Source organism: Eschscholzia californica, unplaced genomic scaffold (genome assembly GCF_041429995.1).
Source record: "Eschscholzia californica isolate CP2 unplaced genomic scaffold, dmEscCali1.0.p SCAF_4, whole genome shotgun sequence".
NCBI classification, from domain to species: domain Eukaryota; kingdom Viridiplantae; phylum Streptophyta; class Magnoliopsida; order Ranunculales; family Papaveraceae; genus Eschscholzia; species Eschscholzia californica.
In genome coordinates, this window is record NW_028238461.1 from 30,823,837 (window position 1) to 30,892,319 (window position 68,483).

At 36.8% G+C, this 68,483-nt stretch overlaps 2 protein-coding genes and 1 long non-coding RNA gene across 3 annotated transcripts; all 3 read right to left on the minus strand.

The window, feature by feature from the left end:
* Window positions 1-19,927: 19,927 nt before the first annotated feature.
* Window positions 19,928-20,907, minus strand: LOC147544117 (uncharacterized). Its single transcript, XM_086635629.1, has 3 exons — window positions 20,760-20,907; window positions 20,342-20,659; window positions 19,928-20,142 (listed from the first exon to the last, which is right to left on the minus strand). Exons 1-3 carry the CDS (start codon window positions 20,905-20,907, stop codon window positions 19,928-19,930), a joined length of 681 nt encoding a protein of 226 aa, XP_086491755.1.
* Window positions 20,908-32,533: 11,626 nt separating this feature from the next.
* LOC147544118 (uncharacterized) lies at window positions 32,534-36,886 on the minus strand. The gene is made up of 5 exons (XR_015224347.1): window positions 34,404-36,886; window positions 34,142-34,248; window positions 33,733-34,039; window positions 33,497-33,595; window positions 32,534-32,981 (listed from the first exon to the last, which is right to left on the minus strand). It is a non-coding gene; the product is annotated as an uncharacterized LOC147544118 (long non-coding RNA).
* A 16,887-nt stretch (window positions 36,887-53,773) lies between these two features.
* LOC147544119 (uncharacterized) lies at window positions 53,774-54,298 on the minus strand. The gene has a single exon (XM_086635630.1). It carries the CDS (start codon window positions 54,296-54,298, stop codon window positions 53,774-53,776), a length of 525 nt encoding a protein of 174 aa, XP_086491756.1.
* Window positions 54,299-68,483: the final 14,185 nt, after the last annotated feature.

A 68,483-nucleotide genomic window follows, 5' to 3' on the forward strand; every position in this document is an offset into this window, starting at 1 on the left:
TGGAAAAGGGTTTCAAAAGGTGTAGAACCTTGCAGTGTTGGAGTGGGTAATCTATTTATGATATAAACTGCTGTATTGAAAGCATCAAACCATAGAAATTTAGGTAATGAACAATGAAAAGAAATTGTGTTACCTAATTCAGTATATGCCTATGTTTCCTCTCAGCCTTGCCATTTTGCTGAGGGGTATAAGGACAGGAACATCTGAATAGAATCCCATTTGTATCTAAAAAAGTCCTGAAAACCCCTTGCTTGAGTTCTGGAGCTCCATCAGATTGAAAGTAAACAATCTTCTCTTTTAGTAAGTTTTCACATGTAGCTTTAAAATGAGTGAAGCACTTCAGACTATCAGATCTTACTTTCATAGGATAGATCCAACTGAATTTACTGAAATCATCCAGAAAAAGGATGTAATACCTAGCACCATTAGGTGTAGGTGTAGGAGCAGGGCCCCAAATATCACAATGGACTAGATATAAGGCAGTATTAGTAGTGGTTGAAGAGTTAGCAAATGGTAAACATTTACTTTTGCCTAACTCACATGATTTGCAAAACTTTTGAGCATTAATATTTGATACTGCTATCTTATTTTCAGAATGTAACTGTTTTATAACACCATGATGAGAATGCCCTAGTCTAGCATGCCAAGTATCATAGGAAGATACTGTTTGAGATACATTAGCTTCAATGTTTCTATGTTGTAGAGAATTAGTATGTACTTCTATTGGATAAAGACTATTCTTGACAGGACCTTCAGCTAAGACCTTCTTTGACCATATATCCTTTATATTGTATCCCCAAGGTAAAAACTCAACAGAACAAGAATTGTCCTTGGTAAACTTTGAAATAGAAAGAAGGTTTCTCTTTAAGTGGGGAACACACAGTACCTTATTTAGATTGAAATCATGATTAGATGTAGACAATGTTGAAGAACCTGTACTAGTGATTGATAGAAACTTTCCACTTCCTACCATTACAGCCTCTGTACCTTGATAAAGGGTAATAGATCTTAAGTTGTCTGGAGAGTGAGTCATATGACTGCTGGCTCCTGTATCTGCTAACCAAGACTTGTCCTTGGTTCCCTCATTGATAGAGTTAGAGGCCATATAACATGTATTACTATCTAAAGAGGGAGAAAGTTCATTTGATAAGCAATCTAGAAATATATCAGCATCATCATCAATGTCATTGTGACCCATAATAGCAGTGTGACACTCATGAAACTCATCTTCATTAGAATCCTCATAGACATAGTCATATAGAACAGCATTGTTACACTCTAAAAGAGTTTCATCTTCATAAAGATATGATTTTGACTCTATGGGTGGTGTTTTTTAATCTGTCACTTGTTCTTCTACTTGAGGTTTGGAGTCCGTAAAATAACCTGAGTGAGGTTTGTTTGGTTTATATCTGAAATAGCACACTCCAGCTGAATGACCCCATCTCTTACATATTCCACAGGGTACAGTAGAAAAATCCAACTCATCTGCCTTTTGATTCTTGTGTTTAATCTCCATATTGGTAGAATTTTGAGAATTTGATGTTGACCCATCTTTTCTATATGACTGATTTCTATAATAGGATGGAGAAGGCTTGTTATACTGATTTGAATTTGTTCTCTTAACATAATATACTTCTTCATCTTGTTGTTTAGATAATAACCATTGTTCATGCATAACAAGTCTTGACTTAAGTTGTGCTAGGGTAAGATGTTCATTATTTGCTCTTAAAGCAATAGTGAACTGATCATAATCAGAATTCAGACCTTGAATAGCAATCCTAACTATTTCAGTATCACTAATCCTATCATGGACAGAGATAAGAGAATCTGCTAGCATCTTTAATTCTCTTAAGTACTCAGTTATAGAAGCAGTACCCTTTTTGATAGATTGTATTTTCTTCCTAAGTTGGTCTTTCCTTGATTCAAGACCCTCATTATAGGTAAGGTTTATACAGTCCCAAATTTCTTTAGCAGAATTTAGACCATAGGTGTCATAATAGACTGATTTAGAGAGAGTACTTTTAAGATAGGACTTTACGAAACTCTCTTTACTTCTCCAAATTTGGAAGTCAGGGTTAACTTGTTCAACCCCATGAATGATCTTGAGTTGTGGTGGAATATCAATAGACCCATTGACAAACCCTAAAAGATCATAAGTGCTCAATGGTGTTTCCACTTGGTCTTTCCACATCAAGAAATTGGTGTCATCAAGTTTCTCAGTTATAAAACTAGTAACAGCAGAGATTGGTGGAAGGTTACCTTGATTAGAAGCTGCCATGAGAGTTGCAGACAGAAAATGCTGGTGGATTGCTCGAAAAAACAGTAAGTAACTTCTTAAAAACCTAAAAACTCTTATATTGTTTCAATTTTTGTTCAATTTGTTGAATGAAGATAATCAATCTTCTGAATTTTAACTCTCTTTCTTCTGAATTTTAACTCTCTTTTGAATTTTAATGAATTTTGCGAGATGATGATGCTTGACTGTTGTTGGAGTTCATAGAAAAAGCCCTAATATCTTGGATCTAAGCTGAATCTGATACCATGTAAGCTTTACTTGAACTCAGAAGTTTATTTCCAATCTTAAAACTTCATCATTTTACAATCTCTTATTTATAGAAAAGAAACAACAAACAATAACAGAAAATATGATATCAAGAAAGTTAGTTACTAATCCTAACTAACTTTTCTTTCACAGATAATTCTGTTGGGAGTGCCTTTAGCAGATTCAATGGGGTTGGAGTTGACTGTTGAATTGAGCAGAAGACCAAGACTTATTGACTCTTGACCGAGACTTTTGTTGACTGTATAAGTACAAATGTAAACCCTAATCTCCTTACTTTCTCTTTTGTAAGCCCTAGTTCTCACACTTTCCAGTAGATTTACCAAACCTTTTAATGAAAAAAAATTTAAGAGTTATTTTCTTTTTGGCCTCTTAGTTTCTGACCAGCTTCCTTTTTGGCCCCCTAATTTTTTTAAATTAAAAAATGACGCCTTTTTTTTTATAAAACCATCAGTTAACTCTAACAAATGATTATTTCGTTTCCTTAATTACCCTTCCCTCTAGAATTAATTGTTTCTTCTTCTATATTCTCCTTTCTTCCTTATTTCTTCTTCTTCTCTCTAAATTTCTTCTTCTACTTTTTTCTCTAAAATTCTTTTTTTTTTCTTTTTCTTACTCTAAATTTATTCTGGTGACCAGCCTAAAGAAACATAAACTCTAACTTCCTCTTTCTCTCTTTAGAAATAGGATACATCAGGAACATGTCCTTCATGATTTAGGGACTTCGTATGCGGCTTCAAGGGGAAGAAAAAAATTCCAAATTATTCCCTCAACCGACCACGTGAGAGTGAAGTAGAAGGAAAATCTTCTGGTGAAATCCTTGAGCTTCTAATCTGATGCAGAAAGGACCGAAAGTCATGAGAGACGGTGATTTCCCAGAGGCCGCTGAATGTTTGATCCACAATAGAATCCTCTGATAAAATTCTAAGTTGTTTAAGATCGGAATTGATCCAACAAAAGAATCCTTGACGGAATCATTATCAATGAAATTGGGAAACGAGTCAAATCGTTGAGAACCTTATAGAACCTATTTGACCTACAAATCTGAGTAACCTCAATAGTATTTCATCTAATTCTTATTTTTCTTGAAAAAGTTCAAAGATTTCTTTTCCTTTTTGGGATCTAATCAGGTAATGAAGATCTATCATTGGTTAGGTTTTTTTAATGATTGTGGTGATTAGGTATTTGGAAGCAAACCTAAAAGGGAAGGTGCAAGTTATCAAGTTCTTGAGGAAAACTACCCTAAACCATCTCTTGAATATGCCTCTGTGTAATCTCTCTTTCCCTCTCTCTCTACCATGGGCGGACCCACCAAGGGGCCTGTGGGTTCACGTGCCCCCACGACCCTAAGGTGAGTTTCAAGACCTACGGCAGAGGTATGTCGCTCTCTGGATCTGTCAGAAGAAAACTATATTAAGTTAAATAAGTGAGAATTGTAACATTAATAGAAGTTAGCCAATTAGCTGGTTTTGCACTCTAAAGGTCATAGGTTGGTGTTTTTTTTTTCCATTTCTTGAATTACTTTCGTGTTGACCCCCCATATTTGTATTTTTTAATTTTTTGCTCCAATTCATGCCTTGACATGATTTCTTTTTGGCCATTTTTTTTACTAATTCAGTTTTGACCTCCATATTATTAAACTTCATCTAAGCTATTGTTAATGTAATATTTTTGTCCGAAAATTATCTATGACTTCTATTACTTATCTAATAACCAACAAACATTAAATGGTTAGTTTCATGCATTTCTATGATGATTCAATAAAAAAATTTACGGAAATCTCATTTATTTTTACGCGGAAGTCTAAAATTAACTTATTTTGAATTTAAATTTTAAATATATGTTAGAATAATGATAGAGAGATAAGATGTCCACTAAAAGATGTCTTGAGTTATAGTTTACAAATGCATATATGTGACAAGTGAAATTTTACTTTCTACTAATTTTAGGTTAGGCAAGGTTGACTTAAGATCGAGGTTCCGTCCATGGTAGGTTTCTTTTCGTCAATGGGTTTATATTCATTTTAAACTCGACTCTTTTTACCCACTTTGATTTCAGGGAAAGTTTAATATCAATTACTCTTTTTTGTCACACTCACATCTCTTTAATCAACTAACCATATTTGATAAAATTTTCATTGTGTACTTTGTTTAGTTTTTTATTTTTATTTCACATTCTTTCGGCGAATTAGTATTTTTTATATTCATAATGAAATAAATTGAAAGAATATATTAAAATTTGAGAATTTTCTAATCTACTTTTGTGCCAAAAAATGAAAATTCGATGTGTTCAATATATATATATATATATGAATTTTTTCCAGTTCATTTAAATCTTTATCTACTACTACTAAATGTGCTTCCACAAGCAAAAATTCCTGCGTCTGCCACTGGACTTGACCCAGTAGACAACTGACTTAATTCAACTCAAAACAAAACGAAGAGGACAAACCAATCTTCTTGAGTTGACAACACTTGTTATTCTTTCTTTTGTGTTATTTTTGAAATCATGTGTAAATGCCATAAGAAAGGAGGAAAGACCCAAATTTGGATAACATCACAACCAAAATCGTGTAAAAATAGCGAGCTAACCAACCTGCTGCAATGATACTTCTCCAGTCCATCCAAGATTTTGGTAGTTATTTGCAAAAAAAAAAGATTTTGGTAGTTGTAATTGTCCAAGGTCATTTTTCTAGAGTTGCAATGTCCCGATCTCTATCAACAACGAGATCTATCATCCTCTCATTTCGCTCAGACTTCCCTTAGGACTAAATGTACTCTATCTGCTGCATTCAGACAAAAAGTTACTACCTTTTTGCAAGAAAATAGACCTTTTTGCAAGAAAATAGAATTTTGAGTATACACCTGATAATCTTAAATCGAAGATAATCCCCAAATACAAGGCCTATAAGAGTTGTTTCTTCTGCTATAAGAGCTATTGACAATTCAGCAGACCTTAAAAATAGAGTTTTCAATATACACTTTATAACCTTAAATTAATCCCCAAATACGATGCCTATAATAGTTGTTTCGGTTGCTATTGGATCTGCATTTATCCCAACATCCTTAAGGGCAAACATACTTCGTTTTACTTACAGATTACCTGTCAAAATTAATGAAAAATAAAAAAAACACTTATTATAAGATTAACATGGTTCAATTAGTTATAAATCTGCTCAAACTTAAGGCTTGCCTCAATTTATGGGCATCTTCTATTGCAACAACAGTCAACAGGTGAAAGAATTGTTTTGTTCATACCTCTTCAAAATGCTTCCTTCAACTTTTTTGACAATATTACTTACGAGGCCTTCTTCCAAACAAATGCTTATAACTTTGTTAGAAATAAGTGTGCAAGTTCTGCAGCTTCAGATCGATCCCTTGCTAGCTGAAACATGTTAGAAAAGCAAATCTAACCAAGCCCTTTTGACACATAGATGCCTCTTCTTGGTGTCGTTCATCCATCCAATACAACACGAAGCTATTGCTTCACTCCCTTTCTTAGTGTTGGTCGTTCTTCTATTTGAAGAACAACCCACTGATCGACACAGAGTAAGCATAAGTCATTTCCTCTAGACTAGATCAAGTTATTCAAATCATGGACCCTAACTTATCAAAAACTATTTGGAGAGCAACACTTCTTCCAAGAGTAGGATTTCTTTTGTGAGCAATGACACTTAGTAACCAACAGTTGATAATCTGAAGAACAGAGGCTTCGTAATTCCAAATAGATGTGTGTTATACAAATGCGAAAAAGAAAGCATAGATCACCTATTCCTTCACTGTAAGGTGGCCTCAAACTTATGAAATTACTCACTTCCTCTCTCAAAATTCAATGATGTTGGCCCAATAACATAAATGTTAGAGCAATGGGGAAGTCTTTGGAAGCAAAGGAAGACAAAAGATATATGGCTTCTGATCCCGGTTGCTATCATTTGGAACATGTGGAAGGATAAAAACACTAAGGTATTTCAGGAAACGAACCTATCTAGCACGGTTGATATGGAAGATGTTGAGGGATTTTTTTTTTCTTTTGGTTTAGGAATATAGATTCTTGTAAAAGTTTTACATTTTCTAGACATAGTAGTGAACTGGGAGGCATGGATCGTGAGAGGATCCCATACCTTAAGACCTCCCCCTTGTACATATTTTCTTTTCTTAATATATTCATTCAAAAGTTTCAAAAAAAGAACATACAAGAATTAGGCATCCACAACAGTGTTGCAATGGTAAGACAATACACGTGCTCTTCCTAGTCATATTTCAGCGAACCCCCAAACACAAACCACGTTTTTTTCCTAGTTTACCTTCTAACATCTAAACTTATAATAGCTCCTAACATGCATAAGGTTGATAGAAATGTGAACTAAGAGGAAGAAAATACAAAAAAACAATGTCATAAAAGGGATGAAATACCTCTGACCACTATAAAAGAAACCTTCATATGCCACTGAGTTTTAAATCTACCTTTGCAATATGGAATGTAAATAACAAAGCTTCCAGTAAATTCTGAAGAGAGTATAAAAATACTGTCGTGATAGAAAAAGATGGTCTGCCAAACTCTGCCCTTAACCTTTTCTCAAACTGCGTCGGATGTCTTTTACCTTGCAAAGCCACTCCAGTAAGTCCTTAAATTCTTCAAAAGGTTTCTCAAAACATCACATTGAACAAAACCTGTGGTACCACGAAAAAACTTGTAGTAGTGGGAGAATAAATGTTATTGGAGGAAAAGGATATTGATTTATAGTAGTGAGAGACGTCTGACGTCTCCCACTTCAAGAGTAAATAAAAACACCTACATAGATATACTTTTGAAGTCTGACATCTGATCTTCAGAAGGGTTCTGACCAATAACAAAGGTTGACAGAAACAACACTTCATAAATCGTTGTGGGTGACGTCAGACTTCGAAAGTGGATACACACACCTGCATTTAGAGCATTATTTTGTTAATAAAAATAAAATAAAACAAGAAAGATTTTAAGAAAAAACTTATCAAACACAAAATGAGTAGTGAAAATTCATCCCAAGCCTACTGACCACGATGAACGTTTGTTACATCTTTTGCTAGATTCACCAAAGTTTTTGTCTCGATATCAGGAAAAGAAATGAAGAAATAAGTTCAGAAAAGATAAAAGAGAAATGAAAACATTGCGTCAAAATATTCTCGAGGGGCAATAGGGACTCGAAGAGTGATCTACCTAGATCTAGTAAGTAAATGCTAATTCAGAACATAGCTGCAACGCCTAAAATGACTTACACCTAAGAATGTATAGATCTACCTAGATGTAGTACGTAAATGCTAATTCGGAGCATATCCGCAACGCTTAAAATGACGTACACCTCAGAGTGTATAAATCTACCTAGATGTAGTAAGTAAAGGACGTTGTCAATTCCTTTCTCATTCAAAAGTGAATTTGTGTGTCGTTTACGTACGAGATGTTACCTAAAGTTATCAAGTTAAAAAAAAAAGTTAATCTGGGTCCCTTAATCCTTGCTGATTCCTGCAAAAAAAAAGTTATCAAGTTAATGACCAACATAAACAAAGGATGACAAAAATAACACTTCACAAGTCAAGATGCTTTATGTAGTGAGAGATGTCAGACTTAATATTTCTCAAAACTTAATTATATCTCAAACCTCTAGAAGTCTAATGAACCTAAAGGCTAAAGCTTTAATTAGTTAACCATAGGACAAAGACTGTAAAAAACAACACATCAGGCCGTGGAGAATTTTGGGGCCCAGTGCCAAAATTTAATTAAGCCCCTTATATAATCAAATATAAAAAATGTATTTTAAAGCAAAACAACGAACAACTTGAGAATAATTTGACCATAAATAATTTATAAATTAAATCACACTGTATTTTAGTCAAAATAACATGACCATAAAAGCATAATAAAAACTTTTTTCTCTATAATCATGAATTTATCAATAGTTAAAATTTTATGTCCAAAAGTATTACAATGATTCATTTCTAATAACTAATTTATGTTATAAAAGACTATTGAATCTAAAGATTAAAAAACAGTTTTTTTTAACAAGACAACGGGATTAATGGGACCCCGACCCATTTATTGAACCAAAAACAACTAAAACAAAATATCCCACATTATAGCACACTATAATGACCCACAAAAGCACAAGAAACAAAACAATCAGCTCTCGGCTGGCCAAAATCTCCTAATTCTCACTATATCCTTTCTGTCTTGCTCCACAATAGCTACCACCATGCTCGGCAGCTTCTTCACATCCAATAGGAGAACCCCATTATTGCTCAATCGCGACAAATAATCTCCTACCTGGTTGAGTTCCCTAAATGTGTGGATAACTTCACAACTATCAAACTGCTCCATCAAATATCTGACTTCCTTCCAAGTACTCCACACAGTCCAAGGAGGCTTTGCACCCTTAGCAGCCAGAACAGAAACTACATTGGTTGAATTAGTAGACATCACCACCCTCTTCAGACCTCTATCCCTAGCCAGCCTCAGGCCTAGCATGGAACCTTACATTTCATGCAACAGAACACTACCAGGAGTAGCTCTGCCAGGCCCAGCAGCAATCACAGCTCCACAATCATCCATGAGAATAGCACCATACCCTGCATAGTCCTTTTCATAAGCACCATCTGTGTTAATAATAACATAACCTGCAGGAGGAACACTCCACTTTAACCCCTTCACACACTTAGACACCATAGGTTTAACTATGTTTAATCTCAACAACAGATTAGAGTGCTCTGCTGAAGCCTTAATTCTCCCACACCAAGCTTTCACTTTAATCTGAGTCTCCTGCTTAATCAAAGCCAAGATGGTGTCAACATTCCTACTAATCTGCTGAAAAGCCCTCATGTTCCTTTCCCTCCAAATATGATACACAAAAGAAGCAAACAACATACAACTGACTCTGTGCACAAACTTATCTCCCCTGAAGTGTCCTATACACCAACCCACAGCAGAGTCCCAATCATGGAACAAGCTAGGCATAATCCCCAGCAACTCCATTAGCCCCTTCCAAACCCCTCCTGAAAAGGAACACTCAAAGAGCAGATGATAATCTGTTTCATCAAACAAACCACAGAGAAAACAACTTTTAGGCACAGTAAAGCCTCAGGAGTTAAGTTTCATGGTGGTCTTCAATCCCCTCTGTAATGCAACCCAGGCAATAAAGGAGTGTCTAGGGACATCCATGCTAGACCACACCAAACAATGCCAATCCACCTTGCCACTCTTCTGCCTCACAGACTCATAAGTATCCTTCACAGTAAACTCCCCATTCTTGCTAACAGTCCACACCACTGTGTCTTCCTCCACTTTCCTAATCTCAACCTCTTCCAGTCCTCCTAATATGGGATTCAAAATGAACCTAAGATGAACTGGCACATTCCAAGCCCCATCCTTAATGATAGCAGAAAGAGGCATATTGAGAGGCAAATTAGAAACCAGTGTAAGACTATCTTCATAAGCAGGATAGAGGATACCTTTAGGGTGCCAAGCATCCAACCACAATTGGATTTTATTACCCTGTCTAACCAAGTGAAAAAGGAGAGCTTTAGCCTTCTCCCTACTCCCAAAAATCCTCACCAACACCAGGAGCAATCATGAGGAATCTTCATGAGCCAAAAACACTTCCCTTTGAGCAGATTCTGCTTGACCCAGTTTACCCAAAGAGAATCTTTACCACTAACCAAATCCCAAATATGCCTGAAGTTCATTGTTTCATTTAGGTGCTCAATATTCCTAATTCCCACTCCCCCTTCTTCTTTGGGAAGAAAAGCAATATATCTTTTCACAGATTTTAAAGCCCATATCCACCCCACACCATAAGAATCTAAAGAAAATAGAATTTATTTCCTTGAAGACTATCTTGGGAAGCACAAAGACAGCTGTCCAATAAATCATCAACCCACAAAGAACTGATTTGATTAATAAGCACCTACCTGCAAAAGACAAATATCTAGCCTTCCAAGATTGAACTCTCCCTTGAATCTGCTCAATGAGAGGGGAGCAATCATTGTAAGACAACCTAGCAGAGATCAGAGGAAGACCAAGATATCTAATAGGAAGAACTCCCCAAATGAACCCCAACTCCTGCTGAATCTTCACTTTAGTTCCCTTGTCCAATCCAGCCCAAAACATAGACCTCTTATTACAGTTAACCCCTAGGCCAGTACCTTGCTTCAACCCAACCAAAACCCTGTTCAAAGCACAAGCTGATTCTTCATCACCTCCAAAAAACACCATAAGATCATTAGCAAAACACAGATGTGTAATCTTAGGCTTCTTGCATTTAGGGTGTAAGTGGAAATGCCCAGCTCCCTCCTCCTTCATAATCAAGGCAGAGAAGACCTCCATCATCGTAACAAAAAGGTAAGGAGACATAGGGTCTCCCTGTCTCAAACCCCTCCTTCCTTGGAAATACCCATGAGCCCCCTCGTTCACTACAATAAAATATCTAGGAGTAGAAACACATTCAAAAATCCATTTCATAAATAAATTAGGAAGATGAAACTTCCTAAAAATCTTAAGCAAGGCAGACCATCTCACAGTATCATAAGCCTTCTTAAGATCTATTTTCACAGTACATCTAGCTACTCCACTCTTATAATTATAGTTCCTGACTATTTCATGAGCCAACATAATATTATCCTGTATGCTCCTACCATATAAATGCCGACTGATTCTCACTAACCATAGAAAACACCACCAACTTCAGCCTCTCTGTAATGATCTTAGTAATGCATTTGTAAATAACATTACAGCAAGAAATAGGTCTAAAACCCCCCAGAGAAGAAGCATTAGGGACTTTAGGCACAAGAGAGACAAGGGTAGAGTTTACCTCTCTTAGCATTCTTCCTGATTTGAAAAAATTCTGGACAGCTAGAACAAAATCATCCCCAACAATGTTCTAACACTTCTTGAAAAAGTATGAAGAGAAGCCATCTGGACTAGGAGCCTTCTCAGAACCTATAGTAGACAGAGCATAAACCACCTCCTCCCTGCCAACTGGCTTAATCAACTCAGAACAATCCTCAATCTCTAGAGGATGTTTAAATTCAAAGGAATTTAACACATCATCCTCCTCCTCATTAACCTCTTCAGTCCCTAACATCCTCTCATAAAACCCTACACATTCCTTAATCACCCCCTCATGCTCCTCCACAATTACCCCATTTTCTCTCCTCACCTGACTAATAGTGTTCCTAGCCTTTCTCTCCTTAATGGTGCTATGAAAAAACTTATTATTACCATCATCCAATGTGAGCCACTTTACCCTTGCCTGCTATTTCAACATAGAGGTTTCAGCCCTAGCTTTCTGAGAATAAGAATCAACAACCCTCCTCTCCTCCTGCCTCATCCTACTATTAGTAGGATTCAATATCAGCTCCTCCTGAATCTTCTCCATATTAGTTTTAGCCTCCACCACCTGCTCAGGAAATTTTTTAAATTTATCCTTCTTCCATTTGGCAATACCACCCTTTACAACCTTTAACTTAGAAACCAACCTATACATAGGATTCCCTTCAACCTGGTTCTTCCAAATTAAGTCAACCATCTGCATAAATCCTGGCTCCTTCACCCAACAGTTAAAAATTTTTAAAGGTCTTCTTCCTCTCACACTGTCATCTCAAGTCTAACAATAGCAGGAGAATGGTCAGATGTTTGAGGAAGATCAAACACCACTTTAGTCCCAGGAAAAACCTCCAGCCACTCAATGTTAATGGTAAGGAGACATAGGGTCTCCAGTTACTTTTATATACTATAAATTCCGAGTTTTTTTCCTAAATAAATGATGTGGCATTAAAATACCACATTGAGATCTCTTAACTTGGATGAGTTAGTTCGTTTCGGATTTTATTTCTAATAATTTATGTATTTTTCTTGTTAGGAAGCTTATTTGGAGTTTGACATTACATTCGGAATAAAACGAAGCAATTCGTCTCATGTGGAAGAGATCGGAAGGAAAGGGAACCAGGGGTATTTTGGTCATTTTGTGAAATTTAGAGGTTAAATGGAAAGTAGAGCCAATGGTAAGTCCGACGACGAAGACGGAAGTCGAATCGGAGTTCGGACGAGAAAGTTAGAAAAGAAATAAAGAAGTCGAGAGAAATGACAAATTTGAAGGCGCCTCCTTGGTTTCTAATGAGATACAAGACCCAAAATCCCAAAGCCCAAAGAAGAAGGAAGAAATGGAGATTCTATGAGCACCCTTTGAGAGCCCAAGTCAAAATTATCTTAAGGCCAAGTCAAAGTTGACTAGGTTTTGGTGTGGAGGGTTTGAGTAAAAAAAAGAAAAGAGAAATTAGGGTTTGTGTGGGTGCTTGAGAGGGAAGCTAGAGAGAGAAAGGAGGAGGTTAGTCGCTGGCCAAGCTTAGGCCAGCCAACACATTAGCCGGCCAAGCTTCGGCCGGCGTTACCAAGGTGAAGAACACAGCATCCACTCGAGAAAGGAAGGAGCAGATCGGCTGGACAGAGAGGTCACCAGCTCGGGTTCTCCATTGGAGTAGCTCGGGACAGCAACCCAACTGCTCGGTTTTCCTGAAGGGTTTCCGGCATGGCACGGGAGCAGCTTCATCAGCAAGCTAGAGGTGCACGAACAGCAGCTCGAGAAAAGGGACGAACAGCAGCTCGGACTCCTCTTTGCAGCAGCTCGGGCCTCCATTAGAGCAGCTCCCGCGACAGGATCTGACCGGGAACATCAACTGTACCTTGGTCAGCCAGCAGCTGCTCGGGAGTCAATCCTCTTGGAAATTCCATATTATCAAAACAGGGGATTTATAATTTCACTTGATACCACTCGAGTTACCAGCTTCTGAATTATAATTTCACTCCACCAACTTGAATTAGTGCTCTGATACCACTTGATGCGTTTTGCCAGAAGCGTGAGTACGGAGTGAAAGGGGAGTATCGTAACAGAGTAACTAGGAAGATCCGGATCACCACACTTTGATAAAGTTGCCACCACAAAGTGATAAAGAAACTAGTTGAGCTAACACCACACCTGGATAAAGTTGCCACCACCAGATGATAAAGACGCTCGAAATCCACTACCAATGGCTCTTCCAAAACCAGAGGATAAAGGAGTGATCTAAACAGATCCAAAGTCACAAAGACTCTATAATTTCCAATTCAATATTCTCTCCTTTCCATTCATAATAAGCTTCATTATATGAGGAGAATACATTAAATGGGGAAATAAAAGCTAGTCTAATATGCATAGAATCTAGTTACATTGGAAACTTTCTTAGTTTAATAAAAGCTATTCAAAATGCATAGAATCTAGTTACATTGGAAACTTTCTTAGTTTAAATGCATGAATGTAGAAACACTAGACTAAATTTAATGCAAGTTACTAAAACGAGAATGACTCTTTAAGTCGGCGAGAAACTTCTTGAAAGACCATATTTATCCATTCGGTTGGCCCAACTCAAAGTAACGCCCAACCCATTGGTAGGCGTGTTTGCGTCTTCCAGCTCTGATTGTTCCGGCTCTGGTTTATCTAGCATTGTTGCTCCCACATCAGATTTTAAGGGGGCCCCACAAATTTTAAAACAAAATATGGGCCACTTTTAAAACAACAGATTTAAAAGACCCTCACACCTTCCAACCCACCTCTTGTTGACCCATTTAGAAATTCAAACCCTAGTATTTGGCTGCCCTACTTTCCTAGACAAGTGGGCCACCTCTAAATCCTAAACCTTTACCACCAATTAACCCCAACCCTAATCAATTAATCCTAACCTACAACAGCCTCTCCCTCTCAAGTTTCTCAATTTCCCTCATCCCTCTTTTTCTTTTTACAAATTACTGACTATCATCTTCTCTCCGTCTCCATTACCCATCTATCTCTCTGCATATAAAGAACTTCTAAAATCATATGCACACATACATGTTGCACTATATTAACTATAATTATGGTAGTTCAGTGACAAACTTTAAAATAATAAGATGTAGCACGACAATAAAAAATAAGTAACTCCAAAAATACTAGTGCAGGGACGCAAATATTTTTAGCTTCATTCAAATTAAGATTTTGATTTTGATTTAAAGGTCTGGTCTTTTTCAAACAACTTTTTGTCTTTGACTAGTCTCTCCTAAACCACCCTCAAACCTCCATTACCACAACACTTCTACTACCACCTCCACCACCAAAATTATTAAACCTCCACCACCACTACGGCACTACCACTACCACTATACATCCACCATCGTTGCTACACCTCCACGACCACAACCATCACCAATAATACTATTCCACGACGACCATCACCAGATCACAACCACCAATATCACCTCAGACTAGGGGTGGGAATCGGTCCGGACGGGCGGGAAATGGACACTAACTCAACCGGTCCGGGCGGAACGGACACGAGTCCTAAGTGTCCACTCGGACATCCAGACAAAACGGGCGGACATTTCGGATTTTTCTCCAACAAAGTGTCCGTCCGTGATCGTTTCGATAGTCGGGCAAACCGGGTATCGGTCGGGCGGACACCGGTCACTAATGAAGAAATAAATAAACTTTTATTCGAAATTTAAAATGTTTAGTCACTAAATACAACTTTCTAAAACTCCCACTTTACAATTCTAAAAAGTAAATGAATTCAAAATCGCAAGATAAACATTGAGATTTCTCATGGATTATGATCGGTTTATATGCTTCTTCTCATGGATTACAACCGGTTTATTGTGGATTCTCGGGTTATTGATGAGATACTGAGATTTTCGAGGAGATAGAGACTAGAGAAGTAGAAAGACGAAGACAAAATTAAGAAAAGTGATTTATAGGGTTATTTATTTTTACTCTTGAATCTAATGGTTGTAGCTAACTCTACAAATCTAAAGGCTTAAAATCAATCATATAGGCGGGCGGGTATAACGGGTAGGATAAACGGACGGGTGTGGACGGATTTCTAGAGTAAAGACCTATGCCCGCGTCCGTCCGCTTAAGGTCTTTCGGTCGGGCGCGTACGGACCGATTCGGGCATCAGACGGTCAGGGACCCTTCGGACTCGGACGGTCGTGGGCGGGTTCCGGGTTTCCGGGCCAAAATCCCACCCCTACCTCAGACCACCAAAAATAGAGAAGAATGTTGAAATATTTTGCTCTCTTATTTATTCTTACGGTTCTCTTAATGAGTTCAGTTTAAACTGTGATTACTCTTCTGACAGATCTAGTGAACTTTGATATACCCCTTAGACCGCTGCAGGATCTCCTACAAATTATGTCTCCTATAAGTCTTGTTACCTCAATCTGAGTTGCAATTTCAGTTTTTTTAATCTTTTTGTTCTAAATTGAAGGTCACTGGACAGCCTTTGGTTCAGCGTAAAGATGATAATACATGCTTTGTTTTCTATTTATATTGAAAAATTATTTTTACTTGGAAATTGTCGAGGGAAACAGGATTGACCCTATGATGCAGGCGCATAGACGTGTGGGCCCACGTCCACGCGTGCCCACACCCTATTAAGTCATAATAGTAGTTTATTTAGTAGAAAAGAAGTTACTATAATTTGATATTTCTTTATTTTAAAGTTTCTATGTTTGAGTAGTTTATTATTTTAGGAATCCTAGTTTGAGTCTATCTAGGAAAGTTTATTATCTTATAAAAGGGGATCTAGTCTATGTTATTATTCACCTTGAAGAGAAAATCAATTGAAGTTATTAAGAATTTAAGTTTAGTTTATCGTTTTCTTTAATTGTTCTTAGTTTATTTTATTGTTCTTTAATTATTCCGCTGCGTCTACATCAAGTGGTATCTAGAGCCATTTTTTTTAACCAATCACAATGGTTAATTCTACCGTTCCTACTCCAACAATCAAAGAGAAGACACCAACTTTTGCCTCCGAATGGGATAACATCAACAAGAAGTTATCCTCGGTAACAAATTTGGAAGAAGCTTTCGAAAATTTCAAGAAGGAAACCATGGAAAAATTCGATCAAGTCAACGAGTCAATCATGAAGCTATCCAAACAACTCGAAGGCATATGTAAGTCTCCCTCTTTTACCACTACTCCTTCTTCTACTACTTCCACTCAAGCATCATTATCACTTCCAACCATAACACCAACTTCAAATTCCCTACTTGGACAACCTAACACAACCCCGATTCACATCAACCCTACATCACCACTATCACCGGTTTTCCCACTAACATACATAAACCCTTCAACCTCCATGGTCGATACTGTTGAAAGAAATTTTCTTCATAAAATAAATACTAGTTTTTCAATGAGGGATGAAGAGAAATTCGTTGAGACAAATAAAGAAGAAGAGGTCCAATTAAATAACACAAGCTCCGACAATTTATTTGATCCGTATATAATTTCGAGAGAAGAATTAGTTGTTTCGAATCACAAAATTCTTCCACATCAAATTGTGTCGTCATTGGTGTTACCTCCTCATTATCATGAACTTATTACAACTTTTAGGTTGTCTTCATGGAACCAATTGGAATATACCGATCACGTCTTCGATACAATGTCCCTTGATGGGGTTTCACCTACTCGATTCTTTCCATTCAAGGAAGAAATTAATAGGACACCGGTTCTTGCTTCACAAAATACTTCTACTACAAAATTGAATTTTTGTGATATACTGGCTAAGGTGGTTCCAAACGTGACAATTTGTGATGAAGTTTTGGTTTATAAGCTTCACGAAGATGAACGTGGGAAAATATCTAAAGTTTTGGTCCATTTTTGTCTTCTTCGAATTTTCAGGAACTTTCGTGAAAAATGGGAATTAAGGATCGGTATGGCGAAATTCATCGTATGCGGTTGCATCAAATTGTTTTCTTCATCGAAAAGGTTCGGGACGAACCTTCTGGGGAAGAGGGTGCTGATGCAGGCGCATAGACGTGTGGGCCCACGTCCACGCGTGCCCACACCCTATTAAGTCATAATAGTAGTTTATTTAGTAGAAAAGAAATTACTATAATTTGATATTTCTTTATTTTAAAGTTTCTATGTTTGAGTAGTTTATTATTTTAGGAATCCTAGTTTGAGTCTATCTAGGAAAGTTTATTATCTTATAAAAGGGGATCTAGTCTATGTTATTATTCACCTTGAAGAGAAAATCAATTGAAGTTATTAAGAATTTAAGTTTAGTTTATCGTTTTCTTTAATTGTTCTTAGTTTATTTTATTGTTCTTTAATTATTCCGCTGCGTCTACATCACCCTAAAGAATTCTGAACTGAACTACTAAAGAGATCGTGCTTCATGTTTTACAATTGGTTCAGGAGCTGTCCTTGCAACTATAATTTTCGCAGATGTGAAATGGATGTTTCATGTTCAAGGCCCTTAGTCCCACATAGCTTAGGAAGGCCTTCCAGACTAGGTAAAATTTAACACCTCGTCTTACATATTATTGGCTTGGTTTTTGGGTGGGTTTGGCGCCTAAATTGGCCAGTTGTAGAAGTTTGGGGTGGTTTAGGGCAGCCCGTGCAACCAAAAACCTTGTACCATGTGGAACTAGGCCAATGGGCATGGGTGGGGCCTAAATCAAGGACTGTATGACTGGTATTGAGACGAGTGTTACATGACTAACCTACACTAAACAACCTTACTTCTTCCAATAATTCATGGGTTAGGATACTCGAGTACTAGGTTCGACAGAAGATACCCGATTCTTAATTGCAACTTCGTGTTAATGCTATTGTCGATGTTAACTAACGGGGCATGTCAACAAATTTTGAAGCGGATGATTACGGTTAAGAGTGGGGATGTTTTGTTAAAGCCTGTAGTGGGATACTTCCTTTTAATATTAGTCTCTCTCTCTCTCTCCCTCTCTCAGGGTTTACCCCCTTATTCACTCACTCTAAATAGATACCATATTTGCTCTTCTCATTTTCTTGCACCTTCTAATCTTTATCGATTTTGTTACGACCTAACGATCACTCTTTTCACTTTAATGCAGGTTATTCATTACTATGCTCAGAAGGGCATCGTTGTAGAGCTTCACGCAGAGAAACCTCCGAAGGAGGTTACAATCAAAGTTCAGAAGGTTTTCTCTTAACAGTAGACATCTTTAGTTGTTTAAACCTTACAAAAGTAGGGAAATGAAAAAACCTTTTTCGGCTTTTGATTTTATGTAATCCAATACATTGTCGGAATGGCTTAACCAATTTACATTTTTTGTTGTCACAGTCCTTCGTAACTATGTTCCAGCAGCGATCTCTTACGATTTCATGGGATTTTCTTAATATAATTTTGTAGATTTAGTAGAGGTATATGTGTTTTGAGTAGAATTCAGGATTGTGGTAAATATATTTTCCCTCTCAAAGAGCTTTTTTCGGAATGGTAGGTTAGCTGGCTACTTGCCTTTGCAAAATTAAATAAGGTCGCGGTTTTAGGAATAATGTCTCTGGGGCATAAAGACTTAGTCAATAAACATTGACTTAGGAACAAATTTTCTTTGAGCCCAAAAAGTGACTTGATCAAACATTGCCCATTAAATTTCATCTTCTCTCTCCCTCCTCTCTATGTTGCGCAAAATAGAGCCGTCCGGAGTTCTCCCAATATTTTTTGGCCAGCGCTTTGGGGAAAGCTAAATAGTTTCCGGGGTGTGAAATTTTAAAGGGAATATGCAAAATTTTAAAATTTTCCGGGGAAACATATTTTATGGGGAATATGCTTCAAAATAAAAATAAAACTAAAAAACCCTCCACCTCACCTCACCTCTCTCTCTCTCCCCACCCCTCTCTCTCTCTCCCCACCCCTCTCTCTGTCTTCTCCGATCAGGTCGCCGACCGGAAAATTTGGCCGGCGACCTGGTCGGAGAAGACATAGAGAGGTGAGGTGGAGAAAGAGTGAGGTGATGTGGAGGGAGGTGAGGTGGAGGTTTTTATTTCCCTATAACAACTTACAAAATAAAATTGTCAAACAAAATTGACCAATTTTTGACCGAGTTTTCATACCCCGGAAACTATTTTGCTTTCCTTCAAAGCGCTGGCCTGTTTTTTTTTTTATTATTTTTTTTATTTTGTAGATGTTTTATTTTTTAAAATGTAATTCTTTTAATAGATAATGCATTGATTGGAAAGCCAAATACATATTTTAACTAAACTAAAACATAGAAAAAATAAGTTTAACGCCATAGGATCCGTCAGTCGTCGTTGCGATCTTTCGTATTCCACAAGTGTTGTATAAGATCTACCTTTAATTGTGTATGAACTTTTGTGCTTCTAACATGACCAAGACGAGCAACCAGTTCTTCGACGACAACTCCCCAAGAGACACTGGTTCTTGAACACTTCCAATAAAATTGGCAGTTACATTAGGTCCTTCATCTTCGATTATCATGTTATGCATTATAATACATGCCTTCGTAATATTACCTAGTGTTTCCACATTTCAAAAACAGGTCGGTCCTCAGATAATAGCAAAACGAGCTTGCAATACCCCAAATGCTCGTTCAACATCTTTAGTTACCGACTCTCGACGTTTGGCAAAATATTGTTCTTGCAAAGTAAATGGAGATCGTGTGGTTTTAACAAAACAACCCCGTGGAGGATGTATCCTATCATCGAGATAATAACCCATATTATATTGATTACCATTAACCTCAAAATTATCAGGAACCCTACCTGTCATGATTGCATCGAATACTAGAGAACACTCCAGCACATTGATGTCATTACATGATCCAGACAAGCCAAAAAATGCATGCCAAATTCATAGATGAGACGATGCAACGGCTTCTAGTATGATTGTTGGACTATGACAATGGCCAATATATATTGTGTGTGCCATGCGGCTAGACAATTTTTCACTCTCAATGCATACAATCTGTACTCCCGAGAATTCCTAGAAATTCTTGCTTTTCACTAAGTGCTAAAAGCCTACAAATATCAGATTCATTCGGAGACCTTAAGTATTGCAGGCCAAACACATTGGCCATCGTTGATACAAATTCTCTTAGTGAATCGATTATAGTCATCTTTCCAATTCGAAGGTATTCGTACGTTGAATCGGCTGGTGACCCATATGCAAGCATTCTCATAACCGCAGTTATCTTTCGATGTGGCGATAAACCTCGTATGCCGAAGGCGTCCGATGTTTGTTCAAAATATGGATTATGGGAAACTACCGTGTTGAGGATATCTAGAAACAAATCACGACTAATCCGTAATCGATTTCGAAATTTATCAACACCATAAAGTGGATTCTCGACAAAATAGTAACGGCATCAGTCGTTCGTTACCAGCTTGTCTGTTACGATTTATTGTTCGATGACTAGAAACAGAACCATCATGACGGGTATGCGGTTGTTGATCCTGAATATCTGCTAGATACATTTCATATAAAATTTTATCATTTTCCCTATCTTGTAACTCTTGTTGAATGACCATATTTCTAACTTAAAGTATCATCCATTGAAGGGGATTTAATATAGAGAGAAGATGCAAAGAATATAGAGAGAAGATGTAGAGAATGTAGAGAATGTAGAAACAAGATGTAGAAAACTTAATGGATGAGTGGTTGTATTTGTAAATTAACAAAAAATAACAAATTTGAATTTCAAACTCCCCCTAAAATTTTCGTAGAATTTGAATTTCAAACTCCCTACAAAATTTTCGTAAAATTTAAATTTCAAACTCCCTGCAAAATTTTAACTTTTAGAGCCAATAACTTCATGTTTGAAAATCGAAACACAAATCCTACACACGTACACCACACATGTACGTAATTTGGATTTGGGATCCCGACGTTGGAGTTGAAAAAAGTCAAGGGCTCCTAAAAATCAGGGTCTCCCAAAATTGAGAGCCTGATCCCCTACATTTGACTTGCTCTACCCTCTCTCTATCTCTCACTCTCTCTCTATCTCTCACTCTTACAATCTCTCTCACGTTCTCTTACCTTCTCTCTCTCTCATTGTTTTTCTCTATCTTTTAATGTTTCTCTTTCGACTTCTATCTCCCATTCTCTCTCTCACACACACACAGTTCCGGCGAAGGGAAGTATTTCCTTTGCCGGAATCAGACCTCGACGAGGTTTTCTCCACGTCAAGGTCCCCTTCGTCTCAGACAAGGAGGGTTTCAGCGAAGGGGGCACTTCCCTTCGTGGGAGCTGTGTGAAAGGGAGAAATCGTGAGATAGAGAGATCCCGAGTGAGAGAGAGAGAAAAAAAAAAAACCTAGAGATAGAAACAATGAGAGAAAGAGGGAGTAGGAGAAAGGGAGAAATAGTGAGAGGAGAGACCAAGAGAGGGCAACTGTGAGTGAGGATAAGAGAGAAAAAGTCGAAATGGTGGTGGTGAAGGTGATAAAGAAGATGAAGATTAGGGAGCAATGTTTTATCAGTTAATTTTTGGTTAAAAAATATATGCTCCCGAAAATGTAAAAAAAACATGAATTCCCTAAAAAATTTAGGGTTAATTCCATTTTTGCCCCCGATTTGTGACCAACTCACCGTTTGGCCCCCAATTGTGTCTGTTAGTTCGTTTTGGCCCCAAAGGGCCAAATTTTTTACCAAATTATCCTGGGGGGCCAAAATGGGATTATTTCTGAAAAAAAAAACACAAAAGCCACATCACCTATTTCTTTCTCTTCCACTTTACTTTATCTCTCCTCCATCACACCACCTCACCTTTCTTCTCCGGCGAATAGCCGCCGGCCGAAATAAAAATTCCGACCGATCACCGTGAAGGTCTGGAAACCAGACGTCTGGCGAAGGAGATCCTCCCCTTCCCCGGACAGTTGGTAGAGATGGAAAGATAAGAGTGTTAGAGAAAGAGAAGGGAGAGGAAGAAGAAGAAGAGGGAAAGAGAGAGAAGAAGAAGAAGAAGAAGAGAGAGAGATTTTTTTTATGTTATAGGTGACCGGCCAAATTTTTTATTCCGGCCGACGAAGAAAGGTGGGGTGGATAGGAGGTGGTGTGATGGAGGAGAGATAAGATGAAGTGGAGGAGAAAGAAACAGGTGATGTGGCATCTGTGTTTTTTTTTCAGAAATAATTCCATTTTGGCCCCCGAGGATAATTTGGTAAAAATTTTGGCCCATTAGGCCAAAACAAACTGCCGGACACAATTGGGGGCCAAAACGGTGAGTTGGTCACAAATCAGGAACCAAAACAGAATTAACTCAAAAATTTATTCCCCAAAAATTAATTTTTATGCCCCAAAATCGCGACCTTAAATAACAAGGATGATGTTGATATTTTCCCCATTCTATAATTACTCATTTTAGTCAAGTTCCCTTGATTAAGACGAACATTGTAGGGGTGAATTTTTGTTAAAATTTCAAAGTTGTTTAAACCTTGAAATGCAACCTTATTGGTTGAGATTTATTGGTTAAGAATTTCGAAACAACGACTTTTCAGGAAAGTATTTGCGATAAAAATTTGTGATGGGAAAGGTGAATTTTGACCAATTTTCCTAGGGCAAAATTTTAAAGAAAAACGAAACATTTCTTCTTCATTTCCCTCCACCACCACCAAACCCAACCACCACTACAAAATCCGGCTACCGCCACCACTTTTTTCTTCTCTTTGTGCACCACCACCTTCATCTATCCTTCTCCCTCCCGAATTTTCCTATCATCTCTCTCTCTCTCTCACCCTCTTCAATCTTATTTCCCTTCTCGGAAAGTCTATCTAGTTTGGAGATTTCCCCAAACTAGATAGGCTAATTATTTAGGGGATCCCAAACCAGTATGAATTAGTTGGGGAACCCTCAACCAACTTATTGGGGATTACCCAAACCACTGTCTTTTTTTGGGCGATATTTGAGGGAAAAGAATTGAATGAGGGAAGAGAGTGAGGGGAAGGAAGGAAGAGAGAAAAACAATGGTGGTGGTGGACGGAAGAGAAGAAAGATTCTCAGAATATTTGAAGATTGTCGACAATGATCATTTGCCGGCGACCATTATCGGAGTTGATAAAAAATGCTAGGGGAGTTGTGGGGAACAAAAAGGAAAAGCCAAAATATTTCACTCAAAATGATTTTCCTCTAACAATTAGAAAAAAAAAATACTCAACTAAAATTGACTAACTTTTGACAGTCTTTGCACCCCGAAATTTTTTCGTATTTCCACAAAGCATAGGCCTTTCGACACATAATTTTATTGTTTCAGAATATTTGTTTAAAACTTCTAAATGACTTGTTTTTCATTTCAGAAAAAAGTGAGTACTTTAAACCCAAAATTGGGTCGGAGAACTCTAGACAAAATCATTTTACTTACAATTGAATCTATTCCAAAGTTCCACAAATTTTGGTGGATTAGTGGAGCTTTAGAGGTTTAACATACTTTTTCGATTAGGTGTGTATATATAAAAAAAAGCTCTGAATCTCCGGGCATAAAGACTTTAGTCATTCAACATTGACTTAGAGGGCATATTTGTTTCTTAGTAATTTGCCTCCTACTCTTCATCTCCCTTTCTCTCTCATTATCTATCTCTTGCACTCTCACTGGTTTTCTCTTTATCGTTTCGCCCCTTACTCACGATCTATTTCTCTGATTCTCCCTCTCTCTAGCTGTATCTCTATCGTATCTCGCTCCCTCTGTTACTGTAGCTCTCTCTTACAGTCATGCCCATTTCACCCTCTCCGTCTCTCTTACACACACATGGTTACGGCGAGGGGAAGTGTTCCCTTCGTAGAAACCAGTCCTTGAGGAAGGTTTCTAGAGAAACCCTACTCGAAGATTTCTTGGTTAGTCGGCCACGAGATGTTTCATGGCTGGCCAACGATCACCACGAAATCTGAAGACCTCGAGGAGGGTTTTTGACACGCTCCTCTAGATCCAGGGTTCCTTAAATAGCGAAAGAGAGATGCACCTAGAGAGAGATTTAAAGAGTGAAGGAGAGATTTAGAGAGAGGTAGAGCGAGAGCGTAATAAGAGAGAGATATATATAAACAACGCGAAAGAGCGAAAGAGAGATAGTGAAAGAAAGGGAGAAAGAGTGTGGTCTACCGAAAAATGGGGGTCGGAGGGCGAGAATGTTGGTGGTGGTTAGAAGTTGTGGAGGCAGATGTAGGGTTATGGTGTCTTCCAGTGTTTTATTTGAATCTCAAACATCTAATATGTCTAACACTAGTATCCCCATGATCTCATGCATAAGCTAAAGATGAACTAAGGGGTTAAGGATTTACCAGAATCGCTATTCCCAAGGACTAAACTGATTGCTTTGGCTCGAAAACCAAGAGCTCCAATTGTAGCTTCTATACTTGAGATACCTGAGCGATCAACTTGACCTCCCGCCTATCCAGATAGCTAGAACTATCTACGCCAAGTAGACAGAGAACTCCTTTCTTCTTTAGACTAGGCAAATAGTTGGGAACTATTCTCTCTCTCTACTTGATGTTTAACAGTATAGAGGTTGGGCTTGTTAAGTCTCTTCAGAGGAAGTTTTGGATTTAACAGATAGCTCAGTATATTTGTTGGAAGTAAAGAGACATTTGTTACTGCTGATGGGAATAGAGGGCCAATGGGACCAATACTAAAAGGGAGCTTCGTATTAATTGGTCCCCATTTAGATGTCTGGGAGTTAATAGGGCATAAGGAAATCGCAGTGCACAAAATTTGTTGTCTGGAATATAAATTTAGATAATCGGGTCTCCAACATGATTGACATAATAATATATCTAAGCAGTTTGGGGCAGGGACTTTCTCGGGATCGACCATTGACAGACCGTGGTCCCCATCAATCTGTGCAAATTACCCACAAAAGCATTTCTAACTACTAAGATGAGCAAAGTACCTGGTTGAAGCCAACAGAGTTGAAACCAAAACCAAAATCAAAACTAAGATACAATTGATGTGATTCCAATCTTCGTAGAGCTCTTGCGTCTTAAGGGGTTGTGTTGAATAGTTTCACCCATAACACCACATGTAGAGAACAAAAGTAACAACGAGATGCCAACTTGTCACGGATTGAGTTTTCCTCGTCGAACACAAACTTCTTTATTACTCCTCCCACCAATATAACAAACACTATATAAGCAAAATTATCTATTTATAATGTACGAGAAGGATAAGTAAACAATGCATAATTGCCAAACTAGAGTTCAAATGCAGGTTCAGACACTTTTCTTCAGATGTTATAGAATATGTAGGCCCTCTGGCATTGTCCTTCCATATGTTGCATAGAAAGAAGAGGGCAACATTGACTCGTCGAAATTCCAGTCAGTCGATGATGGTCTAATAGAAGGCTCAACAAGCTATGTTCGACTGAGAGCAAAGAGTAATTGGATACCGATGGTCAGAATCATCAATATTCCGGTCATATCATGCAGAACTTGGAAGGAGTATTCGTGCCATTAAGATTAATACAATTTGGATACTCTGTCAGAAGGAAGTGTATCTTGTAATGATACGCTATGACATAAAAGATATTGGTAAAATCTCTCTATTTAGCTTTCTCGGTTGTACAATCAAACCAGTGGACAATTTTTAGCTATGCTCCTCCAATAACAATTAGTGCAATCCGTCAATGTAGCAATTTCAAATTTCACATCACAATCACAAATCAAGTTGAGGCCTCACATAGAATGGGACGATGCGATAACTTCTGAACTTTCCCTAACCTCCTATATAATGCTAAAGATATACTATGTTAACAGAAACAAAAAAAGATGTGTAATCCGTTACAAATAAAGTTGACAGTAACAGAAATCAAACAGGTTAAGTCAATGAAACCCTGCAACAGTTTGAGTGTTTCAAAACATTAAGTATCTAGTTGAAAATACCGAATCAAGAACATAAATGGAATGTTGTCAAATGTTCTTTTGATCTCACCAGCACTTGATTTATACTTGACATCAGAATAATTAAATTCATTGGTTAGAAGCCCATCGATATTCCGCTGGAAAAAAGAATGAATCCAAATTTTAACATATGGTAGTTCATTTTGACGCTGCCACATGGAACATGCATTATCCATATTTTCCTTGGGTTTTCCCAATTTTGTCCAACTAAAAGATAAGTATCCTATTTGTTTCCCCATTATATATAAACATAGGTTAAAAAAAAGGGTTTGATAACCATATATGAACAACTGCAGACTCCTTTATGATAAGGTGTTACATGGTTCTAAACCTAGCTTTTTCATCGTGGATTCGTGACATAAATAGGGAGTTTGTATTGAATATTAGCTTGTAAGTCCCAGACTCAACCACGAAAACCTTGCTCAGGTATAAAATGTGATCATAATATCCTTAACCTTGAGATTTTCTTCAAATTATTGCCAAGAATAACTCTCCTACGCACCATAATGTAAAAGTTGCGCTTCCTGCGAAGTTTTACAATACCTTACTATAATAAGATAACATTCTACTCAATTAGTTCATCCAGTGGAATCAGTGCGCAAGCTATGTAATTTAATGTGTAGAGACAAACTTGTTAAGAGGAAGCTACTTGAGATTAAAAGAAAAAGATGCAGCCAGATCACATTTTGCAAATTTGTTCGGCCTGTGATACCCCTTCCCGCACCATTTACCGTCACACTATGACGAGCAACATAAGTTGTTGTAGATAATTGCCACCTTTAGATGGACCACCTTAGATTTTAGATTGTCTCTTTGTGGGCCTTATCGAGAAAACAGAAATTGTTGTTTCCTTGGCTCGTTTTAGTGCCTCATTTCTCAAATGAAACAACATTAGAAAGATCCATTCATATTTTTTTACTTTTGCAGTAGTTGTTGCAACAAGCTCTAAAGGATTATATTCATTGGATCAGCGATGCCCTCTTTCAGCACCGTGTACCGTCACACTGACATGTGCAACTTATTCTGGTTATATAACTGCGCACACTTAGATGCAACAACTTAATTGTCGTTTCCTTAGTTCGTTTTAGTGCCTCATTTCTCAAACGAAACAACATTAGTAAGATTCATTTCTATTTTGAACTCTGGCAGTAGTTGCTGCTAAACAATAGATAAATTAGTTAGGTCTGTGTCTCTGTGATACCCCTCTTCCATCTCCAATCAAGAGAAAGACCGTAGTTTACAGAGACTGATATCAAACAGGATACCACAATATAACATGTAATAGTTTAGCAGTTTAAAATACTAAATCGAGAACATTAACAGAATTCACACAAGCACTTGCAGTATACTTGAAAGAAAAAAAGAGAGACTTTTTCATTGGTCAAAAGCCCATATAGAAATGGATCAACAAAGAACAAGATCATTGAGTGGTATGCGCAAAAATGTTCAAGAGCTCTGTTGAGGAAACCTTAAACCTCTTTACAATAGTATATGTCTTTTGACAAGAAGTAATAAAGATTTAAACAAGATAGAGAGCAAGGACTAGTAATGAATTAGACTCCAAACACCAACATACAGCAGGTCATTATAAGACCAGATAACTTGTCGTAGCTCAGTATTTTGAGACTTTCAAGCGAACTCGCTGTATGAAAACATAGGTCGGACAACCATATATAAGGGTCAAACAACTGCGATCTCCTCAATGCTAAGTTGTTATATGATACTAAGCACCACCCTATCCAATCTTCCTTATTGTGGTCTATTACTGTTCAAACCACCTACTATGGATTGGTATAATGAATATAGAAATAGTGACTGGGGGTATGCCACATTGATGTATAAGGTTGTTGATTCCAGACTCAATGCTTACCATGTGCATGTATAAAATGTGACTGAACTTTAATTATCCGTAAGTTACCATCTCATTTTCATCACACAAAACCGTACAACACCTAATTCATTAACATTGTAGTTGGGATTTTCTTCGCACATAATTTGGAGTTATGCGACTGTGAAATTTCACAGTAACCTACTAAAATAAAATAGCGTTTTAGACAATCAGTTCATCAAGTGGTATCAGTGCACAAATTATGTAAATAAATATGTATAGATTTTACTTACTATATGGATAAGCTTGTTATTTGAACAAGTATTCATTAACAAATGAACCATCAATAGCCACTCCACTAGCTCTATTCATGTACCATCACACTGACACGAGCAATGCATGCTGGTGTACACAACTTCCCACCTCTGGATCTCTCTTTGACCTAAACGCAAACACAACTCAATCGTCCCAGTCGTAATTTGTTTATATTTCATATTGTATGTTTCTCTTTGTGGGTTGGGAAAACCCAAATTTTGCCTATAAATGCCCACATTTAGATGCACCAACATCAACTTTGCGTATACAATCGCCCCACCTTTAGAGGCATCGAAACACCAACTTAAATTTTGTACAATATAATTGTCCGCCTTTATATGCACCAACTGAGATTTGTTTACGTAGTTCCCCACATTTAGATGTACCAACTTTTTTTTGTTGAAGTTAGATGCACCAACTTGGATTTGTTTATATAGTTGCGCACATTTAAAAGCACCAACTTAGATTTTGTGCATATAATCGAGCACCATTATATGCAGCAACTTAGATTTAGTTTATACAGTTGCCCACATTTAGATGCACCAACATAGACTTTTTGTCTATAATTACCCACCTTAAACTTTATATGCACCAACACTGATTTTGTGTATATAATAGCCCACTTTTAGATGCATCAATTTTTCTGTAATATAATTGTCCGCCTTTATATGCACCAACTTGAATTTGTTTGTATAGTTGCCTACATTTAGATGCACCAACTTAGATTTTTTTTAATACAGTTTCTCACATTTAGATGCCCCAACATAGATTTTGTATTATATGTTAGTCCACATTTAGATGCACCAACATAGATTCTGCATGGTATAATCACCCCCATTTATATGCATTAATTAAATTTTGTACCGAATTGTCCACAATTACATGCACCAACTTAGATTTTGTGTGTAGAATAACCCACATTTAATGCACCACCTTAGATTTCATTTATATAGTCGACATTTAAATGTACCAACATAGATTCAGTATAGATAAAATTGCCCACATTTCAATGCACCAGCTTAGATTTTGCATTGTAGAGTTGCCCTCGTTTATATGCACCAACATGTATAGAATCTCCCACAATTACATGCACCAACTTAAATTGTGTATAGTATAAGCCACATTTATAAGCACCACCTCTGATTTTGTTTAATTAGTTGCCGACATTTAGATTCACCAACTTGAATTTCTTTGTATAGTTGCCTACATTTAGATGCACCAACTTAGATTTTTTTTTAATTCAGTTTCCCACATTTAGATGCCCCAACATAGTTTTTGTATATATGTTAGCCCACATTTAGATGCACCAAGTTAGATTCTGCATGGTATAATCACCCCCATTTATATGCATTAATTAAATTTTGTACCGAATTGTCCACAATTACATGCACCAACTTAGATTTTGTGTGTAAAATAACCCACATTTAATGCACCACCTTAGATTTCATTTATATAGTCGACATTTAAATGTACCAACATAGATTCAATGTAGATAAAATTGCCCACATTTCAATGCACCAGCTTAGATTTTGCATTGTAGAGTTGCCCTCGTTTATATGCACCAACATGTATAGAATCGCCCACAATCACATGCACCAACTTAAATTGTGTATAGTATAAGCCACATTTATAAACACCACCCCTGATTTTGTTTAATTAGTTGCCGACATTTAGATTCACCAATATAGTTTTGTAAATATAATTGCCCATCTATGAATGCACCAACTTAGATTTTGCACTGTATAAAATAAATCCATTTATATGCACCAACTTAGATTTGATATATAGAATTACCTCTAATTACAAGCATCAACATAAAGTTTGTATATAAAATAGCTTACATTTAGATGCACCACATAGACTCTATGTATAGATATGCCCACATTTAGACGCACCGACACTGATTTTATGTATAGAATTACCACATTTAGATGCACCAACTTATATTTTGTGCACAGAATATCCCTCATTTAGATGCCCCGACATCGATTCTATGTATATAGTTAATCACACTTATATGCACCAGCTTATTTTGTTATTTTGTGTACAAAATTGGCCAAATTTATATGCACCGAGATCGATTATATGTATAGAATTGCCCACATTTATATGAACCAACATATTCAGTGTATACAAAAGCCCGCATTTAGATGCACCTCCATCAATTTTATGCATAGAACAACCCATATTTAGACGCACCGACATTGATTCTATGTATTTGCCCAAATTTATATGTACCAGCATAATTTGTGTATAGATAGCCCACATTTAGATGCACCGACATTGATTTGATGTATAGAATTGCCCACATTTAGATGCACCAACTTCGGTTCTATCTATAGAATTGCCCACATTTATATGAACCAGCATATTCTGTGTAAACAAAAGCCCGCATTTAGATGCACCTCCACCAATTTTATGTATAGAACAACCCACATTTAGATGCGCCGACATTGATTCTATGTATAGAATTGCCCAAATTTATATGCACCAGCATAATTTGTGTATATAATTGCCCACATTTAGATGCACTGACATCGATTTGATGTATAGAATTGCCCACATTTATATGTACCAACACATTTTGTGTACAGAATAGCCCGCATTTAGATGCACCGCCATCCATTCTATGTATAGAATAGCTAACATTTAGATGCACCGACTTCGACTTTATGTATAAAATTGCTCACATTTATATGCACTGGCATAATTTGTGTATAAAATAACCCACATTTAGATGCACCGACATCGATTCTATGTATAGAGATGCCCACATTTATATGCACCTACATATTTTGTGTATAAAATAACTCATATTTAGATGCACCGATATTTTTGGCATATCGAATTGCCCACATTTATAAGCACCAACATATTTTTGGTATAAAATTGCCCACATTCAGATCTACCGACATGGATTCCATGTATAGAATAACCCACATTTAGATGCACCGACATCGCTTCCATGTATAGAATTGCCCACATTTCTATGCACCAACATATTTTGTGTATAGAATAACCCACATTTAGATGCACCAGCATATTTGGTGTATAGATTAACCCACATTTAGATGCACCAACATCGATTTTATGTATAAAGTAGCCTACATTTATATGCACCAACATATTTTGTGTATAGAATAACTCACATATACACGAACCAACATAGATTTTATGTATAACTAGTGTATTTTGTATATCGAATATCCCACAATTATATCTATTACAGTTTTTTCAATCAAAATCTGATACGATCACACTCAAAATCAACAAAGAACAAAGAAAAATATGGAGCCATTGGAAAACAAAACGTTACAGTGAGCCAAGTAATAGGAAACCAAAAAGTTGAGGTGAATCGACCACGTAATCGAAAAACAAAAAGTTGTAGTGAATTGGTCGAATAATAATAAAACAAAATTAAAACCTAGAAGATAGAAACCAATTACTTGGATTCCGAATTGTTTTTTCTGTGGTTAGTCTTATTACATCCTCATCAAAAGAACAGAATTAGGTCATCCTAACAAAATCAAAGAAGAAACAAAGAATTCCTACGGAAAACAAGAAATGTCAGAATCGAATCGAGAAAAAGTGACAAACCTAAAAGATTGAAATCAATTACCTGAATTCTCGAACAATTTTTTATGTGCTTAGCCTTATTGCACCCACATAATAAAAAACACTATTAGGTCATCTTAACAAAACCAAAGGTAGGAACAAAGAAATCCTTTGGAAAACAAGAAATGTCTTAATCAAATTGAGAAAAAGCGACAAACCTAAAAGTTTAAAATCGACGGTAACGCGGAAATCGTTGCATGGAACTGTTTGATCGCTAATGTTGAGTTCTTGAAGTTTTCTTGATGTGGTAAAACATATTTCTACCACATAAAAATAACAGTCAAATCATCTCATCAAAATCAAATGTCTCGTGAAAAAACAAGAAATCTGATCAAATTGAGTAGGGAAAAACGACAAACCCTAAAAGATCAAATCGAGTACATGTGTTATTATAGGAAAAGATTGGAACCAAATTAAAGGAATTCTTGTATATATCCGACGATCACTAGGGTTCACGGCTTGTAGAATTTCAGATAAGAGCTTTCATACAATTTGCGAGGGAATTCAAATTTGACATGCTAAAGAGAAGCAGAATGAATATAAAACACAAGAGTTAGAGAGACAAATCTCAAATGCCCCAAACCTCAACTAAAACACATAAGAAAGGGTAATTACATCTATTAAACTTCCCCAGATATTTAAAGAGGAACTAAGACATGCACATTGTTATCTAATAGGGACCAATACTAACGCGAAGAGAGTTGAAGGAACTAGCCATTTTACATGTGTAATATACAGGCAAAATGAGAATTTTAGGAATTCTTTTTGAACGAAACTTCAGGTATGTTCGGGACAAGATTATAACAAGCAAGGTACTAATGCAGAGCAGAGTAGGAAGTAGTGGAGATGTTTACCCTTAGTTCTTCATATGCCTAGTAGTACTAGGGATACTTCCCTCCAGCTCCACCAAAAGCTTCTTGCCAAGAGTCTACCAACACCAAAATTTTATCTTGGACATGCATATCTGCATGTTGGAAACGAAATGTTATAAACAACCAATAGTGCATTGGATTAAACCTGATGAACACTTAATAGAATCTACATAGAAATTAGTGATGCTTAGAGTCATAAGAAAAATTAGTACAACAGTTTTTAAAACTTGAAAGTCTTTGATATGGTTGCCAATCATTATAAGGATGTCTGGATGTGTTTGCCAAATATTTCAATTGTAACTTAATTTCCGAATTTTGCACCAAAAATAGTTGAAGCCTAAAAGTAAGGTTTCACCTCTCTGTCTTGCAGTTAACTATCATTAACAAAATAAAGGTCTTATAACTTATTTAGGTAGATTGCAAGTCAACTTTGGTTTTTTGAGTTACTAAGAAAAAAATAACGATTCTGCGATGTACATCAGAAAGATACTCAGAGCCTCAAAAGAAGTTCAATGTGGGAATGTTGCTACATTTGCGAAAATAAAATGTTTAGAACGATATCGAGCAAACAATTGCACAATGAACCGAACCACCAAAGCAAATTTACCTTTTTCCTGGCAATTTTGATCATCACCTGCAAAATATTCTTCTTGGCGGTATGAAAATGCACGTTCTCGTCACAGTTTTTCAACATTGTCTCCAAGAGCTGCCAAAAAGAACTGAATGTCAAATTATGAAACTGAAATCGACCAAACTTTGTAACATAGTCGAACAACTTTATGATGTTGATAACGTATGCTACTTAGTGAAACCGAGCTTATGGAAGAGCTCCAACATACATACCGCCAAAGCAAGTAGTTGAACTTTTGGGTTTTTATGCTGCAAACATATCTTCAATACTTTAACATCTTTGGCATGCCTAAAGAAATTCCAATCGGATTCACCAAAATCCATAAATAATTAACAAATCCAAACTCTCTTTCTTTTTTCAACCATAGATACAAATGATGTGATTCCAATCTCCGTACAGTTCGTGCGTCATAAGAAGGGGTTCTGTTCAATAGTTTCACCCATAACACCACATGAAGAGAATAGAAAGCAACTACGAGATGCCAACTTGTCATGGAATGAGTTTTCGTGTCTAAAGCAACTGCCAAATAAGCATCATAGAACAATGTTAGAATTAAAACCCAATTGAAGTAGTCTCTGAATATGCGAGAAGAAAGGTTACCCATTTTTCCTATGAGCATACCCAATTGAAGTAGTCTCTGAATATGTGAGTCAGTTGGTGTCCAATGAACTCCAGCCCGAACTGATAAATCATCAACAAAACTCCACCGTTGGACATCCCTTTTCAACCTAAACGGAAGAACAATCCAATCATCCAAGTTATAATTTGTTTATCTTAGGCATTGCCTGTTTCTCTTTATGGGCTGGTAAAACCTAAATGTTTGTTTCCTATTCTTAATTTAGGTGCTTATTTCTTTCTTTGAATACATAAATGAGATGCTTACTTTGACTGGCTTCTGCATGTCACTGCATCACACAGAATGGAAGACTTTAGTCCTTTACCTCGTCAAACACAAACTTCTTCATTACTCCTAGCACCAATATAACAAACACTATATAAGCAATATTATGTATTTATGATGTATGAAAAAGGATAGTAAGCAATGCATAATTGCCAAAAAGGGAGTTCAAATGCAGGTTCAGACACTTCTCTTCAGATGTTACGGGATATGGAGGCCCTCTGTCATTGTCCTTTCGTATTGGTGCATAGGAAGGAGAGGGCAACAACGACTCGTCAATATTCCAGTCAGCCGATGATGGTCTAACAGACGGCTCAGCAAGCTATGTTCGACTGAGTGCGAAGAGTAATTGGATATTGTAATAACCCGCTATGACATAGGAGATATTAGTAAAATCTCTCTATTTAGCTTTCCCAGTAGTAGAATCAAGCAGTGGGCAATTTTTAGCTATGCTCCTCCAATATCAATTGGTGCAATCTGCTAACTTAGCAATTTCAAATTTCACATCACCAAAAAGTCACAGATTTGTAATGATTTAATAAAGTTGACGCCTCACACAGAATGGGACGATGGGATAACTTCTTAACTTTTCCCGCACCTCCTATATAATGTTAAAGATATACTATAGTTGGAATTAAGTTAACAGAAACAGAAAAGAATGCGTTACAAATAAAGTTAACAGTAACAGATATCAAACAGTTAGGTCAATGAAACACTGCAACAGTTTGAGTGTTTCAAATCATTAAGTATCTAATTGGAAATACCGAACCAAGAACATAAATGAAATGTTGTTAAATGTTCTTTCGATCTCACCAGCACTTGTGTTACACTTGAAATTAGACTAAATTCACTGGTTAGAAGCCCATCGCTATTCCCCTGGAAAAGGAGCGACTCCATATTTGAACATATGGTAGTTCATTTTGGCGCTGCCACATGGAACATGCACTATCCATAGTTTCCTTCTCTTGGTCTTTCCCGTTTTGTCCAACTAAAAGATATCCTATTTATTTCCACACTTTTAAGTAACCCTATTATATATATATATAAACATAGATTTGACAACCATATATAAACAACTGTTGTCCTCTTAATGAGGTGTTATATGGTTCTAAACCTAGCTTTCTCATTGTGGATTGGTGACATAAATAGGGAGTCCACATTGAATATTAGCTAGTTGGTCGCTGATGCACCCGAAAAGGTTGCAAACCCAATCGGAGGTATCAAGTAGTACGCGGTAAAACCGGGGTCGATCCACGAGATGGCAAGTGTAACTAAAATACAAGCTAAAGAGGATTAAAGTGACTAAAACCTAAATCGGAACAAGTAATAGGAATTTTTGTATGAAAGGATGACTAACAAAAAAAAACAGAAACAAATAAAGTAAAGAGGGAGGGGGGGGGGGGGGGGGGGTTTAATTAGGCATTGACAAAAAAGAAATAGAAGAGAAATAAGTAAACTTGAACTATTAACTAAAGATTCTTGGGAGGTTAGGGTTTTATTCTAAATATGAGAAAGGTTAAGGATTCGAGAATCCATCGAGATATATTTGCGTAGATGCTTGTTTGGGTCGATTCTCAAGTTTGAGTCTTCTCGACTCTAAATTAGATGCTCTAAGTGCTAGATATACCTAATGGTCATAACTAGTCAAAGGGTCATCATACTCCATTAACATAGAGTCTAGATCATAAAGATCGATTAACAAGTAACTATATGACATATGCTTGACATAAGACATGAAACAAGTTTAACCGATTAACCTAACATGATAGAGATATCAAACATACTAATCTAATCAAACAAACACATACATAAACATATCAAGATTTCATCCCTAGACCTCAACAAATTGATTAGCTACTCATGTTAAAGCAAACATTGAGATTCAAAAGAGTAGACCACACACATGATTTTATACTTTTAGAACACTACAAATCTCAATTAAATTGATAAGAGTAACTTAACAACGACTAATATGCTCTTGGAGTAATTGAATAAGATGAAGAACAAGTAAAAAAAATGGAAGAACAAGAGAGAAAATAGTAGAAAATGGGGTTTCAAAGCTGCTGGAAATTCAATCTCTTATGTAGCCAAATAGCACCTTGAGGAACTGAATTTTCCAGCCAAAAAAATCAACCAAACAGCACCCTTTTCTCTAACAAACCACCAGCCTAAACCACCTCTTTTATTTTCCAAAACCGCCTACTAAATCATCCAAAACCAACTCTTGAAAATCCACACAAACCACCTTCCAAATTCTCACCAAAACTTCCTGGTTTCTCACCCTCTCTCTCCACAATCTAACTACCTGGTGTCTTCCTTTTCAAATCCACCAAAACACTTTGAAAACCACCCTTTTGATAATCCAAACCAGCCAACCAAAACCACCAATACAACTAAAAGAAAACGTGAAGAAGATCACCCAAAACCGCCTCCTTCCACCCTCCAAACCTTTCCCTCTCCAGTCCCCCGAGCAGCAGCTGCTTGAGAAGAAGATGCTTTTTGTTCAAAAGACCCCCAAAAACCCTAGTCAAATCCGACTTGGTCCTCATTTGACTTGGGCCAACTCTGAAAGAGTGCTCATAAAATTTATACTTCTCTCTTCTCTTCTGAATTCTTGGGCTTCTCACTTAGATTTAAAGGGAGTGCCTGTAACTTTGTCTCTACATCTTCTAACTTTTCAGCAAAGACGGAAATATCCATCGACTTCTTTCTATCACAACTTTTTCATCCGAACTCCGATTCGATTCTCGTCTTCACCGTTGGACTCATCGTTGGCTCTACTTTTCATTGGTCCACTGACTTTTAGACAAAGTTACTGAATCATCCTGGTCCAAATGACCAAATTACCCTTCGAGCGTCTTTCTTCCATTTTTACCCGTTTTTCTTGTTCAACTCCATAGATCGTACCTAATCAAGAGAAGTTTATAACTAATCAAAATAAAAGTATAAAATGGACTAACTCATTTAAATTAAGTGACATAAATGTGGTGAATTCACACCACATCAGTCGCAGACTCAACCACGAAAACCATGCTCAGGTATAAAATGTGATCAGAATAATGTAACGGTTACGCTTCCTGCTAAGTTTTACAATACCTTACTATAATAAGATAACATTCTACTCAATCAGTTCATGCAGTGGAATCAGTGCACAAGCTACGTAAATTAATGTGTAGAGACAAGCTTGTTAAGAGGAAGCTACAAAATAAGGGGGGGGTAGTGGTTGGGGACTTTGGGGGACATTTTCATGTCCCCCAATGTCCGTGTTATTGGTTGGGGACATTTGAAATGTCCCCAAATGTCCGTGTTATTGGTTGACATTTCAAATGTCCCCAAATGTCTATGTTATTCGTTCGGGACACGAAATTAGGGACATTTCAAGACAAATTGGTTTTGGGGACATTTGGAGACATTTTAGTGTAAATTTGGAGAGCTTTCGGAGAGAAAATGTCTCTCAAAATATGGAAGACACTTGGGGACATTTGAGTAAGGAAGATAATAAAAATAATTATTATTATCAAATCATATTATGATAATATTATCTTATTATTATATTACTAAATTATTATATTATTATATTATTATTATTATTATTATTATTATTATTTTTATTACTATTATTATTATATTATTATTATATATTTGAGTAAAGAAGGTAATAAAAATAATTATTATTATCCAATCATATTATAATAATATTATCTTATTATTATATTACTACATTATTATTATTATTATTATTATTATTATTATTATTATTATTATTATTATTATTATTATATTATATATTTGAGGAAGGTAATAAAATTTTATTATTATCAAATCATATTATTATAATATTATCTTATTATTATACTACTATATTATTATATTATATTATATTATATTATATTATATTATATTATATTATATTATATTATATTATATTACTATTGTATTATTATTATTATTATTATTATTATATTATATCACTATTATATTATATTATATTGTATTATATCATATTATTATTATATTAATATTTAACTATATTAAATAATAAATATTACCAATTGTCCATCAATGTCCACAGATATCTACAGATGTCTACGAAAGTCGAAAAATATATATTTAGAAATATTAATTAATTTTTTTTATTTCATATGGTAAGACAGTAATAATATTAAAATAATAAATATCTATCAATGTCCACAGATATTCACGGATGTCTACGAAAGTCGAAAAATATATTTTCAAAGTAGTAGGGCAAATTTATTTCGTATGATTAGACAATAATGATTACATTAAAATAATAAATGTCTACCAACTGCCATCAATGTCCTCAGATATCCACAGATGTCCACAAAAGTCGAAAAATATATTATTGAAATATGAGTACAAATATATTATTTCATATAGTTTGACAATAATGATAATATTAAAATAATAAATGTCTACCAATTATCCTTCAATGATGAGATAATAATAATAGTAATAATAATAATAATAATAATAATAATAATAATAATAATAATAATAATAATATCTACTACACATTTTGTCCATGGATTCAATATGTTGAAATGTCCTCAGGACATTTTGTCCATGAACCAAATGTCTTGAAATGTCTCTGAGACATTTTGTCTATGAATCAAATGTCCTGAAATGTCCATAAAGACATTTTGTCTACGGACAAATGTCCCGAAATGTCTTGAAATGTCTCTGGAACATTTTGTCTCTGAGTGTCCTCCAATGTCCTGAACCACTACCCCCCCCTAAAAGATGCAGCTAGATCACACATCCAAAGTGACCATGTCTTCTAAAGGGTGCCCAAGGATTTGCTAAGCATTTTCCAACTACTAAGATAAGCTAGCGATTTACCTTATGCAACTCAACAGAGTTAACATCCTTAAAAAAACAACTACTAAAAGCCACACCACAAATTTGTTCACATTTTGCACTTTTGCAGTTGTTGCTGCAACAAGCTCTAAACAATAGCAAATTTGTTGGGTCTGTGATACCCCTTACGACACCATTTACCGTCACACTAAGACGAGCAACATAAGTTGGTGTATATAATTGCCCATATTTAGATGATCTCTTTGTGGGCCTTCTCGGGAAAACATAAATTTTTGTTCCCTTGCTCGTTTTAGTGCCTCATTTCTCAAGTGAAAGAACATTAAAAATATGCATTCATATTTTGAACTCTCTTGCAGTGGTTGCTACAACGAACTCCAAAGGATATATTCGTCAGATCTGTATTGCCCTCTTTTAGCACCATATACCGTTACACTGACATGTGCAACATATGCTGGTTATATAACTGCGCACCTTTAGATGCGAAGACTTAATTGTTGTTTCCTTAGTTCGTTTTAGTGTCTCATTTCTCAAACGAAACAACATTAGTAAGACATTCATATTTCGAACTCTTGCAGTAGTTGTCTCTAAACAATAGATAAATTAGTTGGGTATGTGTCTCTGTGATACCCCCTCTTCCGGCTCCAATCAAGAGAAATATTGCAGTTTACATAGACATATATCAAACATGATACCACAATGAAACCTACAATGATTTACCAGTTTAACATACTGCATCGAGAACATTAATGGAATTCTCACCAACACTTGAAGTATACTTGAAAGCAAAAAAGAGGAACTTTTTCATTGGTCAAAAGCCCATCTAGGGATGGATCAACAATGAAAATCGTTAAGTGGTATGCGCAAAAATATTCTAGAGCTCTGGTGAGGAAACCATAAACCATCTTCACAATAGTATATGTCATCTGACAAGAACTGATTAAGATTTAAACAAGATAGGGAGCAACGACTAGTAATGAGTTAATGACTCCAAACACTAACATATGGGTAGGTCATTAGAAGACCATATAACATGTAGTAGTTCATTATTTTAAGGCTTTCAAACGACCTCACTTGAAATATAAACATAGGTCGGACAATCATATATAAGGGTCAAACTGCACTCCCCTCAATGATAAGTTGTTCTATGGTTCTAAGCACCACGCTATCCAATCTTCCTTATTGTGGTCTAATACTATTCAAAGTACCTACTATGGATTAGTTAAATGAATAGTAATAGTCAAATTAATTAGTGACCGCGGGTATCCCACACAGATATATAAGGTTGTTGGTCCAGACTCAACCATGCTTACCATGTGCATATATAAAATGTGACCGCACTTCCTTATCCATAAGTTACCATCTCCTTTCCATTACACAAAACCGTACACAACACCTAATTTATTAACATTGTAGTCGGGAATATCTTTCCTTCAAACATAATTTCAGAGTTCGGCATTTATGAAATTTTACAATAACCTACTAAAATGAAATAGTGTTCTAGACAAGCAGTTCATCAAGTGGAATCAGTGTACAAATTATGTAAATGAATATGTATAGATTTTATTTACTATATGTCTTTCTGAGTAAGCTTGTTATGTAAACAAGGATTCATTAACAATTCCAACACATGATCGAAAAACATCTTCCAACAACTTAGATAAGCAATGTACCTTATGGAAATCAACAGAATTGAAACCCAAACCAAGATTAGCAAATGAACCATCAATAGCCACTCCACTAGCTCTATTCATATATGCACTCTTGCAGTAGTTGCTACGACAAGCTCCAAATGATAGATAAATTCTTTCGATTTGCAATATTCCTTCCAGCACCATGTACCATCACAGACACGAGCAATGTGTGCTGGTGTACCGTGTACACTACTTCCCACCTTTGGATCACTCTTGACCCAAACGTAAACAAAATTTAATCGTCCAAGTTGTAATTTTTTTATATTTCATTTTGTCTGTTTCTCTTTATGGGTTCGAAACCCCGAAATTTGCCTATAATTGCCCACATTTAGATGCACCAACACCAACTTCGTGTATACAATTGCCCACCTTTAGAGGCACCCAGACACCAACTTAAATTTTGTATAATATAATTGTCCGTCTTTATATGCACCAACTAGGATTTGTTTATATAGTTGCCCACATTTAGATTCACCAACTTAGATTTTGTGTAATATAATCGGGCACCATTATATGCACCAACTTAGATTTAGTTTATATAGTTGCCCACAGTTAGATGCAACAAAATAGATTTTTCGTATATAATTGCCCACCGTAAACTTTATATGTAGATTTAGTTATAATCGCCCACGTTTAGACACATCAACTTAAATTTTTTGTAATAATTATCCGGCTTCATATGCGCCCAGCTGAATTTGTTTGTATAGTTGCCCACATTTAGATGCACCAACTTAGATTTTGTTCAGCATAATACTATAATTCCCACCTTATGCACACCAACTTAGATTTTGTTTATATAATTTCCACATTTAGATGCACTAACATAAATTTTGTGTATATATTTTGCCACCTTTAGATGGCACCAATTTTGATTTTACATAGTATAATTACCCCCATTTATATACACCAATTAGATTTTGTGTATAGAATTGCCCTCATTGCACCAATTTAGATTGGGAAGTTTTATGAGGTCTCCCCAATTTTGTTAAAAGGCCTCCCCGTGAACCATTTTACTTGGTAAATTATCATTGGGGGGGGGGGGGGGGGGCCTTTTAACAAAAATGAGGGGGCCCTATAAAATCTCCCATTTAGATTTTACATACTATAATTACCCCCATTTATATACACTAATTAGATTTTGTGTATAGAATTGCCCTCATTGCACAAACATAATTTTATGTATAGATTATTTTTTTTTGAATTGGTAAGCGTGTGCCTCTAACCCTTGACCTTTAAGTTGGAAGACTTACCTCTTACCACTTGAACCAACTCAGATTTTGTTTATACAGTTGACACATTTACATAAGTCAACATAGATTTTGTATCGAATTGTCCACAATTACATGTACTAACTTAGAATTTGTATATAGATAACCCACATTTATTTGCACCACCTTAGATTTCGTTTATATAGTCGACATTTAAATGCACCAACATAGATTCAGTGTATATAATTGCCCACCTTTAAAAGCACCGACTTAGATTTTGCGTTGTAAAATATCCCCCATTTATATGCACCAACTTAGATGTGATGTATAAAATTGTCTACATTGCATCAACATCATGTATATACAGAATTTCCCACAATTACATGAACCAACATAAATTGTGTATAGTATAACCCACATTTATAAGCACCACCTCCCATTTTGTTTAATTCTTTTTTTTTTGTTGACAAACCCATTTTGTTTAATTAGTTGCCAACATTTAGATTCACCAACGTAGTTTATTATATATAATTGCTCGCCTTTGAATGCACCAACTTAAATTATGCACTGTATAAAGTTGCCCCCATTTATATGCACCAGCTTAGATTTGATGTATAAAATTGCCCAAATTGCACCAATGTATTGCTCACAATTACATGCACCCACATAAAGTTTGTGTATAAAATAGCTCATGTTTATGCACCACATACATCCTATGTATAGAAATGCCCACATTTACATGCACCAACATAAGTTTTTTATATAGAATTGTCCACATTTATATGCAACAACATATTTTGTGTATCGAATAACCCACATTTAGATGCCCCGACATCGATTCTATGTATAGAGTTGCCCACATTTAGATGCCCTGACATCAGTTCTATGTATAGAGTTGCCCACATTTATATGCACAAGCATTTTTTTGTGTAGTGTAACCCACATTTAGATGCACCCTCATCAATTTTATGTATAGAATAGCCCAAAGTTAGATGCACCACCATCAATGCTACATATAGAATAACCCACATTTAGATGCACCGACATCAATTTTATGTATAGAATTGCCCACATTTATATGCACCGGCATATTGTGTATAGATAGCCCACATTTAGATTTACTGACATAGATTCTATGTAAAGAATAACCTACATTTAGGCCACCAAAAGCTTCTTGCCAAGAGTCTACCAAAACCAAAATTTTATCTCAGACATGCATATCTGCATGCTGGGTACGAAATGTGAATATAAATAGCCAATAGTGGAAAGGGTACACTAAATAATATGAGACAAATCGAAGGAAATGAAGATTGTTAGAAACATAAGTTCAAGACTCTAGAAAGCGAAAGGGTCCATAAGTTCCAGACACACATTTCGTTTTAGGTTGTTTTTATTTAAGTAGGAAATGCAGTTTTTAAAACTTGAAAGTCTTTGAAATGGTTGCCAATCAATTGTAACTTACTTTCCAAATTTTGCACCAAAAATAGTGAAAGCCTTAAAGTTTGCACCTCTCTGTCATGCAGTTAACTGTCATTAACAAAATAAAGGTCTTATTTAGGTAGATTGAAAGTGAACTTTGGTTTTTGAGTTAGTAAGATGAAATAACGATTCTGCGATGTACATCGGAAAGATACTCAGAGCCTCAAAAGAACTTCAATGTGAGAATGTTGCTACATTTGGGAAAATAAAATGTTTAGAATGATATCGAGCAAACAATTGCACAATAAACTGAACCACCAAAGCGAACGTACCTTTTTCCTAACAATTTTGATCATCTCCTGCAAAATATTCTTCTCGGCGATATGAATTGCACGTTCTCGCCACAGTTTTTCACCATTGTCTGCAAGAGCTGTTGAAGAGAATTGAATGTCAAATTATGAATTAAAGTAGGAAATCGACCAAACTTTGTAACACAGTCGAACAACTTTGTGATTGTTGATCAAGTATGCTACTTAATGAAACCGAGCTTATGGAAGAGCTTCAGCATACATACCGTCAAAGCAAGTAGTATGCTACAAACATTTCTTCAATACTTTAACAACATCTTCGGTATGCCTAAAGAAATTTCAATCAATCCTTCATCAATCTTCATAATTTAACCAATCCAACCTCTCTTTCTTTTTTCCTTGAAAACAAGTTAACCACAAATCAGAAAAAAACAATAATCACCTAAAAATGCAGAAACCAGATACTCATGGAACCAACATCAAATTCTTTTTTAGATGTCTTAATATGCAATCTTCTACCAATAATAATATCTAAATATTTTTTTTTCTTAAAAGGTTTAAACACATAATCTTGTACCAATAACAACATCTAAATCAAAAAAATAACACAACTAAGACTTTGTTTTGGGTTTAACCGCTAGCTGGTCCGTATATTGGTTGGAAGCAAAGAGAAGTTTGTTACTGCTGATGGGAATAGAGGGTCAATGGGACTAATACTTGGGAGGGAGTATTAATTGGTCCCTATTTAGATGTCTTAGTAGGCGTAAGGAAATCACAGTGCACATAATTTGTTTAGTCCGGGACATAAATTTAGATAATCGAGTCTCTAACATGAATGACATAATTATATATTTAAGCAGTTTGGGGCAGGGATAGTCTCGGGATCGGCCATTGATAGACCGTGGTCCCCATCGATCTGAGCAAATTACCCAGAAAAGCATTTCTAACTACTAAGATGAGCAAAGTACCCTGGTTGAAGGCAACAGAGTTGAAACCAAAACTGAGATAAAATTGATGTGATTCCAATCTCCGTACAACTCGCGCATCATAAGGGGTTGTGTTGAATAGTTTCACCCATAACACTACATGAAGATAACATAAAGTAACAACGAGATGCCAACTTGTCATAGATTGAGTTTTTGTGTCTAAAGCAACTGCCAGATAAACATCATAGAACAATGTTAAAACTAAAACCCAATTAAAGTACTCTCTAAATATGCGAGAAGAAAGGTTACACATTTTCCCTATGAGCATAGCCAAGTACCTGTTGCATTCAACAGTAAACTACCGGACAACAAAAAAGAACACTAAAAACAAAACGAATGTGAGTTAGTTGGTGTCCAATGAACTCCAGCCCGAACTGATAAATCATCAACAAAACTCCACCGTTGGATATCCCTTTTGAACCTAAACGGAAGCACAAACCAACCATCCAAGTCATAATTTGTCTATCTTAGGCATTGCCTGCGTCTCTTTGTGGGCTGGTAAAACCTAAATTTTTGTTTCCTATTCTTAATTTAGTTGCTTATTTCTTTCTTTGAATACATAAATGAGATGCTTCCTTTGTCTGGCTTCTGCATGTCACTGTATCACTCAAAATGGAAGACTTTACCTCGTCGAACACAAACTTATTCATTACTCCTAACACCAATATAATAAACACTATATAAGCAATGTTATCTGTTTATTTATAATGTACGAGAAGGATAAGTAAACAATGCATAATTGCCAAAAAGGGAGTTCAAATGCAGGTTCAAGCACTTCTCTATTAGATGTTACGGAATATGGAGGCCCTCCGCTATTGTCCTTCCATATGTTGCATTGGAAAAAGAGGGCAACAACGACTCGTCAATATTACACAAACAATAAGACTAGACAAGTTCATAGTCTTAACTTACAGGCTAATTATGTGTCTTTGCTAGACGTCTACAGAGAGCATGAATGCAGTAGCTACATCAGCCCTAGGCCTTCATGCTAAAATAGCAGCAAAAATAGATGAAACACAAAAACGAAAAGATGGAAAAAAGGAACTCATCAATTCTCTATTCTGATTAGAAGTTGGAACATACAAAGGCAAAAGGGTACCAAAAACCAAATTGCTTTCGCAAAATCAACCAAGCACAAAATTAGAAGAAGAAAAAAGAGACGAAGGTACTCTCGCACATCAGATATGTTTTTCTTTTGTTGGACGTTCTACATGGTTCGTAGCTCTAACAACGACAATATCCAACTCCTGAGTAAACCCAACTTATAAGAAATCAAGAAACTTTGAACATGCAAGAATCATTGTGGTGGCATGAGCATTCAAATTCTAACCTTATAATTGCTATTAACTTTTGCTACCCCAACAGTGGTAGAGTCCTTGATGGCTCCCAAAGCTTTCCTCAAGCTCTTCTGTGTGCCTCCACTAGACATTTTCTCTCAATATGGCAAACCTCTACACAAAAAGAACGAAGAATTGCGATTTGTAAAGTGATCTTGCTTATATAACTAAAATTTAGTGAGCAACGAATAATATTTCATAACAATTAGCATACATTTGGGTTAATAATATGTCTAATTTCAACCAAACTTATAAAATATTAAATTTCAAACACTCTGGGTAATAAATTTAAGTGGAACAATAACAAAAAATGTTGGACAAACACCTAGAAAAGCGATAAAGTGCTGAGATATCCATTTTCTGCTTTGTGAATTTTGGATCTATAATTTCACAACTAAAATTTAGTGAGCAAAGAATAATATTTCATAACAATTAGCATACATTTGGGTTAATACTATGTCTAATTCAACCAAACTTATAAAATATTAAATTTCAAACACTCTGGGTAATAAATTTAACTGGAACAATAACCAAAAATGCTGGACAAACAACTAGAAAAGCGATAAAGTGCTGAGATATCCATTTTCTGCTTTGTGAATTTTGGATCTATAATTTCACTTTGTTTTATCCAATATTTCGATGGTTCGTGAAGTGCCACTTAACAAATTCGGCACTTCGGTGTTGTTTATGAGGTTATTTAGCCTTTTCCATGATATATAACAATTACGTAAAGAAATTCTCACAACATGAAAAATCCATATAATCTAATTTCAGATAAACGGTTCAAATATTGTCTGATTTGACATGCCAAACCCGACATAGAAAGCAAACTGTTTTAAGGCAAACTTTAGGTTCTAAGTTTAACTCCATGAATTTCAACCAGAAAACAGTAAGATTTTGATTAAAATACATATAATTTTGATTCATTCAAAGTTTCAAAAAAAAAGTACATATAATTTAGTACTTGTAATAAAAACAGGGGAAAATCATAGTACAAAATTGAGTATTTGTAATAAAAACATGGGAATCATATACAAATTGAGAAGAAAATTGAACATGAGTTTAAATTCAAACTTTTCAATCATGCATTAACGAAGTTACCTAAATGAATATAGATGGAACAAAAAAGATTGGTGTTTAGAAGTAATTGGAAATAAAGAGATCAAAGGGACTAGAAACTAACCTGAATCTGAATTGGTCTAACAAACGGCTCAGAAAGCTATGTTCGGCTGAGATTAGGGGTGGGAATCGGTCCGGACGGGCGGGAAATGGACACTAACTCAACCGGTCCGGGCGGAACGGACACGAGTCCTAAGTGTCCACTCGGACATCCAGACAAAACGGGCGGACATTTCGGATTTTTCTCCAACAAAGTGTCCGTCCGTGATCGTTTCGATAGTCGGGCAAACCGGGTATCGGTCGGGCGGACACCGGTCACTAATGAAGAAATAAATAAACTTTTATTCGAAATTTAAAATGTTTAGTCACTAAATACAACTTTCTAAAACTCCCACTTTACAATTCTAAAAAGTAAATGAATTCAAAATCGCAAGATAAACATTGAGATTTCTCATGGATTATGATCGGTTTATATGCTTCTTCTCATGGATTACAACCGGTTTATTGTGGATTCTCGGGTTATTGATGAGATACTGAGATTTTCGAGGAGATAGAGACTAGAGAAGTAGAAAGACGAAGACAAAATTAAGAAAAGTGATTTATAGGGTTATTTATTTTTACTCTTGAATCTAATGGTTGTAGCTAACTCTACAAATCTAAAGGCTTAAAATCAATCATATAGGCGGGCGGGTATAACGGGTAGGATAAACGGACGGGTGTGGACGGATTTCTAGAGTAAAGACCTATGCCCGCGTCCGTCCGCTTAAGGTCTTTCGGTCGGGCGCGTACGGACCGATTCGGGCATCAGACGGTCAGGGACCCTTCGGACTCGGACGGTCGTGGGCGGGTTCCGGGTTTCCGGGCCAAAATCCCACCCCTAACTGAGAGCAAAAAGACTAATAGGATACTGATGGTCGGAATTGTCAATATTCCAGTCATATCTTGCAGAACTTGGGGGGAGTATTTGTGCCATTAAGATCAATACCATTTGGATACTCTGTCAGAAAGAAGTGTATATTGTAATGATCCGCCATGATATAAGAGATATTGGTAAAATCTCTTTATTTAGCTTTCCCAGTTGTAGAATCAACCACTGGGCAATTTTTAGCTATGCTCCTCCAGTATCAATTGGTGCAATCTGCCAATTAGCAATTTCAAATTTCACATCACAAAAAAGCCCAGATTTGTAATGATTTACAAATAAAGTTGATGCCTCACATAGAATGGGACGATGTGATAACTTCTGAACTTTCCCCACACCTCCTATATAATGCTAAAGATATACTATAGTTGGAATTAAGTTAACAGAACCAGAAAAAGATTTGTAATGCGTTACAAATAAAGTTAACAATAACAGATATCAAACAGGTTAAGTCAATGAAACCCTGTAACAGTTTGAGTGTTTGAAAACATTAAGTATCCAGTTGGAAATACCGAATCAAGAACATACATGAAATGTTGTTAAATGTTCTTTCGATCTCACCGGCACTTTGTTATACTTGAAATCAGAATAAATTCCTGATTAGATGCCCATCGATATTCCGCTGGAAAAAGAACGACTCCAAATTGAACATATGGTAGTTCATTTTGACGCTGCCACAAGGAACATGTACTATCCATTCTTTCCTTCTCTTGGTCTTTCCCAATTTTGTCCAATAAAGATATCCTATTTATTCCACACTTGCAAGTAACCCCATTATATATAAACATAGGTTTGACAACTATATATGAACAACTGCAATCTCCTTAACGATAAGGTGTTATATAGTTCCAAACCTAACTTTCTCATTGTAGATTGTTGACAGAAATAGAGAGTTCACATTGAAAATTAGCTTGTAAGTACCAGACTCAACCACAAAAACCATGCTCAGGTATAAAATGTGATCAGAATATCCTTAACCTCGAGATTTTCTTCAAATTATTACCAGGAATAACTCTTCGACACACAATGTAAGAGTTAAGCTTCCTGCAAAGTTTTACAATACCTTACCATAATAAGATGACATTCTACATTGCACCAAGCCACCAACATCATGTATATATAGAATTTCCCACAAATACATGAACCAACATAAAGTTTGTGTGTAGTATAACCCACATTTATAAGCACCACCTCCGATTTTGTTTAATTGGTTGCCAACATTTAGATTCACCAACATAGTTTTGTATATATAATTGCCAGCCTTCGAATGCACCAGCTTAGAATTTGCACTGTATAAAGTTGTCCCCATTTATCTGCACCAACTTAGATTTGATGTATAGGATTGCCCACATTGCACCAATGTATTGCCCACGATTACATGCACCAACATAAACTTTGTGTATAAAATAACTTACGTTTAGATGCACAGCATATATTCTATTATAGAAATGTCCACATTTATTTGCACCAACATAGGTATTTTGTATAGAATTGCCTACATTTATATGCACCAGCATATTTTGTGTATCGAATAACCCACACTTAGATGCACCGACATCGATTCTATGCATAGAGTTACCCACATTTATATGCACAAGCATATCTTGTGTAAAGAAAAATCCACATTTAGATGCACCCTCATCAATTTTATGTATAGAATAGCCCAAATTTAGATGCACCGCCATCAATTCTATATATAAGATAGCCCACATTTAGATGCACCAACATCGGTTTTATGTATAGAATCGCCCACATTTATATGTACCATTATAATTTGTGTGTAGAATACCCCACATTTAGATCTACCGACATCGATTCTATATATAGAATTGCCCACATTTATATGCACCATCATGTTTTGTGTACAAAATAGCCCACATTTATATGCACCAGCATATTTTGTGTATAGGATAGCCCACATTTAGATTTACCGACATAGATTCTATGTAAAGAATAGCCCACATTAGAATTGCCCACATTTATATGCACAAACATATTTTGTATATATAATATCCCACATTTGGATGCACCGACATCGATTCTATGTATAGAATTGCCCACATTTATTTGCACCAACACGAAATTTTGTATAGAATAGCCCACATTTACACGCACCAACATAGCTTTTTTGTATAGAATTGCCTACATTTATATGCACCAGCATATTTTGTGTATCGAATAGCCCACACTTAGATGCACCGACATCGATTCTATGCATAGAGTTACCCACATTTATATGCACAAGCATATCTTGTGTAAAGAATAATCCACGTGCACCCCCATCAATTTTATGTATAGAATAGCCCAAATTTAGATGCACCGCCATCAATTCTATATATAAGATAGCCCACATTTAGATGCACCAACATCGATTTTATGTATAGAATCGCCCACATTTATATGTACCATTATAATTTGTGTGTAGAATACCCCACATTTAGATCTACCGACATCGATTCTATATATAGAATTGCCCACATTTATATGCACCATCATGCTTTGTGTACAAAATAGCCCACATTTATATGCACCAGCATATTTTGTGTATAGAATAGCCCACATTTAGATTTACCGACATAGAGTCTATGTAAAGAATAGCCCACATTAGAATTGCCCACATTTATATGCACAAACATATTTTGTGTATATAATAGCCCACATTTGGATGCACCGACATCGATTCTATGTATAGAATTGCCCACATTTATATGCACCAGCATATTTTGTGTATCGGATAGCCCACATTTAGATGCACCGACATCCATTCTATGTATGGAATTGCCCACATAATATGCACCAACATATTTTGTATATACACTAGCCCACATATACACGAACCAACATAGATTTTATGTATAGAATTGCCCACATTTATATGCACCACTATATATTTTGTGTCGAATAGCCACATTTAAATCTAATATTTCAATCAAAATCTGATATGATCACACTCAAAATCAACAAAGAAGAAAGAAAAATATGAAGCCCTTGGAAGACAAAGTTGTACTGAGTCGATCAAGTAATAGGAAGCCAAAAAGTTGTCGTGAATCGACAAGGTTATCAGAAAACAAAAAGTTGTCGTGAATTGGTCGAGTAATAAGTAAAACATGATTTAAACCTAGAAGATTGAAACCAATTACATGTATTTCCGAAGAGTTTTTATTACATCCACACCAAAAGAACACGATTAAGTCATCTTAACAAAATCAAAGCAGAAACAAAAATTCCTTCAGAAAACAAGAAATGTTTGAATTGAATTGAGAAAAAGAGACGAACCTAAAAGATTAAAATCAATTACTTGAATTCTTGAAGAGTTTTTGACGCAATAAGTCTTATTGCACCCACATCAAAAAAACACAATTAGGTCATCCCAAACAAACCAAAGGCAGAAACAAAGAAATCCTTTAAAAAACAAGAAATGTCTTAATCAAATTGAGTTAAAGCGATAAACCTAAAAGATTGAAATCGACAGTAACGCTAAATTCGTTGTGTGGAACTGTTTAATCAGTAATTATGAGTTCTTGAAGTTTTCTTGATGTGATAAAGCATATTTTTACCACATAAAGATAATAATCAAATCATCTCATCATATCAACACAATTTGTTAGAACTTGTAAAAGTTTTCGTTTTAAGAACCATAGGGACTAAGAATTATGAAAAGATTATACCCTTACACAGCCACCAGTCTTGTTGAATAAAGCATATTTTGTTGCATGCCCTCACAATTGATCAGAACTTGTAAAAGTTATCGTTTTAAGAACACCAAGGACTAGGAATTCAAGAAAGGTTAAACCCTTGGTACCGACAACATCAACTGTTGTTTCGAATATCGCCTACTGCCAACCTTAATCTTTTCTGAAACAGATTTAGGGTTTAGGTCTACTGTCGACTTTGTAAGAGAAAATCTAAACCAGATGTAGGGTTTAGGTTTCCTCTCTCATGCGTTATTTCGAGGTTGATTAAAGAAACAACTACCAAAAATTTAATTATTAGGGTCAAAAGACCTAAGTAGTAAAATGAGCAATCAAACAGTGGGAAAAGATGTGATGTCTAGGAGGAAAGGAAAGAACAGTTACCAGCAAGACCCACCGACAAAAAACCCGTCTGACTGTCAAATTCAATACTAGGTCGATTTCCCCTCACGATTGTATAAGGATCAACCGATCTGATCCAAACAAATAATTATCAGAGTTCCCTTAATGTCAAGCCGAATATACTTGAAGATTGCGACTCGTTTGTTTTAACCCTAGAATTTAGGGTTTCCCGATGCCATAAAATACCGAGAGAGATCACGATGATGCAATACTGAGAGAGACATGGGAACGAGAAGAAAGGAGAGAGAGAATTTCACACAGAAGGATCACCGTCGTCTTTTCTAATCAAGATTTCTCATGGGTTACAAAGGGAGAACTAGAATTTTGAATCTCTGTCCTCTCGCTCTCTCGGTAGAAATAACTTATTAGGTGGTGGACCCCCAACGGTAAGAAACCCCAGCAAGGACCCGACCTCATAACCTCAGACCAACTCCAACCCTAAAGTTGCAACAAAAAAAGATCCAATCCTAAAGGACTGTTTTGGGCCTGAGCCCCTTACTCCAACCCCCGAGCTCAGTCGACTCGACCGAGTTCCCTCGAAACATGAGTGTTGGGCTTCTAACGGTCATGTGGGAAATTTCCCCTGGCTGTTGGATTAACCCAATAACCCAAAATTTGTCAGCCACGACAAGTTCTTTCCTTCTCCAGACCCGAGAAAGAAAGAGAGAAAAAAAAAAGTAATAAAAAAAAGTAAGGAGACGATGATAGTGGTGGTGCTCCAACAGTGATAGTGGTGATGAACGAAAAAAAAGACAGACAAGAAGAAGAAGATTTGTTTAAAAGGTCGCCCACAACATGTGCTTGTTGGTAACTCTCCGCCCCACGGAAGTTAGAGGGAAAAGCCGAGATAGACCTTTGTATCCCCCCTTGTCAAATCTAATGACCAATTCTCTGTGCTTTTTATTTTCTCAACCCAACCCCTTGCAGTAGCCTTTATATTAACCCATTTAATAAAATCTAATTATGGCAAATTCTCGTTTCATGTATTTTTGTTTATAGACAAGTTTCATGTCATTTGATTGTTATGATTATTAACTATTGTCATAATGTATTATATTTATTACCATTATTTTTATTAAATATCATTTGATTTTTTTTTGTGAATTTTTAGAATTGGAAAAAATGTGGGCGGGTCAAAAAAATGGATAAGAATTCTCCGAACATCTTTTATTTTATTGATGAAATAGGCATTGCCTAAACTTTATTAATGCTCAATAATCAAAGAGAGTTTAGCTTTATCAGCCATCAATTGGTTTACAATGTAAACAGGAGCAACATAAAATTCTAAAGGGACATCCATAGCAACGTTTGATTGCGAGTGCGCCAAAATATGAGCAACTTGATTTGCACTCCTCGGACAGAAAGAGAATTTGCAATCAGGAAACTCTTTAGCTTTCTTCTTCTTCAAGTCCATTACCAAGGCTCTAATTCTTCATGGTATATCTTCATCCTTCCCTAAACATGCTTTAATAACATTTAGGGCATCACCTTCTAATGTGCACTTATACTGGTGAATGTCAGTCGCCATTTTCAATGCAAGTTGAGCTGCCTTCGTTTCAGCCTCCAGAGCTGACGACGTAGAAGCTGAAAGAAGATAAGCCATTACCATTTCTCCCTCTTCATTACGACACACTACTGCTATATATGTTTGTCCTTCTTTAAAAGCCGCATCAAAATTGATCTTAAGTTCATCCTTTGGTGGTGGAGTCCAATTCAATTTTACAACTCTCCCTTGCATAACTGGTTCACTAACCAACTCAATACTTCTAGTCGAGAAGTCGTTCACCATATTTGTTGCTTCAATTATTATCTGCTGGCTGTGATAGCTCGTTCCTTCAAACACTAATTTATTTCGTGCCTTCCACATATACCACATCACACAAATACGTAAAGCAGTAGTATCTCCATTTTCTTCTTCAACTAGCCATTGACATAAAATATTTTGAATGTTTTCCATACCTTCTAACCGCAAGTTTAATGGGGTACATAACCAAGTTTCCCTTGCTAATCGACATGTTCGAAATAGGTGATCTATATCTTCTTATGCCTCTAAACAACAATCACAAATTGTAGATAATGCTGGATTGAATTTAAGCGTCTTCTTCTTTGTTGGGAGAGCATCATGTAGAACTCTCCATAAGAACATTCTTACCCTTGGCGCAAAATTCAACTTCGACCAGACTTTTGCCCAAGATAGATCGTGAGGCAGTTCCATGCTAAAGGACGAAGAAGGCATCTCCTTTGAGATTGTAGTATAAAGAGATTTTGTCGTGAAATTTCCTTTGGTCGTATGTATCCATACTTCCTTGTCTTCTTCCGCTACCTTATTCAACTGAATTTTTAAAATTTCTCTAACCGATAATGAGTCAAACAATTGTATGATTTTATATTTTTTCCAGCACCCATTCTCATCAATAAGCTCTTCGACAAAAGTCACTTTATCCTCCTCTAGCTGTTTGTTTTTCCTTCCCGGCTTAAATCCCCTTAACGTTGGTATCCAGAGGTCTTCCCACACTCGAACTTTCTTCCCATCACTTATCAAGTAACATCTTCCTTTTTCTATAAATTCTCTCATTGCCAATATACTTCTCCATGTCGCGGTTGATGTACTTGTCGGCTTGGCCTTGAATTTCCAAAAGTCTTCATGCTTTAGATACTTAGCTCGTAATAATCGGACCCATAACGCTTGAGGTTCATTCTGAAATCTCCAAACCAATTTTCCTACTAGAGCTTGATTCACAACACCCATATGTCGTATTCCCAATCCACCTTCCTTCTGCGGATTTTGAAGCTTCTTCCAATTTAAAAAGTGCTTCTTCTTCTTTTCTTTACTATGCCCCCACCAAAAATTTCTTTGGCATTTTTCAATTTTTTCTATTACTCCTTGAGGTACTAGATTGCTTGATAAATAATATATCGGAATAGAAGATAACTCACTTTATATAAGAGTAGACCGCCCTGCATGAGATAATGAGTTTCTTTTCCATCCCATAAGTTTATTTTCGACTTTATTTAAAATACCATCATACGAAGAAGTTTTGTGTTTTGGCTTTAATAAATAATTACCCAAATATCGATCATTCATCTGCATCTCTTTCACCCCAAGTATATGGAACACCATTTTCCTTTTCCCTCATCACAGTTTGTACTCAAGTGTATAGCGGATTTCTGGTAATTTATAAGTTGACCTGAACAAATCGCATACTCGTCCAATATATTCTTCAAGGACTAAATATTTTTATTAGATGCTTTTCCGAAGAAAAATAAATCATCTGCGAACATTAGGTGGCTAATGCTTGGAGCATATCCATTGACTTTGAGCCCATTATATAATCCATTTGTTTCAGCTTGAACCACTATTAGTGAGTGTTTCTGAGCATAATATGAATAGATAAGGGCTAAGAGGGCATCCCAGTCTTAACCCTCTCTCACTGAAAAAAATTCCTTTGGCCTTCCATTTGCTATAATCGAGAAAGAAGTTGTAGATACACAATTCATTATAAGTAAGTGAGTATTATCTATTATACCGTACCTCTTCAATACCTCGCTTAGAAATTTCCAATCAATTCGGTCGTATGCTTTCGCCATATCCACCTTAAGAGCAAAAGAGCCTTTCTTTACCGAGGTATGAGCAAGGGAATGGAACATCTCTTGAGCTATAATTAAATTATCGGATATTTGGCGACCTGGCACGAAAGCATTCTGCACTTAGGAGACAATCTGACCCAAAAATGGTCGTAACCTGTTCGTCAATATTTTTGCCACAACTATATACAGGATGTTACAGAGGGCAATAGGCCTATAATCAATTGGTTTCTCAGGTGTCTTTACCTTTGGAATCAATGCTATATTTGTGTGATTCAGATTACTTGGAAGATGCCCCGCTTCGAGAATAGCTCTAATTTGTGAAGTAACCTCCTCCCCAATAGTTCTCCACCACTTTTAAGGGAAATGATAGGAATGAGATTCTTTTAAGGGAAATGATAGAGTGCCCAGCTAGAATGCCCACTAAAATGCCCAAATTTCCTCATTTAGAAATAAAAGCGGTCCCCACCGTAGTCAAACTTTGAAAAAACCTTGTCTTTTAGTAAATCCACGTCAGCTGTGCATTTTGGTGGGCACCGAGCTGGGCACTCTAGCATCTCCCTTCTTTTAACTCGTTTAGGACCAAAAAAAAAAGTCAGGGTCGACCATGCTATGGTTTCCCAAATTGTCCTTATCTTTCACTCTTCCCTACAACTATATAACAACATACTACATACTTACTTATAAACTAGAGTCTTGGACAACGTTTATGTCGGTGTTCAATAATACTTAACAAGAAATTTAATGAAACAGTATAAAAATTAAATATTTAAGTTAGTGAACCTCATTTCTCATACACCCTTCTTATTGGTTAGTTAAGTAGAACTACAACTCAATAGTATCCACACTGAAGTAAATGACTAAAGGCTACAGTGTAAGTAACTTGGATTGACTTTACATGCATTGTGGTCACCTATCATTCTTTAATTGTTTGAAGAAATTCGTCCGAGAACGTGTCTCTAGGGGCAATGGGTGGGAAGTCCAAAAGAAAAGAAAAAATCACTCCAAGGGCGACCCATAAAAATCAATAGAGTTAGTCCTTTGTCCAAAGTACCCTACATACCTTCAACCAAAACATGTTATACCAATTTGATACCCACTCCTCTTTCCCACACAAATGTCTCATAGAAAACCTTTCATCTGCCGAACTTAATAGAGTTCCAAGACAAAGCTAATTAAAAAAACCTAAACCAACTCTCTCTAGTTTTCTCTCGGGTTATCTCTCTCTACCGATGCCAAACGACCAAAAGTATTCTCTATCTCTATGGTTCTACTCAGTCCTCCCTGTTAGGGTTTCAAAGTGACTAAAATCTCTATCCACCGAAGTAAAAACACCATAAGGTACCCCGTCTATCTCTCTGGTTCTCTTTCCCTCTCTTTCCTTCTTACTCATTCTCTCTGTTAGGGTTTCCTAGTGTCTAAAATCTTGCTCACTATCCACTGAACGGTATCATCGATTTAGGGTTTCGGCTTTTGACTTTAAGGATTCTATGGTTGGCTTTAGGGTTTCGTCGGTTGGAAAGTTATAAATCTTAAATCCATTAACTGATGGTCGGTCGCGGCTTTGGGGAATAAAGAAAATTCTCAGGGGAATAAAGACTTTTCTTAAAATTAGTCAAATAAGATTGACTTTTATGTTTCTTTTTTATTGCTAAAGGGCTTCTAATTTTAGAAGGTTCCTCCATCTCATCACCTCTCTCTACCACCTCATCTTCACGCCATCTCATCATCTTCTCCGGTGAAGGTAATTTTCCGGCTGGTGACCTTCAAACATAAATAAAAAAAAAATTTGAGTCCCCATCTGTTGACAAGAGAAGAGAGAGAAAGCTAGAGACTAGAGAGAGAGAAGGGTACTGTCACTACTACTCAATCCCTACCATAAAACAGTACCGCTTTTCCTTTACTCGAATTCCAACCATTACCCTGCCTGCTTGCCTGCATAATAACCATTTAATCCTCTCCCTGCCTCCACCACCCTCTTTTCATTCTCCATTATTAAGATAAGAAGAAGAAACCCCAAACCAAACCCAACCCAACCCAACCCCCTTTTCTCTCTCCTCTTTCTTTCTTTCTTTCTTTCTTTCTCTCTCTAGTATGTGTTAGTCTTGTTGATCTGATCTCTCTGCTTCCTTAAAGTATACCTTTTCTTTTTCTTTCTTCCCCTTTTAACTATGTTTTACCTTCATATGTTCATCCCCAAAAACTTCCCCATCTTTTCTTCTACTTTTCTTTCTCTGACTATAACTAAGAGAGGGTATCAGCTACCTCCTCTCTGCTTTGGTTGTTGTTAACCTAGCTAGCTAGAAAGAACCCTAGCTATTAAAAAGCCTATACAGAGAGCTTCGAATAGCTTCAACCTATGCAAATCATAAGGCACTCATGATATAATCACAACTCAAATCCTCTTTTTGACTCCCATCCCTAGCTATTATCATCACTCTTTCATTCCTTCATTCATCTGATCCCCCACCTCTTCCTCTTCATCTTTCATTCATTCTTCTTCAATTTCACTTCAGACTATATATTATTACCTATTTTTAATCTTACCCAAACTTCCACTTTCTCAATATTCATCCACTTTTTTGCTATTTGTGTATATAATCTTTAGAAAGCAAACTATTAATCTAGGTAATCTAACAAAAGCCCACTTTAATTCCTGTAAAATTAACAAAACCATACTTATAAATTCATTAAAACATTGAAAGTTTTCTCTAGGCTTTTGAACAAGTAATGGAAATAAGTGATAAGAAATGGAAGAGAGAGATACCTGGTAGTGATATGAAGAAAATTAGATGTGTGAAATGATGAAATAGGAGTAGGGTTTTGAACCAGATCTATTCGTGAGAACAGACCCTCTCTCTAGATCTGTTCTAGATAAATAGAAAAGAAAAACAATTTAGAGAGAGAGAGAGGAGAGAGAAAAAAATTATGTTTTTTTATGTTTGAAGGTCGCCGGCCGGAAAATTGGCCGGCCGGCGACCTTCGCCGGAGAAGATGATGAGGTGGCGAGAAGATGAAGTGGCAGAGAGAACATATGAGATGGAGGAGAACTTTCAATAAAATGTATTCTGTATTCCCCATAAAAATTTATTCCCCGGAGAATTTTCTTTATTCCCCACAGCCACGGCCTAACTGATTTTAGTTTTTTCAATTGATATGTCAAGATTCTGGTAGGTTATTCCGACTTCTGGACTTTTCTTTTTTATTTTATAATCTTGTCTTTTTGTTTCTTTTCATGATTTGTTTTAAAGATCTTTTTTCAGTGTTCATGCACTTGTTTGTGTGTTTCTTCTTTTTTATTTTTTTGCTCCCATAAAAGTAATCTGTCTTTCAGATCTGAAATTTCAAAGCAGATTTTGGGCAATGTTTATTCCAGATTTCAAAATGTCTATTCCATATTTGAAAGTGTATGTCTATTAAATATCTGAAAAATTTCATAATTGTTTTATGGTTGCTTGTACAAATGTCAAACTGTGGGTCTTTTGAGGTTTGGAAACTAAACATTTTACGAAATGGTTTGTTGAAAGCATGAATATACAAAGCATATGTTAAAGTGTATGAGGAATTTCAGGAAAAACTATTACATTTTTTAAATAGTACATTAATTAAAATAGTGAGAGGTCGACTAATCAAGGTTGCGAGAGAAGATAAAAACAGTAAAAAAGAAAGTCCAGATGGAGAAGGGTTCTTCATCTGAGGGGAGAAAAAAATCTAACTATAACAGGTTTCAAACGAGAGATAATAATTTTGTTGTTATGGAGGTTCATCAGCGGCTGACAGGTTTCCAACGAGAGATAATAGTCATCTCGAATGAACCCCCATCTGTGGTATCAAACCTTGAAGTGGGTTTTGTAGCGGCTGGCAAGTTTCACACGAGAGAATAATTTTGTTGTTATGGGGGTTCATTAACGGCTTACAGGTTTCAAACGAGAGATAATAATCATCTCGAATGATCCCCCATCTATGGTATCAAACCGTGATGCTTGGGGGTTCATCAACGGCTGACAGGTTTCGAACGATAGATAATAATCACCTCGAATGAACTCCCCCATCTGTGGTATCAAACCTTGAAGTGGGTTCTGTAGCGGCTGTCATGTTTCAAACGAGAGATAATAATTTTGTTGAAGTGGGTTCTGTAGCGGTTGACAATTCAAACGAGATATAATAATCATCTCGAATGAACCCCCAATTTGTGGTATCAAACTTTGAAGTGGGTTCTATAGCGGCTGACAGGTCTCAAATGAGAGATAATAATTTTGTTGTTGTGGGGGTTCATCAGCGGCTGGCAGGTTTCAAACGAGAGATAATAATCATCTCGAATGAACCCCCCATCTGTGATATCAAACCTTGAAGTGGGTTCTGTAGCGGTGGTCAGGTTTCAAACCAGAGATAATAATTTTGTTGTTATGGAGGTTCATCAACGGCTGACAGGTTTCAAACGAGAGATAATAATCATCTCGAATGAACCTCCCATCTGTGATATCAAACCTTGAAGTGGATTATGTAGCGGCTGACAGGTTTGAAACGAGAGAGAATTTTGTTGTTATGGGGGTTCATCCGCGGCTGACAGGTTTCAAACGAGAGATAATAATCATCTCGAATGAACCCCCGATCTGTGGTACCAATCCTTGAAGTGGGTTCTGTAGCGGGTAACAGGTTTCAAACGAGAGATAATAATTTTGATGAAGTGGGTTCTGTAGCGGCTGACAGGTTTCAAACGAGAGATAATAATCATCTCGAATGAACCCCCCATCTGTGGTATCAAACCTTAACGCTTGGAGATAGTCACAAAAAGTTCAAAAACATAATAACTCACTACAAAAAGATAATGTAAGCATCCTCGAACATTACAGATAACCAAAAAAGGTAAACCAATTGCCCACTATTATTTGCAATAAACCAGTGCCACCCTTATTCTCAAGTAAAACCCACAATTGTTCGTAATGTGTGATGTCAAAGAAACTTGCTAAAATCACAAAAGAGAAGAGAAAAAAGGAGTTCAACAAATAGGTAAGTCTCCGCATATAATACAACAAATCAGTGTCACGGCTAATTAAAGTATCCTTGAGCAAACTAGAATATATCGTACTGCCATCATTGATCCCACATTACTTGGTACCCCACAGTTTTATCATTACCCACCGATTTTACGATCTCAAAACATCCCTTGTATCGTAACATGTGATATCAAAGAAACCCACAACTGTTCGTTATGTGTGATGTCAAAGAAACTGTTCGCAAATGTGTAATGTCAAAAAAACTTGCTAAAATCAAAAAAGAGAAGAAAAAAGAAAGAGTTCAACAAATAGGTAAGTCTCCGCATATAATACAACAAATCAATGTCACGGCTAATTAAAGTATCCTTGAGCAAACTAGAATATATCGTATTTCCATTGATCCCACATTACTTGGTACCCCCACAGTTTTATCATTACCCACCGATTTTACGATCTCAAAAACATCCTTGTATTGGTTGTATACACTGTACAACGACATATGGGGAGACTTACACTGAACCTTCACAAAATTGAGAAAGAAGAGTAAAATAAAATAAAAGACGCATCTCCAAACACCATAGGTGTAAAAGTATAACCCTAAATATAAACCAACTGCCAGCCATTACTTGTATTCTGATTTATAGTTTGTTTCAACTCCATCTCTCAGATAAACCCACATTATTTGGTATTATACCTTGATCTATGGAGACACTTACAAAACTTAGAAAACATTATAAAATATTTTGTACAAAATAAAATAAGTATCTTTGAACATCACATTCATAACCAAAAATAAAAGCCAACTTCCCCAACCTTAGTCTCGAATAAAACCCAAAATTGTTAAAGGAACAATGTGATGTCAAAAGAAAGGAGAAAAAATCCTAAGTTTTCAAATAGGTAAGTCTCCTCATATAATACAATAAATTATTGTCACAACTAATTAAAGTATTTCCTTGGGCAAACTGGAATGGATCTCACTGCCATCATTAAACCCACATAACCTGGTACCTCAGTGTTATACCATTGACCACCAATATTATGAATAATATTATCTCGAGAAAATTCCACGTATCATGGTTGTAATACTGTACAACGACATATAAGGAGACTTACACTAAAAACTTTTGTCTCCTTACACTAAAAACTTTTGAAATATTATCACAAAAATGATAGAAAAACAAAAATAAGATAAGCATCACCATACATCACAGGTATAAGTGTATAGCCCGCACAAAGGTATAAGTACATTAATTAAAATAGTGAGAGGTCGACTAGTCAAGGTTGCGAGAGAAGATAAAAACAATAAAAAAGAAAGTCTAGATGGAGAAGGGTTCTTCATCTGAGGGGAGAAAAAAATCTAACTATAACAGGTTTCAAACGAGAGATAATAATTTTGTTGTTATGGGGGTTCATCAGCGGCTGACAGGTTTCAAACGAGAGATAATAAACATCTCGAATGAACCCCCCATCTGTGGTATCAAACCTTGAAGTGGGTTCTGTAGCGGCTGAGAAGCAGATGGTTCTTGATGAATATGATACTTTGTACAGTATATTTCATAAAATGTAAAACTTAGTCAACAATATGTACTTACAAGCAGATGTGATGGGAGAAATATTACTTTTTTTTTCCTGCACCAACAGTTGATTAATTGTCTATTGCATTATATAGTATATAATGTCAATTTTATGTGTTTGGAGTGCATTTGACAGTTTTTACAGAGCATGTTTTTTTATTGTATATTGCATTTGTTAGACAGTAACATTAGGTACTTACCATAATTATAAATTTTATTTGTGCACTAGTAAAAGTTTTGAATGCATAATTGACACTGTATCAATCATAGATGAAATGCATATGTAGTTGAGTATTTGCATATGTAGTTGAGTATTTGTATAACATTAGGTCCTTACCATAATTATATTATCTATGGCACGGTGACGGTACAAGAAAAGAAGAAGGAAAGAAAGTGATTTCGGTTGTTGGGGAAGACAAGAAACTATCAGATAGTTTTAACAACTACAAATACTTGACTGGCAACAACCCTTGGTTGGAGTGGTAAGAGGTATAATCTTCCACCTAGAGGTCTAGGGTTCGAGGCACACGCTGAACAATTAAAAAAAACTACAAATACTCGACTAAAATGTCAGTGGACATGGTAAGGGACTTGTATGGCATTATGTCCGAGGACCAAAAGAAATTCATAATGGAGACCCCTTTCGCCGAAGTTTGAGAGAGAGGGTGAGGAAAAAAAATAAAAAAAATTTCGAGAGAGAGAAAATTTTAAAAAAAAATTAGTTTGAAGGTCGCCGGCCGGCGACCTCTACCGGAGAAGGTGATGAGGTGGCGTAACAGATGATGTGGCGTGAGTTGGCAGAGAGATAAAACATGATGGAGGAGATAGAGTGACGGTGTTATAACGGAAGGGGGCCATATGGGTATTTCTCGTAAAGTAGGGGGCCAGGCGGGAAGCTGGTCACAAAGTTGGGGGCCATTAGGGAAATAACCCTTCTATTTATAAGCAAAGAATTATGAGGAGTGTATCCAACATTATATAATATGTATATAACTGCACCATAAAAATTTTGTCGTTTCGTCTGTTCGTTCCATCTTCCCCTGACCTAGGCCTATAAATATGACTCGAATGGGTGGATGATTCCATCTATTTCCTTCATGGCCAGTTTCTCTATCGAGGGGCTTCTTCCCCGAGATAACCTTAGGATTAGTTTTCGTCTGACGCTTCTTGATGAAAGTTTTTACGTTCGCCATTATCACATAGATGTTAAAGGTGAAGGTCCGATCAGGGTCTTTAGATTTATCGGCTTATCTGTCTTCGAGAATTTAGAAGCGATTCTGTTTGGCGAACCCTTCTGTCCCTTGCAACTCTCCCAGAGAGGGGTATTGAATGACGGCCAGCGAGTGACCTTTGAAATAACGGGATACTTAGTTCGTTTGTGAGATGGTAGTCTCGTGGCAGTGAACATATGAACTTCTATATGACTAATCCCATCTGATGAAATTTCCCTGTCTGACTCTTCTCCTGTTTCTTCTTCTTCGTCTAACATGTAAATAGTTGATGATGGGTGTTTCTTGACGTTCTTCTTTTTTAATTCTGTTTTTATCTACAAATACTTAAATATGGAATGGTTATTTGTCTAAAGCCCTAGTCTTACTAATGCATTCCTAAACTTGCTACGCATGCTCCGAATGATTGCTTCTGCAAAATTTAAAGAAAGTTAGACTTAATCTATCATGTTCTAATCTCACTATTTCCCTCTGCAAAATAGAACCCGAATTAGCGTGGCTTTGTAAATCATGATGATTTTCAAGCCTATTTCTTCCCCTGATCATGGCTATTGCTCCCAGCGCTGTCTTTTATTAATTTGATTTTAAATCATTTAGCTAGGATTTCTCCTTGGACCCCTGGTCGTTGCTTTCGCTACCAGGGCTGGTTTCGTTGGCTTGAACGCAACTACTTTAGCTATGACTTCTCCTTAGACCTCTATCGTACCACGGGCTACCAGAGCTAGTTTCGTTGGCTTGAGCACAACTAGTTTAGCTAGGGCTTCTCCTTAGACCCCTGGTCGTTTCTTTCGCTACCAAGACTGGCTTCGTCGGCTTGAGCACAACTAGTTTAGCTAGGACTTCTCCTTAGACTCCTGGTCGTTGCTTTCGCTACCAAGGCTGACATCGTTGGCTTGAGCACAACTAGTTTAGCTAAGACTTCTCCTTAGACCCCTGGTCGTTGCTTTCGCTACCAGGGCTGGTTTCGTTGGCTTGAGCACAACTAGCTTTCGCCAGGACTCCTCCCGTACCTCTGGTCGTAGCTTGGGCTACCAGAGCTATTTTGTCTGCTTTCGCCTAAAAAGTTTCGCAAGGACTTCTCCTTATACCCCCGGTCACCTTTGCCAGGGTTGTAGGTTAACTAGGACTTCTTCTTACGACTCTCAGCGTGGGTCGCGTTTCACTCGAGTAAAGTCTTCTGTTTAACTAGGACTGCTCCTTGAAGGTCCTCTGGTCGTTGCCTTAGCTTCGAGAGCTACCTAATTTTGCCGGCTTGAGAACGATCAGTTTTAACTAGGACTCCTCCTTGGGACCTTGGTGAGGGGTCCGTTTTACTCGAGTGAAGTTTCAATTTAACTAGGACTGCTCCTTGGGACCTCTGGTCGTCGCCTTAGCTATCAGAGGTGCCTATTTTGTTGCCTGAGTAAGGCGAGGTGAGTTTGACTAGGACTCCTCCTTTATAGTATCGCTTTTCTGATAAAATATTTTGTTTATTAGTAAAATATGTAGCTTGTAGCGATACTTCTTCTGCCTAACGGCTTTATTTGTAAGAAAAAGATTGATATTAACCTGAGTGGTCATCAGTTTTCAGTCCTGCGTGTCTGTTGTAGGGTCTCCATAGAAGACTTTATCTCCTTCGACGGTGGCCAGGTTATTGGTGGTTCCTTCTTCGCAGCCCTGAGCAGAGATTAGGTAGCAATCCCTGGCTACTTCTTGATTTCCTCTGACCGTTCCTATGAGATTTGTTTCCGGGATTGGGAATTTCATCATGAGGTGGTTCATGGAGACTATTGCCCCTGATTCTCTCAGGAAGTTGCCGACCAGTATAATGTTGTAGGTGTGCATCTTGTCGACTATAACCAAATTCTGCATTATCGCTTTCTTTGTCTCTCCTTCTCTTATCAGTACGGGCAAGCAGTGTTGTCCCATCGATTTCGACCTGATTGTCGCCGAACCCTGTCAAGCAAGACTTATATGATTTAAGATAGTGAGGACTTACCCCGAGTTTTTGAAAGCATGTTCGGCTCATGAGTTCGTCGAGCTCCCTGTGTCGACTAGTATGCATCGTACCCTCCAATTGGCTACTATTGTTGTTATCACCAATGGGTGCGAGTGTGGGGTTATTACCCCTAATAAGTCGTCGTCAGTGAAGACGATGGGAGGTGTCTCCACACTAGGTTTTATAAATAGAACCGGTAAGTTTTTCGCCTCATTGGCGTATCTTCGTAGCTCTCCCTTCATGACTCCGCCAAAAGTTGGTCCTCCAGAAATAGTATTGATATTTCCCATGACTCCGGAAGGCTCGTCTGAACCCTTAGTAGCCTTCTTGATGTTTGGGCTTTGCTCGTCATGATCTAGCCTGAATCCAATTCCAGTTCTGTTTTGACCTCTTATTCTTGTATTCGTAGGGTCGTTGCTCCTTCCGGATGTATTTATCTACTTCGCCTTTTTCTTACCATCTCTTCGATGAGATTCTTGAGATGTCGACAGTCGTTAGTCTTGTGACCGTAACCTTGGTGAAAGGTGCACCATGCAGACATGTCTCTGAGCCCAAACTCGTCTTTGTCATCGTTTGGTATGGGGAGTTCTGCTTTTCCTTTCGCGTATTTATAGAATTTCCTCCCTGCCTTTTACTAAGGGAGTGTAGGCGGCGAAATCAGATCTGGTTCTTCGATTTCGCTCTCGTTCCTTGTGAGCTCTGGCCTCTTCTCGTTCTTTCTTCCGGATTGGCTCGCTTTCATATGGGATGTTCGCCACCTCCTTCATCCGCTGGTGGTTTTCCTCTCTCCTGATGAGTTGTTGTACCCTCTCTATAAGCTCGTCTAGGGTATCTGGTTCTTTTTCGGAGACGTCCCTGATGACGTCATCTTGTCGGAGGCCCCTCAACAGGGTTGCGAAGGCAACTTTCGGTTCCAGGTCAGGGACTTGTACCATGAGGTTGCGGAACCTTTGCCAATCGTTGCAAAGGTCTCTCTTCTCCCTTGGACTACGATGAATAGCTCGTCGGTCTTTCTTTTGATTGTGGTGCTTCCTCGAAAGGCATCGCAGAAGACCTGGGCGAGTTGTTCGAAGGACTTGATTGAGCCCGGGGTCAGCGTTTGATACCATGCTTGGGCTGGGACTTTCAAGATTGTAGCGAAGACTACGCACCATAAGGTTTGGTTGGTCGTATACAGGTTCATTACCGAGGTGTAAGTGTTGACGAACACCATTGGATCCTTCAGGCCATGATAATGATCCAGTGCTGGACAATTGAAGTTCTTTGGCTTCTCGGATTCCAAGATTTCTTGGCAGAGGGGAGGTTGATGGATGACCGCCTGTCCTCGCAGCTTTTCTTTCTCTCTTTCTCGAGTCAGCTCTCCCATCTGATGTATGAGTATCTCCCTAACGGTTGGGTCGTCCATGCACCCTTCGCCGGTTCCCTTCTTTTTGGGGATGTATGGTCGGTTGGGGTCTAGCACTCCGTATCCTTCCAGGATGTTCTCCAAACGCATCTGATCTTCCGGCTGTAGTGTCAGATCTCCGGAAGAGAAGGCGTTGCTTGGCGAGAAGAGTCTCCGTGCATATTTCCTGATTACTTTTTCTCTCTTCTCGGGTATTGTAGCGTTTATTACCACTTTGGCCTTACGAAGTCTTTCTTTCAGTTGTTTTGCCTCCTCATCCTTCCGGAGGCAGTCAGCTTTGACCCGAGCTAGTTCGGTCATGAGTTCGTCTGTGCTGCGGAGTCTGTATGGTGACCCGGGCGGGGTGTGTTCCTTCGAAAACATGTTTGCTTGAGAGACTCAGAGCCATAGTTAGTCCGAAGAGTTTTTAGATAAGGTTCGCGTTACTAAAGTGATGATTTTGCTGGAGATTCCCTCCTTCTAGCGCCAAATGCTGATGTCAAAAATTGGCTTTCGGTTAAATCAACATTTAATCGGAAGTTGATGCATGACAGCCTCCGTTATGATGGTATATTCTGTTACGAGAGGTGAGATTCCTCTGATCAGCTCTGCTTCCAGCTCGTTGCTCCTGCTCCTCGCTCCTGTTTCTGCTCCTTGTTCCTGTTCGTCTATTGATGAGACATGAAAATGTCCCATCTGGATCTCTTAACTTGAACTAGTTAGTCCAGTTCGAGCAGTTACTCTGATAGATTACGTGTTTCTCTTTCTCAGGTGTCTTTTACGGAGTTCAGCGTGAAAAACGGTTAAAAACGAGAGAAAGACATACAAAAGGGTATTTCCGTCATTTAATGGTAAGGGTGCTATTTTAATTTAGGCCAATATTGATACTTGATGTGACACGAAAACGTCACATTTGGAGAGTCTAATTAAGCCTAGTTAGTTCGTTTTGAGTATTATAAATAATATTTTATGTGTTTTTCATGTTAGGTACCTATTTTGGAGTTAAACATGCAAATCGGAATAAAGGGAACGAATTGTCACTGTCATTTCATGTGTCGAAAACGAGAGAAAAAGACTTCAAGTAAATCAAATGACAAGAGGAGTTAATGACGAGTCCGACGGTGAAAACAGAATTCAATTCGGAGTTCGGACGGAGAAGATGTGAAAGATAGAAGCTAAGGTCTTTTCTTGAAGGCACCCCCTTTTGGTTCTAAATGTAGAGACAAGATGAAGGCACTCTCTTGGTTTCTAAATCAAAGCCCAAGAGCCCAAGGAAGAATGACAAGGAAGAATTATATGGCCACCCTCTTTTTATGGATCAAAGTCAACAATACTACGACTACACCACTCAAGAATGAGTCCAGTATTACAACTAAAAGCAGAGAAAAAACGAAG

Excerpts from the sequence above, each read along its gene's own strand:
- LOC147544117 (XM_086635629.1), bottom strand. The coding sequence starts at position 20,907 with ATGGTCATTCAACAAGAGTTACAAGATAGGGAAAATGATAAAATTTTA. Across the intron at positions 20,660-20,759 it reads AAATCGTAACAGACAAGCTG|ATATCCTCAACACGGTAGTT; the intron begins GTAACGAACGAC and ends ATTTGTTTCTAG. Across the intron at positions 20,143-20,341 it reads AATTCTCGGGAGTACAGATT|GTAGGGTTCCTGATAATTTT; the intron begins GTATGCATTGAG and ends CAATCATGACAG.
- LOC147544119 (XM_086635630.1), bottom strand. The coding sequence starts at position 54,298 with ATGGAAAACATTCAAAATATTTTATGTCAATGGCTAGTTGAAGAAGAA.